Here is a 72089-nt window from a genome sequence, read left to right as displayed (position 1 = left end):
CATTTAAACTGTCATTCAGCTAAAATAAAATAACAATATAGAGCTGCACGGGACTCTGGCAAGGGTAACAGGAACAAACCTATTAACTTAGGAGAAAAAAAGCCACTTCATGCTGTAATAATAGCTTTGAATCAAGAACATTTGCTTTCCACTTCCTTTTCACTCTCCACTAAATTATGAGTGCATGCAGGAGCAAATACAAGTTTCTTATTCAAATGACATTATTCTATCTATAGCTGGATGACTGACATACTTAGATGAAATTTTCTAGTGTTCTTTTTTCAATAGACAGGTTTCCATTTAAATTCTGAGTTTAAATGTATCATTCAAATTTTGGGGAAACTACTTCAGTGCATAATAAATCCAGAAAAACCCTCAAAGTTCTTTTGTTTCTTAAAGGATGTAAGTCAGTCCTGTGTGAGGAAACAGTCCTTGTGCTATGCAAAAATACAATATGCAAATATGACAGTGCTGGTCAGTACACTATGCTGTAAAATAGGTAAGCAGAAGGAAAGAAAAGCAAAGCTGTGAAATGCTTTAATAATGGTTCTTCCTATTAAATCTGGACTACACAAAGTACAGTGTATATCTCCTGAGGTGTATATATCTGAGATTTTATTTCGTTTTTGCCTAAAGAATCATCAAATTATGTCCAATTTTTGGTCCTCAAGCAAGATACTTCTAAGAACTGGTGTATCTGATACTACCTACAGTAGTAAGATGCCAATTCCGTGTTTTATTCTGTTTGTTTGTTGACTCTAATTTGACATTTAAACATTGTTTGCTCATTTGATTTTCTGTTAGGGACAGAAATTGGACCAAACTGGGTTTGAGAAGGTCAAAAATTTTGGTTTTATAAAGTTGTGTCTGGGCGCAAGTTGCATTTGTATCTGGATTCGTTCATGCTGCCTTCAATGACTACTTCATCTCTTTCCCAGCACCCTCCAGGAGGGCTTGTTGGAAGAGAGAGCAAAATCAGAGCTTCAGATTTTTGCTTCTAATTCAACTGAAGGCAATAAACACTAATTCAATAGAGCTGTGTCTGAAACTTTCCTTCCTTCCCTTAGCAGCAGTATTGCTATGAAAGGCAGCTACAGTACACCTATTAAAGTCTCTTTTTTGTCAAAAAACAACAGAAACGGTAACGAACAAATCTCATGAGCTGCTCTTACCGGGCATATCTTTCTTGAACAATTTTTCTGGACTTTAATGCAAAGTCAAGAAAACTTCCTTCTGGCCCTTTCCATCCCCTCCCACCCCAAAGTTCCACTCCAGTTGTGAAGCTGGTCTCTTGTTCACACTGAGTAGAGATCATATAGGACAGTTCTTAATGAATAACAGCTTTTTCAGGTTTATCAGTATGAGTATGTTCATTTTAAAAAACATCTTGCAAAAAGTTTAACTCACAACACCATTGACAAGAACTTAACTCTATAGATCTTTTACTTGAATTGCTACAGAGCAAGAGAAAGGGAAATTAACTGTGATTGCAGAAGTGTCATGGGACCAATTCACATCTGACATGAATTAACTTTCACTACAAGTGTGAGAATATTTCTATGAACACTGGGTATGGTATTTCACAAGCAGCAGAAAGAGCTTTTAGAATTATTTTCTCACATGAGATAAATCATTTAAAAACTGGGAGATAGTGTAAAAAGGAGCTACATAGCTTTAGTCAGAAAAAAATGGTTTTTATTGTTATTGTTAAAGAAACTACAGATCAAAAAGGTGAGGGACAAGCAAAAATTTTTATTTACCCATATTAACAAAAGAATGCATTTAAAATTAGTTTTCTAATTATGTGGGGAAATAATACACTGATGTAGTGGTTGCTAAATCTCAGAAATTAAAAGGCAAGCCTGAACTGCAACCTAGGGTTTTTAGAGCAGTCTCAGAGCTTGGAGAATTCATAAACCAAGTAAACCTTCTGACATAACTATAAAATGTGGTATAAACCCTAGGAAAAAATAGCCATCTTGAAAGGGTAACAGCACTTTTACGAGAATTTCAACTGCACCATGGCAACATCAACCCGTCAAAGCAAATGAAGGGCAGTAAAAGTAAAATTAAAAATGATGAAGGGGACACCAGCTTGCTAACAGCTTTCCAAGCTGTAAAGCTTTCAAATATTATCTCTTCATTGGTTTGTTCAATCACACATGCCGGTTACCAAGCTTTTTCATATTATGCATCTTTTCCATCACTGCAGACTGGCAGGGTTTGATGGACCTATGCGTGAAAAGATAAACTCTTTTCCCTCTTGGTGCACACCCCTCCTTCTTTCCCCTTATTGGTTCTTCTCTACTGGTTTATACTGTCTATATGGTAACACCTCCTCATATTAACTAAAGATACAGAAATTATGAGAGAGTTCAAAGGACTCCTGGCTACTTCAACTTCCCATTCCTGTCTCCTTCATGCTTCACCCACACACCCCAGAGCCTGTCCCCATGGATTTCAAACCCCAGACTAGGTGTGGCTGCCCTCTCACGTGGTCATGTATCACAGTATCTACTGCTTGGGCAGCCTCTCTTCAAAGGTTCTATCACCTGTACCTGCAAATGGCAATTTCCTAGTTTGCAACTCATTCATGTGTTGTAGTCAACTTGTTTCATTCAGTTCCTCAAAGTATTCTGAGATACAGTTTTGATGCAAGACTCAAATGCAAATGCAGAGTCACATGTATTGTGTGCACTGAGTTTGAATCTCATATCTTCTGCATAGGCCTTGGTAAAGAACTAAAAGCTTAGTCTCTCTGATCCATTTAGTAGCATCTCACAGTAAATACTTCTACATTAAAGAGCCACAGCTTTCTGACTGGGCCTTTGCTCCTGTGATTCCTCTCATTTTTTATTAGCTGCAACATGATTCATGTTTTAATAACTTTCTCATTTAAAAATGGCATTAAATCAGATCATAAACATTGCATATATGTTTCATTGTCATTAAAAAGACTTTATACTGCAAAAAAAGGTGTGTTAAAAAAGAACATTAATAAAATTTTAAGTAGAAGGGGCTTTTTAAATTAAAATCAGTCATTAAAGGACCTCTATCTTTCAAGGCAGAGAATTATCAGAATGTAGAGTTCTGAAACTGTAACATGTCACAGTTTTTTGGGTGCAGAAAGTGCTTGGACTCTTTCATATTTAAGCTGTCACTAATGGAAAGGACAATGGACCAAAGATCTCTGAAAATGTCATTGCTAAATATGAAAAATACTGAATATCTTTTTTTTTTATTATTTTGGTTTTTTGTTTGTTTCTGGAGAGAAAATTTTTGATGTTTTCTCCAACCAGTCAGATCAGTAGTATGACCTCCATGGCAGGGTATGAAAGGACTTCAAAAAGAAACACTGCAAGTTGTTACAACTTCATCAAACCCAATGGGGCATAAATAGTCTTTTTTTTTTTTTTTTTTTAATGCTCCTACAAGGTAGTAGCTCCATAACCTGGGAACCACAAGGTATAGTAATTGTAGACATATAAGAATATAATGTAAAGTAGGACAGAAAGTTTAGAATAGGGTTTCTATCCCACACTGAATCTTGCCAAACTGAAATTTATTATGTATTATTTTCCTCAGGGTAAACAATTGCTTTTTTTCTGGTGCAAATTAGAAAAATAAAGCAAGTTATCATCTCTACAATACTTAAGACTGTATGCCTATGAAAGCTGGCTGTTGCTTACCAGTACTCTGGATCTGGCATTGCTGAGATAAAGGAGACATCCAGATGGACCAGGATCTGCTCCTTCAGGATCATTCTGCCCCAGCAAAACCTGAGAGAACCCCATCTCATTACACTTACTGCACTAGTGTCCTGTTTACTCCCTATCAGTTAGTTTAAACAAACCTCTACAGAACTTTTGCAATGAAGCAAAACTACAGAATGGTCCCAGAGATCTGAAATGCAATTTCCCTTAGCAGGTTACTGAAGTTAATATAAGTTTGTTCTTATTATCGTATTTGGATCAGAAAAGTAATGAAAAACTATTGTATTATCTATAATCTATCTAGAGATAAAATTGCAGTCACATAGTCAGCATAGTACCTCTTGATGGTGACTAATATTCCAGCAAGAGTATTTTATGAATGCTAATGAATGTTTAATGAATTCAGTGAATGTTTGCAACTCCTGCAAAATACATTCAGGGATGTGTTTCTTTCTGGTTTTCCATTGATGCCAAATTCGATAAAATTCAACTACTTTTTTTACATAAGGTTATTACAAACTGGTCCAAAGCCACAAGCATTAGTATTTTACAACATTTCAAGAAAAAAAAATTAAATTAATAGCGTTGAGATTAAATTGTCTGAATGAGGAAAAGAAAGCATGTTTATTTATTACCTTTAGTAATAGAGATTTGCTCTTTTGCAAGTACCTTTAATATATACAGAAGTGAAATTTATTTTCAAGTTTGGAGGAAATCAAACCCATTTTTAGGCTTTTTGATATGCATGTTTGCTTTATCTTCACAAAAGAATGCAGTCCTTGTGCAGACCAGCAGCTTCTTTTTCTGGACTGTCAGCTGGCATAAGCACCGTTTGCCTGGATAGTTCTCTGCTTTCTGTACCTACTGAACAGTTTCTACCATTGAACTGTGCTGCTCAGACAGAATTCACACAATACAGGTAATGCAGTTTGGACTGATCCCTTTGATGAAGCTCCTCAGTGGTGAAGACTTTAAAGACATCTGGCAAATTGTCTATGCAGTGTCTGGGTTCATGCAACTAAAGATGACTGGAGATAACAGATTGTTCAAGCAAACATGGGAGAAATATCAATGAGTGGTGAACGTCAGGAAAAGTATATTGACAAAAAGCTGTATTGAGCTTATTATTATTCATTGGACCTGATAATTGACAGAGACATATCACTGAGCATGGAAATGAAGGTGGGCAGTGGAATGAGTCATTAGAGATGACATTTTCTGTATTTAAGCATCTTCACCTCAACTATCTGCCAAGAGGAGTGCCTACTCTTGCACTTCGAGAAGGGAGAAAAAAGGGTTTACAGACATAATTGCATCATGCAGCTGGATGCAGGATGGGAATCCCAGTATCATCAGAAAGGAACTGGAGACAGGGAAAGCAGAAAAAAGACCAGAACTGGTCTGTGACTTGGTACAATCACATAGTAGAGCCACCTGCATGAATGTGAAACAAAGACCGATGTTATACATCAAAAAAAAGAGAGATAATAACTGAAGGATCAGAGATTATATCAGATAATCTCTTGTACTTTTCCTCAAATTTAAGTAATTTTTCTATAATCCTTGAATAATCTTTTGTACTAGAAGGTAGTAAGTACACTCTAAATCAGTTGCAATCTACTGTTTCAGGCATCCTATTCTGTGCCCTGCCAGAACAAATCTGGAATCAGCAAGAAAAGAAATCATCTTCAGGATGCTAGTACTACACATCTGAAACAGGTTTTGAACTTTTATGTTAGACCTCAAGAGATTAAGGTTTTGGGTTTTTTGATTATGCTTTTAGGAAAAAGGATCAATGATTTCCCTTCAATCAAGCCCACAGCTCTGTTTGATTTAATTTTCTTATGTTTTTATTGTGTGGTGCCCTGAGATGTTTGTTTGATAAAGTGCCCCATAAATGGGGATTTTTACTGTTATTGTCATTGCACTTCTTAGGTCCCAAACTATACATTGTTGTCATACTGACGTTTTAGACTGTCTGATTTTTCATTGCTGAGGAGGATTGATCAGCCTTGTTACTCTTGCTAGTGAGACCAATATATTTTGTAATTAATAGAGTAGCCTTTTGCAGAGTTCTGTGTTGGACTGGATGCCTAAGCAGAGCATTTTTCCTCTTTACACACACCTCTTCATTTAGCCAACAATAGTATAATATCAGTAAGCAACAGAAATACAAAGCTTCTCATGATAGCTCTGTTTCTTTGCTATTATTCAGGGAGCAGTCCATCTCATCCAAAAAACTACTGGCTGAGATCTGAGAAAAAAACAAACTGTTTTCAAGTAAGCTAATCAATGAGAGTCATCATCTTAAATAAAAACTATGTTCTGCTTTCTAGTATAAGCAAAGGATTTGACAGAAGCGCTTCTAAGGACATCATTTGGTGCCTTTTTAAAATGAAACAGATTTGAAAGTCTTTTTACCTTATTACCTAGACTATCTTTATTCTATCTTCTTTAGTTTTTGCTGCCCTTTAAATTTTGTCTAAATTCTGTTAAATCACACAAAACTGCTAGAGTACAGAGCCAAAAGGAGGTTGAAGGGGCCTACTTGAGTCAAATTTGAAATACAGTCTGGAATAAAAGGCTAAATATGCTAAACAGTGGTCTGGGTCAAAACGTGTCAGCAAGCAAATAGTATTGACAAGAAGTTTATCAAGTTTTGGTTGATAAAAAAAGATTATAGATGATCAAGTAGGGTAATTTAGATCATCATTCACATCAAGCTGAGTTTTACTTCACTGTACTTTACTGAATGTGATTTCAGTTACACTGGCTAAGTCCACAGAGCTTCAGTTCAAATCAGTGGAGTAATAAAAGACTTAAGCTAAAGTAACAGATCAGAATTTGCTCATCTCTTCTTACACAGGTATCCAAACTTTGTTCAGCTCACTTGACTGATATAAATACATTTTAACACTTTTTATTATTGTAGCTCAACTGGGTTTGAATTACCACAGTGACTGAAGCCCAAGACTTTTTAGTCTACTCACAATCCTTGCTATTTTGAAATATGTTCTCTTTTAGATTTTGGACTAAAGAATTGCTTCAACATAGCTATGGAAATTCCTGTCAATTCTCAACTTTTACTTCCAGGGTCAAAATACAGTTTCAAAAAGAAACTGTTATTCCCAGTTCCCAAGTCAAGATTGCAGAATTGGCATTTAAAATAAATATAGTTTATTTTGCTTGCAACTGAGCACAATTGATACTACAAACTAATAAATATGAAGCCCCAAATGGCATATAATGGAGACACTTTCAATGCTATGCTACACATGTAGGAAAGGTACAATAGAAAGAGTTTTTACTGCTGATGGACTAGGAAAAAATAATCCATGTTTAAGCATGGATTAAAATTATCACAGTTTTACACTGTTTTACTGAAGTGTCTTTTTAAGATAGGAACTCTAAGCAAGCCAACCAAGGGAACATATCCCAGTGTACTAAATACAGTAAGAAATCTGTGATTTTCTACTCTGGCTCCTTTTGGCAAGAACAGATGGAGCTGTTTCCATTTTTCATGCCCTTTGATCCCTTGTGCAAAAGCTGTCATCATGCTAATAATTTTGCTGTAGCTGCAATTCAACTCCTAGCAGTTCTGAGGTTTTCTTATCCTGGTTAATTTACCTCTTCTACAATCTGGAAGCTGGTTAAGTGGTGGATGTGCCCAGAGCTTTCTTTTATATTAGGGAAGTCAACTTCTCATGCCAGTGAACTCTAACATCTCAGGAGAGAACTGCAGAGTCTTGCAGAATGCCAGCATGGACAGCCCACAGTGGGATACCAGCGTTCCAGCAAAAATACAACTTGTTATGCTCAATAAAACCATACTGCCCCATCACACATGTTATTCTGTCTTTGCTAGTCACCTCCTTACAGGTTTCCTGATCAAAAGTATGAAAAAAGTCCATAATACATCAACAGTTTGACGGGGCAGGGAAGATAGATAGCTCTGCATATTACTCTGTGTTGAGTTGTCCCATTTCATCCTGAAAGGCACTGGAACACAGCCAGTAAGACAGGCAGGAGGGTCAGATATAGCCTCTAGAGACATCTTGCAATTCAGATTTTCAGAAGCATTGACTATGAACCAGGTGCTTGCAGATAACAACAATCTCTCTCAATAACGATCTCTCTGTCTACTAATACATTTTTCTACCACATGGAATTGCAATTTTCATTACATTTTCAACTTCAGCATTTACTATTTGTTATCAGTTTAATGTGGGCATGTCGTGGTTTGACACTGGCCAAACACCAGGCATCCATGCAAGTCGCTCACTCACCCTCTCCTGCTACAGCTGGGCAGAGGAGAGAAATATTAAAGGGTTCATGAGTTGAGATAAGGACCAGGAGAAAACACCCCAAAGGCAAAACAGGCTCAAGTTAGAATTCACCCATGCAAAGTGAGTTTATTACTGACAAAGTCAGAGAAGGATAATGAGAAGTAAAATAATCCCTTAAAAACAGTTTTTTCCCCCAACCCCTCCCTCCTTCCCACCAAAAGCACAGGGAGACAGGGCATGGGGGTTTTGGTCAGTTTGTCACCCAACTTCTTCTTCCACTGCTCAGAGAGAGAATCTGGAAGTAACCGTGTTTGCACTTCTCATCTTCATCTTTCAGTTTAAACATTCTAGAAAGAGTGGTTGTCAACTAAATAATTATATTTATATCCTCTTGTTGTACAGCATTCAGTCCAGTAATATTAATGCAGAACGTTCTTGCTAACTAACAACAATGTAAAATCACCAAGACTGTCCTATTAAAATAGCAATTAAAATTACCCAAATTTGTAAATAAGGCCATATCTTCCTGCACAGACAGGTCACAGAACTTTGAGCCAGATAGCAGGCAACTGTATCAGAGAGAACACACAGAATCTGGCAAGATTATTTGCATTATTATTTTGTAAGCTGAAAAAAATAATCATAGGTACTAACATGCCGTTATTTCCATTGTTGTAGATCCCGGGGATCCTAGCCACTAACCAAGTGTCTATAGCACAATATCTTCTCAGGAGCCAAAAGAGCAGTTAAGTCACAATTTTTAGTATAAACTAGAGCTACTTATTTAAATTCTTGGACTTTTCATCTGAAGACATTTTCAGAAATAATCAGGGTAGCATAATTAGGTATTTAAAGAAATATCATCCTTCTAGTAACTAGAATTTTCTCTTATTTGTAAGGATATAATTTTTTTTTCATTTTAAGTCATGATTGTGCATGTATGATTTAACTTACATTTTCTGTAACTATGCTTGCTTTACTGGATAATACAGACTTTTCTGAGTAATGTGATGTAACATCTATATTTTCCTGATTCCTATGTGGTAAAATTTGCTGCTGTGGTCATGGAGACAGACAGTGAATGCATTTATAGTTTGCTAGCTCATGAGGAATTTTCAGCAGTCACAGGAGGACAAGGTAGAAGCAAAGATCCACACTCTAATAGTGGTCCATGGAACAGGGTAAAGATATACTGGACAGCAAATACATGCTGATTAAATAAATTATTCTCCTAAATAAGTGTAAGATAATTATTTTCCTATTTTTTTCTTCCCCAGATTGAAATAATTCCCCTTACAGGAAACCATTGCCATTCTTGCAGAGTTTCTATCTGGTACTCATGCTCAGCTCAAAGCCTGTCATTCAGAATATCATGAAGGCAAATAAGCTCAGGGATTTTGTCGATGATCAGAGATGATACAAAACAAATTAAGTAGAAGTCATGGTCAACCCTGACAAAACTATTACTTGTGTGAAAAATGTGAGTTGACCAAACAGTGGTCATCTTGGTTACATAGCACAAGCCTGTTATAATAGAGGAAGTAATTTAAGCACCTTTAGAGACTCAGCAAACAGCTGGACCAGTTCTACATGAAAATGGCATCCAGATAAGGAGCAGGAGACTTGTTTAAAAGAGGTGGGTATGTGTTTACAACTGAGCCAGCTGTGTAAGGGAGGACACTGGTGTGATAAAAACTCCTGTCCTGCCTTTAAGGATCTGCTTCTCAACATCCTCTTCCATTATCTATCTCAAAACTCGACTTGTTGCTAAAAAAAGGCTGGTTTGTGGTGGTCATCCTCTGGTGTTCACCCCTCTGCACCTGGGCTGTTACCATGCATGTCAGAAAAGCACCCACTGCTTTGCAAATGGCTGATTGTTTGAGGCATTAACCATTAACATTTTAGTCTCTCACATTTCCCCCTGCAAGAGGAGGGAAGCTGAAGTTCTGAACTTGCTGTGAATACTCTACAATATTTGATAAGACACATCTCACCAGAGTATCCTACTACAAATAGAATGATAGATGAGAGGATTTCAGCTGGGATTAAGCAGAGATAGATCAGGCACAGTGTAACCCAAGTGAAAAATTAGTTTCTGTACAATCACGAGGCCTCACTGAACTTCTATTTTGACTGCATTTCCAAGAGTGGGACACTTGTTTAATACACAAGTCTCTGAAAGACTTTGCATCCAAGCTAGTAACTAAGCAATTACCTTGTAATCAGAGACAGTGTTGACAATGCAATCAGGTGGCAGCGTGTAATTACACAGCACAACATCACCACAGTATTTTGCTCTACACCTTGCAGACTAAGTGCTGCCATATTTTTTTCTCAAGCTGAATAATACTCTGGAGATTCTAAACAACTGGAAAACATGATTCTCACAGCTTTTTTGTTGACATAAGTGAAATGCCTAGACAGGGCAATATAAAAAAAAAAAAAAAAAGAAGGTAGAATATACCTTCTCCACTCTCTTTTATTTAGGGTAGTATGAAGTGTCTTAAAGGAAGGGTTTGGAGACCAAGCCATATATCTGTATCTTTCCCCTGGGGCAGATTCTCCAACCACTGCCAGCTGGAAGACCCACTCTCTGCACAGGCAAAATTTAGCAATTCATCATGTCAAAGAATAAGGAGAACTTCTCTGACTCTGGGGATCGATCTTAACACCCAAGGGGCAGAAGGGCAGGATATAAAGTCTCTGAGTTACTGTTAATGTTGCCTTCTAGTAATAAAGGCCATCCATTCTATCCATTGTTGTTAAAATTCCAAACCTATTGTTTTTTCCGATGAGAAAGTACCTGCACTTTTGGGATGTCTGAAAAGTGACCCAATGCATGGGAGTAAAATAAAGGTAAAAAAGGTAAGAAAATCACCACTAGCACCAAAAATCACAGGCTATCATTTAAAAGGAAAAAAAAAAACCAACAAAAAACCAACATAAAACCCAAACAACTTCTCCATAATTTTAGAATAAATGTTTGTTGCACTTCTAATTTCTAGAGTTCTCCAGACAGACAGTTTAAATTGATGGCTTGTTAGTGAGGACTGGCCCCTTTGTGAGATGTTTTCAGAATGATTGATTTACAATAAAGTGGCTCCTGGTGGGTGCACGCAGGTGGAACTGATTCAGATCGATTCCACAGAAGCTGACTAATCAGCTGTTTAAACTGGCAGAGTGCTCAATGACAGAAACAGTGCAGCTATCATTTTCTATCTAAGATTACAAATTAACTTGTTCTGTTTATCTTGTATGCCATCAATATGGAGAAAAGCAGCTGAGAGGGAAGAGGGATTCCAGATTGATGGTATAAAGCCTTCCCTGCAGATATGCTCTCGAACATTGACACTAAAGGCACAAAGGGAAATTTCATTACATATTAATGAAACCAGTGGAGAGCAACACCAAAAGAGAAGGACTTCTTCAGTTAATTAACTAGAATGGGAAGTCAACAATATTTTTAAAATGTGACCACAAAAGGATAAATCAATGCCAAAATGGCCAAGAGTAAGTATGTACTGTCCCACGCACTCCCACACATGCTATCAGTCTGTTCCTCTCCATGCATATTATATGCACCCCAGAGGACTAGCATCTTTAGAGACTGGTATTTCCAGAAATGATTAATGCTAGGTAATCAACATTTCAGTCTCTACAGTCATATCCCTGAAAGTGTCATTTTTACAAGATGAAAAACTCCATGGGGAACACAATGTTACCCACGTAAGTGAAAGGTGTCAAAGAGAATGTGGGTAAGTGAAAGGAGAATAGATATTCCCTGCCTCCAAGCTGATAGCAAGAGCAGGGGTGAAATGGGACAGGGGGGCTTCACAAAATAATTTTAACCATCTCTCATTCCTAATGCTTCCTTCATGTAACATTTCTGGCATTTGGAAAATTTGTGACTTCTTTTTTTATCCTTCTTCCCCATTCCACATAGACATACTCCATGTGTTAATTCAATTTAAAGCTGCAGAAAAAAGAGCAGGTATACCCCAGTTCAAGGGGCAGTTATTGTCTTTTTCCCAGCAGGAGATAATGGTCCTAAAAAATGAGGTTTACTTAACCTACCAAAAAAACTCCCCTTCACCAGCCTGTTAAGGCTTAGATGAAAAAAGAAGGGAGACAGAAAAAAAGTAAAGCTCTCTGAAATTGTCCAGTCCTCAGTCTCTCTGCTGCACTTGACTAATTCAGGGATAATTGCTTACAATTTTGAGGGCCCTTTTATGTGCCTATTTATGGTCTGAGAGCAACTCATGACAACTGGGGATAAACGCCAAACAAACCCAATCCACCTGATGGTCATCAATGCCTTATAAGCTGATCCAAACTAAAAGGAGTGATTGAAAAGTGCTGCACTAAAACCAGTGCTTATCTTACAGAAACTTAGATTTAGTTACATCAGTAACTTAGATACATCAGTCCTTTAGGCATTAAGATGACTGTCAATCTGATTTAGTACTTGCACACATTTAAGGACCCCAAATCAAAGCTATTATTTTATTGTAACTTTTGAGCTACATATATGGTCTTACTATCATCTGCTTTCATCTAGCTTTGATAACAGAAATTAAAATACTAAGCAGATACTGACATTAAATTTGGTGGCTTAGGAGGTAAATATTTTGACAGATGTACTGCTAAAGCTACTTTTTATTGTTACAGAAAGGAAAGTAAAACTTGATTGTCAGTAATAAAGGAAAACAATAGATTACTTGTATTGCTACCTGCATGCTAAATGTCAAAAATAGTCAAGCATGTTTTTAACATGAAATAAGTCTGTGAAGGGCAATATATTTGTGTTTAAAAAGGAAAAGCAACACGAAACTCTTGAGCTCTTCAACCACATCTCAGGTTAATCCGAGAATATATGCTACTGTTTTCCAAGAAAGGAAAGGATTCTAATTTAGGAGAAAACACTTACTAGGTAGGATAATTAGGAAGGCACATGCAACATTTGGATGTGTCACATTAATTTCTGTGATCATCTGATTTTGAGAAGATTAGCCTCTTGACCTTTACTGTCTTAGCCTTGAAAAGTGTTGAATGCCCAGCATACCGAAGTAAAATTTAGCTGCCTCATTGCTGGCTTCCTCCTGAGTCCTCAACCCTGACCTGAAGGGATCTTTTCTGACTCTCCATCTCCAGAGAGAAGAAATAATTCAGTGCTCCTGCACATGTAGGCCCAGCTCTCTCCTGAGCAAGCTGCCAAAGCCAGCTGAGTTATGTGTGCTCGTATTGTGATGTGGGCTTCTCACAGCAAATTGATCTGATCGTGCTGAAGTCATTTCATTTCAGACCTTCAGGTTGATATGCAGTCTCAGAGGTGAGATAAGCTACTTGGCTCTGAACTGAACAAGACATGTTTCTTCATGATAAGATTGCCAATTCAAAACTAGACACTGCTTGGACAACCAAGCACAGGCATTGAGCATGATCCATCACACAGAGTTTTGTTCACACGTATGTAGTACGGAAACAAGAGACACACTCAAACTTTTGATGCCTGAGACAATAAATATAACAATGTATTGTAAATAAAATCTAGTGGAAAACTTAAGGAAACAACTTATCAACTGTCCAAATAATGTGGGATGATGAGATTATGAGAAAGGAAGAAGAATCCCAAAGGACAACCAGCTCATTCTGGGTTTAGAAAGCAATAGTAGTTTCAGGCTGAGCCAGTGCATATTGCTGGTTTCTGTTTTCTTTCACCTTTACATCTTCTGAACACTGGTAATGTCACCCAATTCCCACACTGACTACAGACCATTCTCTGAGACTTCTCTAAACTAATTTTTAATTTATCTAGAACATTTAAAAGATTTAAATTTTTCACTGTGAAAAATCAATTGCATTCTGAGTAAATGTTATTAAATTTAAAGAAAAATATTAAATAATGTGCATTTTTTGGCTGTCAGTTCAGAAGAAACAGCATTTGAGAAGATGCCAGCATTAATAACTCTTTTCTATTGGTGGTGATAACCTTATAATCAAGTAAATAAACTGTTAAAAATGGGCAGAGTCAGACACATAACCAACCTAAACCTTTAGGCTCAAGCCTTGCTCATTACAGGGCATTCAAAATAATTCTGAATTGTTATTTTCAGTGGATCACTTTTCTTTGGTACATATACCTCTTTAAAGGTCCTGGACTGACCAGAGTTCATGATCGTGCTGTGCTCCCTGAGATTCATGTGTGCAAGAAAAACTGGAGGAGTAAAAGAAATTAAAAAACAAAGATAGTGAAGACTTGGATAAAATGGTACAAATGGTGGTAACTGATGCAAAGTGTTTAACACTTAGGGAAAGGTCTGGAAAAGCCAGAAATGATTAGTATACTGTTGATGTCAAGAAATTAAAAGAATCATTGGTATAATTAAAATAAACATTAAATTTTACAGTGGCAGGTAATTTCTTAAAAAAGAACTAATAATTTATTCAAAATAATTTCTCAATAAAGAAGGGATGAAAAGTTCTCCCAAGCCAGGAAGAGGAGGTCATTCCTGAAAGAAAACTGGGGTTCAAAGATATTTCTTTAGATGCATATGTAACTGTTGAGTAGTCAGTCATGACTGCGTTTTCAGTGCTGCTTTTAATCTTGAGATAGCATATGTACAGCTTAACTGCCTGTGGGTAAGAGCTGAGGGAGCTTGTTTTTTTTTTATTATTTTTTTTTTTTTTCATGAAAGACCAGATGTCTTCTGTATTCAAAACCTTTTGGTCAAACCAAACCTTTCACTTAATATTTCTCACTGTGTTTTGTGTACAAAAGGCAGAAGAAAAGAGACATTAAATATGGAATTTTTATAAAGGATTTACACTCTGGGGAACCAACATTAGATCTAACTCTAGTCAAGAATTCAACAGGGGTTTCTTCCCAGGTGGGGAAGACGGTAATTAACATAATGCAGGAAAAGAAATTAATTGTAATAGATTAGAATATCTTATATCAAATACAAATTTCCCATTGATTTTTGCACTTGAATTCTAACAGCTATAATATATTGAAGATCGGGAAGTATAATAATAATGATGACATTAATAGCACTCTAGTGTAAAGAATTATTAAGACTTAAATGTGATACTTTTCAATAACGGTAGATGAACTGAATTTGAGACATATTCAAGGAAAGCTTCAAGCATTGATTTAATTTAGTTTTATACTCAGTAAATTGGCCTAATGTCACGTCACTATCCTTAGGCCTGAAAAGTAAGAAAATTAAAGATTTCCCCCCCGCTTCCCCTGGTTTTTATAGTTAAAACTATTTACAGGTAGTAATATATATTTGGTGCTATGTTTAAGCAGCATCATAACAGAGCAGTTAAGATATATTGCTTTGGCAGCAGAAATGGAAATACACCTGCCTCCTCAGAACTGCCCAGGATGGATTATGAACTGGAGCTTAAAAGAGGGAGTCAGGCCATGGGCTAGCCACATCACAACCACATGTGCTAGAGCTGCAAAAAAACATTTGTCTATTTGTGTTAACAAAAGGGGCTGGCCTGATTGGGAAGGCCCTTTTGTGTTTTGTCAATGAGCATTAAAAATGTTAATCATAAGGCCAAGGTCTTAAGAGACTCTATGTATGACATGACGTTACAGTTCTTCATCAGAAGATATTTAACTTACAAAAAGATAAAAATAATAGAATCTTTTGTAATAATAATAACAACAATTTGCAGTGTTTTTAATGCCTTTCAATAATTTTTGATTTCACATTTCTGCATAATTCTTTAAAGAGGAGTCTCTTCCTGTAATGAGAAAAAACAGAAGGTCAAGTTTAGAAACATAGCCTTAATGGGCCATAAAGCCTTGAAAAAGGAAAATTAACAGGGAGGCTGCTTTGGGCAGGAAGAACAAAACACCATCTCAGGTCACTATTTTTATAGAATTTGAGTTACACCATGAGCTTCATGAAAAACAAGTAAACACAAATATTTCTTAAGACTGGTGCTAAAGCCCGTCTTTTCTGACATGGGCCACCAAGAGAAGTGTGTTGCTCCAGTTGGTACAAAGCAATTAAAATAAACTGCCCAGATTTGCTGCCTTTTTTATCTCAGAGAATGTATTTAGTTTATTTTGGTGTGGAAGCAAAGTTATGCTAGTCTTGAGTTTTCAGACCCAACATCAGCAGTGGAAGGATGGGAAAAAGTTTGCCTCTCTGCAGGTATTATCCCAATACTAGATTCCAGTGTAAAGAGACAGCATAAAACCCTGAGATCTACAGCAAAACACACAGGTGGAAATTGCATGACTGTATTATTATTTCACATTTAGCTAAGATCCACACAACTCCCTTATATCAACTTCAAGCAATTTATTATCACAACCTGTGAACATTATTTCCCTCGTAAAATATGAAGAATTATTTTTTTAAGTGCTTCCTGAGAAACTACTTTTTGTGAAGTTTCAACTGTGGATAAACTTGTTTTGCACAAAATAATAGGTTTGGGGGTTCCATTAAGCTCCTTACAGAGGAAATGAGACCTCTGTAGTTTTTTTTATCACTGACTGGCCACAACAGCCAAGGACCCCAAAAGGGGAGCTTAATTGTGCTGGTGGAAGAACTAATGAGATAAACGGAACAAGTACCTGTGCTCAGTGGTTAAGTGCTAACCTGTGGTTGCCAAAATGGTCTAAGGAGGTATCTTGTGTCTGTCTATCACATTCGTGCTTCTGAAAGGAACTGCCCAATTCTCCCCAAATGTGTTAGTCTTCCCGGAGCAATGAAGTCACACGTATACATCATTTTCCCTGTGCTAAACGTGATTTTGAGAAGGTGACAGGCACATTAAGTATTCAGCTCAGGCAGAATACTGAAATTACTATTAGATGAATTTCAGGTGACGTCTGAGTTCCCTCTCTCACTGAGGGCCATTAGAGCCATGAGTGCTCAAAGATTGCTGTCTCTGCAGTGATAGCAAGAAATTTTTTTTGAACCAAGGAAGTATGTGCACCATTTTGAGACACCTTGTTGGGGAAAACACTCCATATTTGAGGTGAAAAATTAACTGTATGTAAAAAGAGTTGCAATTACTACTGAATGCAAGCTGGAGTTTAACAGAGCTGAGCAAGAGACAAACATTCTTAAAATACAGCAAGTATTTGGTATTGAGGACAATGCTGGATCTAGGCCATGGGGACTCAAACTTAGGAGAGCAGTTACCTGGGAAGATTTCACCACCAGCCCAGGCAGGAGCTTACAGAAGCCCTGCATTTGCCTGGAGAGGGCTGTGTCTGGGGACTTGGTTGTTCAGCAGACCTGACAGCAGGACAAAGCTTTCCATTTTGGATGTGGTCTTCATGGACCCATGCTGTGAGATCACACCTGAGTTTCACAGGCACTGACATGAGCTCCAACAGAGGTCAGAAAACAGCTCTCCCTGTTGGTTCTTCAATTTCCACTGTGAAGTTAAAATATTGTAACACAGCAATTTCCAGTGTTACTTCCTGCTTTGAATAACAGGCTCAGCTGTTGAGGGAGTAACTTAGAAACTGAATAACAATCTGAGGTTCCGAAAAATATACTTCAAAATCAGTCTTAACTAGTACTGTGATTAACATCTTTCTGGGAAAGTACTGACCAGGGTTTGAAACTTGTAATTTAACGAAGTGGAGAAGAGTTGGGGGAGAAATTGCTCAACTATTGTTTTAAAATCAGCTATGCAGAATAAATAATGTAAAATTAATACACACCATTTTGAAACAGAAAGATTGCAATCTTACACAGTGTAGAAAAGAATTTTTCTATACATTTTTCCACAGTATACATGTGTGGCTCTATGTAAATAGCATCCCTTGAAATATAATAACACTTATTAATGAATGCTTATATAAAATATTGCCTTATGACACCAATCCAAAAAACTGCCTGGCTAAACATGAAAAAAAATGTATCATATAATTAAATGTGTACTGATTCACAGAAATTGGCCAGAGAATTAATATGAGTAGCTTTTCAAGCTATTGTTCAAGCTATCACATCAATATTAAATAAATTTTAAAAAAAAGAAAAATTCCAGCTGTTGTTGACTTAAATTACCTCCAACCGTATACTGAACATGCAAGCAATATAGGTGAAAATTAATCTCACCAAATATAAGCCATTTAAAATTAGCCAGCTACAGTAAGCTAGTTGTCAAATCTTTCTCCAAAACTTCAGCATCAAGAATGTCTCAATCTTCCTTCTGCCATCTCTGGTTGGACTCCATTATTAAAAGCTCCACTATTCTTCATGACAATTACTTGACTTTGCAAAATTCTTCATTACCAATTGTTAATGAACAAGATTGAAGTTTTAACTTACTCAGAGTCTGAGAGTCAGATTTGTACCTCAATTTTAAAAGTCCTTAATAAAGTCAAGCTTTTGTGCTGAACATCTGGTAGATAGAAAATGATCAGGATATCCAAGAAAGAGACTGTCTTTTTAACTATAAAACTTTATGGATTTGAAATACCCTGCTTTAGTTACTTTTCAATCCAGTAATCATTAATTACAAAAACTGTAATGAATTTTGAACACAGAGGAAACAAATTATTTATTTGGAATTTAAAAGTTTAGCAAATGTATCAAATCAGCAGCACCTTTAAATAGCTTATTCATTGGTAAATTCTCATGAAAAATCATTCACAATGAGCAAATGAGATAACTTCATCAATATTAACAGAACAGAGTCCTTAATAAGTAGGGCGTCTGAACATCATGTTAGTAGAATGATCCAGCTTTAGCTGTGGAATTGCAAAAATACTTCCATTATTCATAATCTTTTCTACAGCACATTTTTTCAAGTAGAGTATGTTTTCTCACATGTAACTTCATCTCATAGGGTTTTTTACACATCTATCAAAGGTTAAAACAAATCTCCCTCAGATTTTTACCGCCAATATGACACACTCTCATTCTTAGTGGGGCTTCAATTGCCTAAATTTGCTACATGACTAGCAAAATCAGTAAGAACTGAATTTAATGGGTATTTCAGGATCTCTCTGGCAAACGCTTTTAATTTTATATGTCATGTAAATCCATAACATAGCATGATCTAAAACTCCTAACAAACTTATTAATGAATACTTAAATATGCATGTGTTATGTGGTTTTCAGTTAATTATATAGCAATATTGTCTCATATACACCTTAATTAAATTAATTATTGATTAGTGCACTTTCCACTGATATTCCATTAACACACAATAACTGTCTCTTTCTATCTGGATGAAGTTTTAATTAATTAAAATGTGGCTGGAAGTGCAAAGTTAAGGAAACAAATTCAACAGCAGAATCATTTAAATTCAAGTAAGTGAGTAAGAGTAAAAATGTTAATTACATTAAAAAAGAAGAATTAGCCATGAAACCACTTTGGCAGCTTAAAGTAATTGATTTAATAAAGGATTTCTAAAGGATTGCAGTTTCAACAGCAGTAAGAATGAATTTGTGCATGTGGCAATATAGGAGAATTCTTGAAGTACTATCGTTCTGTTTGTAAGATTATATCCTTGCTTTATTTCAGACAGACTCTTTCATATTTTAAGCAGCATCATAGATTTCTAAGATTTCTAAATATGTCATTATGACTGTTTATTTTCAAACTGATCTGCTACAAGCTATTTCAATAGGTTGATGCTGTAATTCTCATATGATCTGGCAAATAATTCACAGTACTTTTATGTTGTCATTAACTGTCACATTTCTTGAGATAAATATGAGTCCTGTCAATTGAAAGTCAAGAAGCTGCTTCTAAATTTCCCAATTTCATTAGCAATTTATTCAAATCACTTCCATAAAAGAGTCTGGATTGACATATGAATTGCAGCGGTCCCACAGTTTAGTGATTAATTAAGCAGGCTATAAGACTCAAATTCAGCTATTTATTAATCTTAAAATTCTTGCTCCATTATACAAGGCTTTCTAATTATTACATGTAAATACTGTATTTATCTTTTCTGAGCTTTGAAAGAAGTTAATTGGTGGGAAAAAAACTCCAACTCTTTCTGATTGGTAAAGCTGTTACATCAATAACAATAATCTATAGGCAGACCGGAAGCAGTGTTAGAACTCTTTGACAAAGCAGACTGTAAAAGGAAGTCAACATAAAAATACACATTTTAAAAATGGAAAGTAATATCAGTGTGTGATGCTTAAGCAATATACAGTGCAACAGTACAGTTTATACACTGAAACATGTGCTTGGTGCTTGTCTGTATATCCTTTATGTGATATGATATGTAATTTGAATGTAAGAAAACCAAACTTAAATCCCCTTCTGTTGACCTCATCAGTAAAGAAAATTGGATGGAAAATTGACTTATGTCTAACCAGACAAAAGCCATAAATATAATATACAAGAGAGTAGCTTGATGATTTGATAGTGACTCACTGACTTGAATAAAGTTAAGTTTGAATAACAGAGTATTTTTTGGTTTTTGAAGAAGGAATCAATAAATGTAGTTCTTCACTTGAATTATTCCAACTTCCCTTTTCTCAAAAGTATGGCAGTTTCACAGTGACTCACCCAAAGGTTGACAAACTAGTTTGCTAAGAGTTCATTGTTTTAAAAAATATCTACAAAAAGAGAGATTCCAGAATTCCCCTTTGCTAATGTTCAGTTCCAGCAAGCTTCTCCAAATAATGCTGAAAGGCAACATTTTTGTTGGAATTGTAGTTTTATTCAGATGCCTCAGCCAAAGCCCAGGTCCATGCTACATTCATCATAAACCTATTCTAAGACATAATGTTCACTTTATGAAAATGTGCTCTCTTCAAAGAAAGACTGAGGGAGATGAGGGCATTCCATCGCATGGTATAACCCCAGAGATCAGTGGAAATGCCTGCCTGGGCAGGCTAATAAAGGATGAGAGTTGCAGAAGCTCTGAAACAGCAGCTCCACAACAGCAGGCCATAGCTGTATCAGCAGAACCTAAGTCCCAGTAACAGTCCAAAGTGCTATCTGCTGAAATTAGATTTTTTTAATCAAGTGCCAGAGGCATGTAAGATTGTAAATCCTGTAGACTTTTAGTGTCAGTTATGCTGCTAAATGCCTTAAGCACCTTTGAAAATCCCACCTTGGCCTATTCTGTCCATTAGCTGCTCTAAAAAGTACCATATGTGGTTTAATAACTATAAGCAAGCTGAATTTCAGCTTTTCATCTCAAGATGTCTTCTTGAGAGAACAAATTGATTTTGTGGATTATCAGTTTTAAGCCCATGAAGGGCATAGTTAGAGGATCCTAGCAGTTTGGGGATCTGCACAGTTAAGTAAAGGCTATGCTGAAGAGGCTTACCTGTCCAGGACTGGGGTCGTACGGCAGCACCCATTTATTTCTGTACCATTTTTGGAGCAGGACTGGCAAGGCTACAGTGAACTGGGTGTCTCAGCATTTGAGTTCACTTTACCCTTGCAGTGGCATGGCTGACACAGCTTTACACATCTCTAGCATTTCACAGCCAGTGACAGAGTCATATTGACAGAGGAAAAGTTTTCCTCATCCCGCATGACTGCAGCAACTTCAGTAAAAACTTTAAGGGCCTATTGTTTTCAAGACATTACTTTTATTGGAATGGAGATATCAAATCAAAATGTCTTCACAGTTAGAAACTTTCAGTTGCACTCTACTTCTACCTCCTAAATGAATCCAACATTAGTCAGGCTCGCTACACTTCATTGCAATTTAGCAGTGTAATGTATTTTACAGCCTTAGGGAATGCAAAGAAATAAATTCAGGCACTCGTAATTTAGAATTACAATAATTAAGTTTGCTTGAAAACAAAAGGTATAAATTAATAGGATTCAAAACATCACAAATAGCTACATATGGTTAGCTTCAGGTGTCAAAACACAGTGCCGTTGCCCACAAGATTGTTGCTTCCAACCACTACAAGAAATATGCAGTTATCCAGTCTCTTGAGTTTTCTACAATAACGCTAAGGTATCAGGGAAAGAGACCAGTAAATATCCTGTGAGTCATAGTAACTCCACTTGATTTTGTAAACAAATCTTAGCATGGCAGACAAACAGAAATGGAAATTATAGTGGTATAAAGCCCATCTAGCCCAAAAGATACATCTGTAAATTTATTAAAAGTAAAGAAGAAACAAGATTGAGGCTAGAGACCAACTTGTTGGTCCTCATGTATAAAAAAACTTTAAGCAGTCTGTCAGTTTGAATACTGTTTAAGCAAATTATAATGGGTTTTTCACAGCTTTGAGAAATCATATTCATGAGCTGTTACTCCAACTACTTCAAAGTCAATGTTTTTTTCCTTTTGATTAAAACACAATATTGCAACGTCCTTTACGCAAACTTGCCATGAATATTTTAGTATATGATTTTACAGATATAATGGACACGTGATCTGCTGAGGAAAGTGCAAGATTAATGCACACCTGCATGCCGTATTCAGAAACATTTCAAGTGAGTCTACAACTTGCACACAGTGATCAAACACCAGCAAGAATTAGAACACATTCTGGTTGTCATAAAGTGAACTGATTGTCATCTCAATGAGAGCTGGATTTATAAGATGGCATTAATAATGAAATACTTTCTGCATTCCAATATAAACAGATATTTAGATCACAGATGGTAATCGCCTTAACTGTTACAGTCAATTGAGTGAATAATGCAATCTATAACAGGGTTCACAGAAGAAATGGAATTTGTACTTGTTAGTTTTTACTAAGAAGTCAAAGAAGACTTGCATGTTGAAAAAATATGCAATAAAAACAATGTCTCCTATTTCCTCTCTGTATTAATTCATGTTCACATAATAAAACAGAAAAATGTATTTGGTTTATATGGGGAAAGGAGACACAGAGAAGTGATTTGAAGTCAGATTGTCCATTAAGAGCTATAAGATACACATTCTCATCTGCAACGTAAAACAGACTTAGCTCTATTTACTCTCACTGCCAGCACAATCAATAAATAACATTTTCCATGACACAATGCGGAGATCTGCAAGACAGTATCGGCAAAGGCTCCTTTCCTTTCCTTGCCAACAGGCGGATCTACTCTTTGCTCTGTGGTAGAATACACAGAAAAATTTTGCAGACTGCTACATCCCAACAGAAAATGCAACAAGCCCCTAATAAAATTCTAAGGAAATGATTGTTCTCTAAATTGTGCGTGCGTAGACATAGCCAAAAAGATCACCAAACATACTCTCTCACCACAAAAAAGAATCAAAGTGCTAACCGAAATTTGCTAGCAAGACTACAAGTAGTTAATCTGAGCAGCTCTTCTCTTTATAAGTTTAGACTATGGAAAGGTATTGAAAATATTCTCAAAAAGAGAGTTTAAAAGAGAGCAGAAAAAAACCCCTAGACAACTCAATAGAAAACACAGAAACAGGGTGGAGAAGTTGCAAAAGAAACTGATCAATGTAGCAACAAGACATTTAAATTAATAAATCAAACCCCAGACTTGATCTTGAGTTTGGTGTGCCTGTCAGTTGTTCACATTGACCCAAGAGAGGAAAGTCAAGTCAGGAATGCTGCCACAAGAATTATACTTGTTCTTGGTTTAAAAAGTAGTTACAGCATACCCTTGAAAACCTGGAAGATTGTTCTGTCAGGAATATCTTGAGGATTCCTGCTTGAAGAAGCAAAGGTAGAATCTATCTATCTATCTATGAAGAAGGACATGTGATTCCATACTCGGTAGCCACAGCCATAGCTGTGGACATTCTGCTAAACTTTAAAAACACTGTCACCTGCTCCCATCACCCAGGGTTCCGAGCTGTGTCATACCCACCATGTGTGCTGGAAACTCCCAGAACACAACTGCTGTTTCCTGAGTGCACTCCTTTCCAGTTGTAGCGGGTTGAGTTCGAAACTGGGCAGAAACACCAATTAAATGTAGTGGTTTTGGTTCAAAATATTCATTACTTACTTATTTTCCTTCTGTGAGATAAGAATTAGGAGAAAAGCAAAGCAGGCACAAACCTTAAACAGTTGCAGTACAATGAAAGAGTTTTATTACTAATAGAATTAAAAGTAAAGAGAAAATAACAAAACAAAATTAAAGCAAATCCCCCCCGCCCCCCCCCTCCAGCACTTCTCTCCTTTTACCCAGCTCACACAAGGGATAACAGAACATGGGATGTTAGTCAGTGTTCCAGTTCTTGAAAAGTCTCTCTCTTATGCTTAAGGAAAAAAGGGTTTTCCTTCAGTTGCACGTGGTTCCCAAACTGCTACTAACAGCAGACCCGCCCGGAAACAGTCAGTCTGCTGTGTGTAGAACATCTCTTCCATGAAAAATCTCACAGTTCCTTCACACTGCAAAACATGGGCCATCACATGGAGTTATTCATCTTTTTAAGGATAAGTTATTTTGGCCTGCACACAAAGGCTTTTCTTCGCCACAAGTCTCTAACAGCCTCTTACTACTTCTATATAGCCAGGCATAGGCATTCTTCACAATCTTCACAGGCCACACGACGATTCTCCATCCCCCCATGTTCTTCAAATGGATTAAAGAGACAAACAGTTTGTGGTATTACAGTTTCTTACCACGGCATGCAAGAAGGGTTTTTTAAGCTGCGCGCCAGAATCGCGGCACCGCCCTCTTTTCTCCCATCGTCATGCTCAGCTCCGTCTCACGGGACTCACTTCTCTTTCTCCCTGACCCTGGAGCCGCCATGTTGAAGGGTGTTCTTGTTCAGGCTTTACGGTGGGGAAAGCCTCGCTCCCTTTGTGCTGCTGGCTGCACGGTGTCCTCTTCAGTTCAGCACGAAGTGTGCTGGCTGCAGACAGGAGGCTCTGCCGGCTCCCATTGACTCCGCCGGCTCCGCATGGAGAGGAGAAGGACCCACCTGTCCCCAGAAGCCGCGCTGGATGGGTTTAGCTGTGAGCAGTCCATGGCTGGTTTTAGCTGCCTGCGGCTCTGGGACAGTTCCCCCCAGCGACCCAGGGTCCGTGCCGTGGTGCTGAGAAAGGGGGAAAGGGGCAGTGGCCCCGGCCCGGCCCGGCGGGGCCGGGAGGCTCAGAGCCCCCCCCCACCTTCCAGCAGGCGACCTCCGACAAAAAGGGGAAGTCCCGCCTTTCTGTGCGGTTTAAATATGTAAATTGTGAGAAGCGTAATTGGTCTTAAAGACTGTCCATCAACTCAGGGTCAACCCAATACACCAGTTTGGGGACAGCTGTTGGTATGGTCATTAACTTAGGTTTAAGCACTCAAATGCGGGAAAAGACTAAAGAGTTCATACGGTGTCCTGCTGAATAAAAAAACAACAATGGGCTCTCCCAATAACAAATGAAAAGTAACTTGAGGGGCAGTGCCATATAAGTATGAGCTGAACTTCAGCCCACATGCTGGACGCTAAGTCCTACATAAGTTTTTATGAGTAAAGAACAGCTTGTGCTGTCCCTCTGCATAAGGCGAAAATGTAACTAAATGAAATATAAAGTATACTGTAAGAATCGAAAAACTTGGAGAACAAAAAAGAGTAAAGAGGCAAAAATAAAGTTTTAGATAGTAACGATTCTTTTATTGCTGTGAATAATTATGCAATGATAATGTATGATTCCAAATGGCACAGGGAGAACTAGATCCATTCCCTATGGTTGCCTAAAATGATTTTCCACTGCAATGTTAATTATGGCAGATCAGGTTGACCCACAAACAGTAAATTAGGTTTATATCCTTTCCTTAAAAAGCCAACCAACCAAAAAACCCAACTCACTGTCCAACTATACTTAGTTATGCTAGAAAAGTTACATTTTCAATGAAAAATTCAGAGGAATAATTGCTCATATTCTTACTCTCCAGGATCTTCACCTAACTGCTAACAGATTTATACTTTCCCAATTGACTTCAACCAAAATTTCTTTGAGAAAGTCTTATTTTCTGTGACTACTAAATGAAGCACAATTAATACAAAATAACAACAGCCTATAAAAATATTTGGAAGAGCTGAGGCTTCTTTGTGCTGCACAATAGGATGCCCTCATATGAAGTATTCCTATGTTTTTCCCTCATCAGAAGTACAATAGAACAGAATTGAAGAGATCCACAAAATGGAAATAGAGAGAAGCATGATGGAACATACATCTATTGAAAACTGGGAAAATGTCATAGTTATTCAGTTTGGAAAAGTTGGATAGCTACAGGATACTTGAAAACCAACAAAACTGCAAACAGCAAAATGAAAAATGATCAGATTTCAATTTGAGAATATTTAGTGCCCTGCTAAGAGAAACAAAAGGAAACATCATAAAAGAAAATTCAAAACCAATTAAATAAGATACTTTATGCACGAGACAGAGATGCCATATCTTTCTATCTCATATATGGTGAAATACTACTAAAATTTTTAATCTTGGTTTAAAGAAACTTTTAATGCTATCATGGAGGGGTTTCCAGCCACTGGGAGCTGGCAGAAGGGGGTTTACCCCTTGCGTGCCGACACAAAGAAGCCCGGAGGTCAACACTGAAACCCGTCTGGAAGGCGGCACTCAGTGCCCAACACACAATGAAAATGGGGCAGAGCTCCTCATCCAAAAGGGGCTGGATCTTCCTGTCACTGTTAAGCAGGCACGCAGGCGAAGGCAAAGAAGTAAAGAGAGGGGAATCTCCACATGTGTTCCACGCAGGTTTATTCTAGTGAAAAGACAGGGACAAAGAGGCCAATTGGTGGGAGGGTCCAGGGAGCTTATACTGGGTACAGAATAGGTGGGGAAAGGGATCTCAGCCAATGGGATAGAGACAAGCAGGTGGGATTGACAGGAAGGGAACCAATGGGAACAACACATAGGAGGGACTCAGGGAAGGATCCAATGGGGGCATCGAGGAGCAAAGAACTTTCTAGAACTAATACATATTAAAGAAGGAAAATGAATATACATAGCTTCATACATAAAACAAGAAGACAAAATATTAACTAATCAGGGGAAAACATGCAAAAGGCAAAAAAAGGGAATCATGGGTTCTCGCCATGACTGAAAGTTACATGCTAAACTTGAGTTGCTGACCACCAGAGTTAGTTGTCTGAGTTGTCCTCAGGACAAAGAGTAGCTGCAGCAAGCTGCACCACCACACTACCAGACCAGCAGTTGGAAATTCTGATTGAAAATGTGTTTGTACTGGTTTCAGCAAGCAAGTATATTCCTGCCAGGAAAGACAGCAAATACTGTGACTGTTGAAGTCTCACCTGAAAAAAAAATGTTACAGCAGCATCGAGCAGTTGGCCAGCATCAAGCAGTTGTTCAAATTGGAACTACTCATTCCAGTTAATGCAAGTCTGGGCATACCACAAGAGGGATTTATTTTGCGAAACCTCTTTGTCTTTCCTGTGTTGAATATTCTGGCCCTGTGAAACCACATATTGCAAAAAAAATTATTATCTCGAATAACCTCTGAAATTACAATAAGTTGCCCATAACTTATTCATTATTTTACAGATTCTTTGTCCAAGCTGGTTTTAATTGCATAAACCCAACCTCCAACAGTCTGACTGCAGATATGGTCTAATATGTCTCATATTAGGATCTAGTGGCCATTTTTCATTCTCACCATTTTTATAATGGCACAAAACCTGGCACATTTATGCCTGATCATGCTTTAAAATGATCCCTGCAGAGATGGAACAGCCCCATGAATACATGGCATAACAAGAGTTGCCTAAGACTGTTCTAAGGTAGAGCTGAGATATGGCAAGCTGAGCTGTGGAAAGCAAAATACATAATCAATACAAGAGCTGACTCATGTCAAAAAAAAAATTGACTTTTTTAACACACTTTTTGAACTTGTGTGTATGTGTGTGTGTGTGTGTGTGTAAGACTTTCAATTCATGTCCAGTGAAGAGAAGTTTCCAGCTTGATTGTAGGAAAAATAATCTCATCTTCTTCCAGACTCATTCAGATTCAAGGCAGCAGCTGGTCTACTTGCAGTTAGTCTTACTTTGCGTGTAGTGTCACGTTATCTTTTTGTTGGCCTAACCTTAAAATTCACACTTTGTACCTAATAATATCAATGCTTCAACAGGTTTTTTTTTTTTTTTTCTGTCATTTTAAACTGTAGTAACAGCAAGATTGTGTGAAGGACAGAAATATCACAATTGAATAAGGAAGCTTAATGGACACTTTGTCTTGCTGTTTTACCAGAGCTTGCCTCTTTTCAGCAGGTTCTTCACAAAGTTTCAGTTGGTAGCTTTAGTAAATAATTTGTGAAGTATGGAGTTCTAAAAAGTTAGTCCTTAGTTGCCAGACATAATCTTTCCACCAGTCATGCAACTACTGGCTTTAAAATTGCAGCAGATGGGTTCATATCCTCATATTCTATTCAACCAAATCACAGAATCTCACACTATGCTGAGTTGGAAGGGACCCATAAGGATCACTGAGTCCAGCTCCTGGCCCTGCACAGCACCATCCCCAAGAGTCACACCATATGCCCCAGAGTGTTGTCCAAATGCGTCTTGAGCTCTGTCAGGTTTGGTGCTGTGACCACTTCCCAGGGGAGCCTGTTCCAGTGCCCAGCCATCCTCTGGGTGAAGAACCATATCCAACCTAAACCTCCCCTGACTCAGCTTCAGGATGTTTTCTCAAGTCCTGTCACTGGTCACCAGAGAGGAGAGATCAGTGCCTGCCCAGCAGCTTTCCCTTGTGAGGATGTTGAAGACCACAGTGAGGTCTCCCCTCAGTCTCCTCTTCTCCAGGCTGAACAGACCAAGCGACCTGAGCCACTCCTTGTATGGCTTCACCTCAAGGACCTTCAGCATCTTCATTACTCTCTTTCGAACTCTAATAGCTTAGTATCTTTCTTATATTGTGGTGACCAAAACTGCACACAATATTCAAAGTATGAGTATTAACTAGCTGTCCAAGAAGAGGCTTAATGAGTAAAGCAAGATACTTAGTGATTAGTTTGTTAAACTGGGTTTAGATCATAATGAAGTCCTTTAATATACTAGAGCAGAACCATGCCAACTAGTCCTAGGGCCAGCCTGTTACATAGCTCTACTGGCTGGTTTATATGGGAAAGATGTCCCTTTTTCTCACTCTTCTGAATGTCAAGCTCTTATGAGGATTACCGTGTAAGCTAACCAGGAAAATGTTGAGGCAGGCTTTAAGAATAGAGGATGTAGTTTCATTTATTTTCAGATCTGGAATTTAAAATTTGTTTCTAAGTAAAACTATTTTGCATAAGTCACCAAGAGCTCTGTGTATTATTCATAGAAGAACAAAAAACCAAGCAGAATAAAGAGGAATCTTTGAAAAGGATAAAGATTTTCTCAAAAGGACAAATACCAACATTCTGGGGAAAAAATGTCCCAGAAAGGTTTTCCCTTTTGGCTTGTAAAACCTAAGGACTTGATTTGATTAGGAAGGAGTCTTCTAGGATGATACGGAATGCTTAGCACTGGAACAGAAATTGTGAAAATACTTCATCAAAAAGATTAATAAGCATCCATTAGCTCTTGCATCTTTGTTAAAGTGAAGAACAAACACAGTGAGTAGTTAAATAGAGAAGGACTCAAAAATTACTTTACTTTTGAGGTCCCACAAAATTAGCATTCAGGAAAACATCTTCCATATGTAAAAACCTCCACTTCAATTCTTGAACAAGAGAAAGGCAACTTTTAGTAGATCAACAATAAAAAAAAATAAAATTAGGCCTAAATATTCTATTTTATCCTAAAGGGTCTCATTCAAAGCTAGGTATTGAAAAAAAAAGCTGATTACATCTTAAAAATTTCAGTGCCATTAAGGGCCACTTTGGCTGCAAGCTGTATCCCTCTTGGCTAAATCAACATTCTGATGCCATATAGGTATTTTTGCAATATGCTGAGCTTTCACTTTGAAATACATTTCAATTCAAACAAATACAATAATCCCACCTTCACTCAGTCTTCAATTTGAATTGCAGGTAATGTAATACGGATATAGCAGAAAACATACTGTCTACTAGCAGTTTTACAGTGAATGTTTTCTGGATTCTGGAATTTTAATATTTATTTAACTGAGTGCCACATATTACTCCAACTTCAAATACTTCTACTTACACATAGCACATATTCTAATCTTTTCCTGTCTTATTTCTTTGTATAGAAACACATTTTATTTAATACATGAAATATGTATGTAGCTCACACATTAATACATTTCTAAATGCATAAGATTAACACCTAAAAAGATTAACACCTAAAAATTTTTAAAATTAGGAATACTACTAGTTATATTTATTTATGCCTGGTTATTTAATGATGGCAACCTAAGGGTTTTTTTACTAAGCAAGAAAGCATCTACAGCATAAGAGAATGGCAGGTTTGTTTGGATCAGGAAAGGAGAATTCCTGGCTCTATTTTTTCTTCTATGTAACATGCCTGTGTATTGGGCTGAATGCAGAAGATGAAGGAACCATTTTTTTTTTTAATCTCAATCAGATGGTTTCTTCTATGTAATAGAACCAAGTATAGCTCTGCACCTTTGAAAGTCAAAAAGTGAAGGCATTTCTTCCTTACCATGTCAGATCCTGACTAATTCCAGAACTTACTTGCTGCCTTTGCTCAGTAACGTTAAACTACCGCTATCCAGAATTTTCATTGTCACAACAGAGGACTAGGAAGTTCCAAGCAAATTTCAAAAAAGAAAAGCCCAGAAGGTGTACATGACAAATATTTTCTAAGCCAGAATTCTTTATATAAACAGTCTGAATCAAGCAAAGAGCATATTCTAAACCAAAAAATTTTCTTAACATGAAATGAACATTTCTCCTGTTAGGAATCATCCCAGGAGCCAACAGGAAATGACTATACATGCAAATACAGAAGCACGTATTCTGCCTCTCAATAATACCTCTTCTCAAAAGAGTTTGGGACATTCTGTATTTGTGAAGTGTTTATTCCTCTCCATTGAAAGGGAAAGGTAATCATAACCATAATCATCTTTCACCATAGTACAGCATGTGAAATAGTTAATCAGTGGGAAAAACCTTGGATGGCTGCATTTTTTGTTCTAGATGATGTAACTGGAAAACTTTCCTAGTTTGTGTTCTGAGATATAAACCTTTCAAAGTCTGTGATTTTTGCACATCTTCTCAAAGACAAATGCCACAAAGAGCATTCAGTAGCCTGTACTGTGAATGAAGTGCTAAGATACTCTGACAATACCTCAGATAACTTAGAATCAAAGCAGAAATATTAATGACTCTGTGACCAGATAAAAACTGACTGCAACGTGCAGGAAATATTACTCAGTACTTCCTCAAATACTGTGAAAGGCATTTCATTATTTATTAGGTTAAACAAGGAAGTCAATAAGACATTTCTGTCAATAACCTAAACTATTAGCTGATGATTGGATGATTGTGTATTGGATGGAATGGAGAGAAATGGTAGGTTACTGCAGCTAAGCACCGATTTCAACATCTCCTTCAGTCAGATTTCTTATGACACAGTACATCCTAGGCCTGGGTAGCCTTGCAACACTTAAGATGAGGAGTGAAGAGTAGAACTGAAATAATTCTTAATTTTCAAATAAAACCCCCTTTTTAGAAGTGCTACTTCTATAGCACCATTCTTTAATTTGCTGCCCATGGCCCCTAGATAAGTGCTCAGCTTGTATTGACATGTTTTCAAACAATATTTCCCAATTACTAAGCTGTGTACGAAAGATGATTCTTCATGTAAAAAAACTTTGAAGATTTTCCTTTCTTCTCATCAAAAATCAATGTACAGGAAATTGCTCAAATTTGTCAGAATAACCACTTCTGTTGCAGCTTAATCATTAGACCTATCCTGCAAGAGAGCCTGCTCTACTACCTTTTCCAAGGAAACAGCTATCATGTCTTCTAACCTGTTAGAATTATTTCCTTCATATCAGTGGCTCTTTTTCACTCTTTTTTGCCTAAATCACTGCTGGAACCATGCTTGTTTAAACCAAATGTGGTGTACTAAGAAACTAATTTCTACAGACAGTAAAGATCACACACTCAATATACCAAACACAAGAAGGAAATGGCTGAGAAAAATATGCTTGTACTGAACAAGTGAGAATTTAGGATCGTGAGCTGTGAGATATGTCTTCCACTTGCCATTACCCTAAAGCTACAAGGAAAGAGGGAAAAAATATTAGTTACAGGCTGCTACACTTTCAACATGATGAAGAAAATGTTCCATATATCACCTAATCCTCTTCTCTCCAAAATACTGTTTTTCCTTATGGATATATATGTCTCAAGTATGAGGTTGTTTTTTTTTTCCTTTCTTGGTTTTCTTATTTCTTTCTTCAACCAGAATCATCCTAAATTACTGGCAAGCTACCTAAGTCAAAGAGCAAAAATTAGAAAAGAAAACAAACAAAATAAACAATGGCACTTTCTTCCTTCAAAGTAAAGAAGCTACCTGGGCCATAAAATATCAAATCAAGGCAGGAAAGTGTCCTAAGCAGCCACAGCCCTTCTGTTGCTGCTGGCCAAGCTACACAGATCTACCTGTAAATTTTGTAAGTCTAATGAATCACCAGTGATTAATATTATTGAGGTGGAATGTACTTCATTGAAATATTCAGTGTCTCATATCAGTGTCACACACCAGAGCATTAATGGGATCAAGATGCAACAATAATAGTTTCCATGACAATTTAGCACATGCGTTCAGCAGCACCTCCCTGGGTAAACAGTAATCCTTCAGAAAAACAAGAAGGTCATTACAGCAACTTGTCAAATCAATGCAGAGAGTGTCTGAGCCGATTAAGGCATCTTCTCTCAGCTCTGACACGGTGTCAATAGTACTGGGCCACTAGTGCTCAGTCAGATGACTGAAGTGAAATGCCCATCAGTCAGGGAGCTGAGGTCGACTAATGATTCCCTGTGCTGCCTATTAGAACTACATGACAACTCAATCCTGTTTGCTTTAAAAAAAAAAGAAAAAAAAAAAGAAAAAAAAAGAAGTGACCTTGTTGCTTTGTTTGAAGCTGAATTAAATTGACAACAGCAGCTAATCTTTACCTAGGGCGATTAACAGAATTAAAGTACAACAACAAAGGCACACAAGGTTTTATGTTTTATATTCTTAGCTTGATAAAGCTTGCAGTCTACTAGGGTCTTTACAATCAAGTACATTGTAAATATGTATTCCAAGCCAAGCTATATTTGAATGGATTTGAATTAATCTATTTGTAAGAGGACACTATCCTGAGTAAGTGTGCAGAGACAAGGCATGGTCTAAATACATTAATAATCAGCCAATGGTTTCAAAAAAAAATAAAAGAAAAACACAACTGAAAGAAATTTTTGAAGGAAATGTTTAAGGGAAAAAAACCTACACATGTGGGTGCTATTCCAGGTAAGGAAAGGATAATAAGCATCCATTAGCTCTTGCATCTTTGTTAAAGTGAAGAACAAACACAGTGAGTAGTTAAATAGAGAAGGACTCAAAAATTACTTTACTTTTGAGGTCCCACAAAATTAGCATTCAGGAAAACATCTTCCAAATGTAAAAACCTCCACTTCAATTCTTGAACAAGACCAAGCCAAGAAGAACATTACTTTAAAAATGCTTTAGAGCTGTAGCTTTTAGTGTGAATTCCCTGTGTCACAGTATCTTCCCCAAAATGCAGGACTACAGTATGTACCATATTGTTTTATAGCCATCATGAAAATATTTAACAAATATTCAGTATAAAGCAAACATGTACAAGCATGTAGGTATACATGTTTTTCACCTGAGGCCGTTCTGAAATGATAAGCTTGATGAAAGTCCTCATGTCCACATCATGTTTCTGAGCAGTTTATCAGTTTACATTACTGACCTACTCAATCAAGAGGAAAACAGAAATGATGAGGAGGAAAGAAGAATCCTGGGCAGATTATTTTATCTACGGTAAAGAGAAAATCAGAGTTGTTAGTAAAATTGAGAAATTATCTTTCTTTATTTCTCTCATTCACATATTTCCTTAAAGATGTACTTTTACCCACAACATTGGCAACAAAGTTGATTTGACTTCAACCCATGAGATTCCTGAGAAATACGCACCACACCATTGAGCTTCGAATTGCACCAAGGAAAAGGACAACGAGATGTGCACCTGCCCAAATTCTTTTCACTGAGGCCCCAAAACCCAGCAGAGCCCCAGTTAATTGATGTTGCTGGACCTTGAAACAAAAAATCATTTCAAGAGCATACATCAGATGATGTGAATAGGGTTCAAATCTACAGAAAATCTATAGTAAAAAATGATACAAAGCCTGTAGAAAACCTGCTGCAGAGCAACAAGCATGATGAGGACAGAGGGGATTTATGTTTACCAAGATATAAGTCATTGGAAGGACTAAATAGCACAAGGGACTGGTACTGAGTTTGAAAGCTTTTCACCTCTTAGTATCAAACTCAAATCTAGCCCCAAGCTGTAGCTATTGAAGGTCATTATCATCCAGTGGCTGTTCAATACTGTGAAAACAGCCCAATTCTCACTGGACAGGGAGTCACATTTCAAAGACAGCAGCATTTCTGAGGTTCATTAGAACCCATAATTTTGGTTTCAGCATAAAGTACTTTATCAGCTGCTGAGCATCATGCCTTCCAGAGGTTGACAGATCAGACAGGAAAAGTTTGCCGTGCTGCCACAGTGATGGCCGTGCTGCATGCAACAGAGACTTTCATCACTATGTCTCAAATCTAGCCGGCTTTGAACTGTAACTGCACAAGTTAGAAAATATAGAATACATTTAAATATTTCAGTTCTTGATTCTGGTTTTATTCAAAAGGCAGTGACAATTTTAAAACAGTGGCTCACTCACACAATATCAAATAGCAAAAGACAAGCTTTTAAGATTGAATTCCCACCAACATTTGCAATGAAAGCAAGCCTTAGACAGGAAATACACAAGTTTAGACTTCCTCTTGAAGTTTTTGTTCTGGGCTCTAAACAATTTATTACTGTTGTATCATATGTAGTCATATGTGCAATGCTTACTTTAGTTTTTTCAATATTAGTTTTTATATTGTGTATTTCTCCACACCAGTTGACACTTGCACTCTTACCTTAGTTAGTTTATGTTGCACAAAAGATTCACATCAGAGTTCAGTTTTACATAATTGGGTAAAGCACACATATGTCAGTAAGTCTCTGCAGTTTGCTTTCAGGCAAAGTAAAAATCTGCTATTTGAGAAGAAATTTAGCTTTGTAGCATGGAATTTCCAGTGTTATAGATAACCACATATTATTATTTTGATGCTTTGTATAGAAGATTCTCCGGATAGAATCATAGGCGTTTACAATACCCTGCCCATGGTGTCCCAGCATGCTCTGGAGTTTGACAAAATACAGCTAACGCTATTCCCTTTGTCCCTTATGACAGCCTGGGTAATAGGTACTAGATCTATACAACCCAATAGCAAGAATTAAAAAGTATTAAGGTCTTCCACAGGGGAATGATTTAATTGTCGGTTGTTAATCAAGCTGACCATGTTTCACTAATCTTGAATTACTTCTAATCTGACAGTACATGCACACATGAGAAAGAACATTGGAGAAAGAAAGGATTTTATATCTTAATTCTGAAACGTGACTAAGAGCTCTCTCATTATATATGATGATTGAAACTCCATTTCAAGTTAGCCAAAAAATAATGAGGTAAAATGATCTATTTCTACATGCAAATTAAAGCTGACGTGATGGCAGACCATTCTGAAAGAGAAAATTCCAACAACTGAAAAAAGAAAGATGATTTTCTTAAAATTACGTGGTATTTTCCCATTAAGCATTAGTGCCTAGAAGAGAGAAACTTTTATTTGTGATACTATACAGATCTTGAAATACAATTAGGAAGAGGCATTTCTTTCAGGTTTCTAACAAGCATAGATAACATCAAAATTGAGTCATTTCCTGATTGTTAGGCAGGTAGTTCATAATCATCAGTGATGACAATAAATGTCTCTATCGTGAGACAATATTTAATTTTAATTTTAATTTAAATGCTGCCATCACCAACTAGAAGAATTCATGAGAAAAGATATATAGATTTTCTGACATTTGTGTATAGATAAAGGTTGCAATTATTGCTAAACTATCCCCTCATAGATCAAACAGAAAATAAAAACAAAGGAAGTTCTAAAGAAGGTGTGTTGGAGAAGAGTTTTGTGAGGAGTGTATCTTGGCATGATGTTTTACATATGCCTATTTAAAGTTCTTGCCAAAGCATTGCTGCTATTTAAAATACTTAAATTAATTTTAAAAATCTGTAGTACATAATTCCTTCAAAGACACAACTGATACTTTAAGGGTGATAGCTTATCTTGGAAAAATAAAGGTCCTGGAGACTAAAGCCTCAGGCCTTTGTTGGGTAAATCTAGAATTATTTGTTCAGTGTAAAGAATGTGTACTTTATTTTGAAGGTAGAATTTGAGGATATTTGCATATGCCTTCTTTAAAATCTTGAATTTACTTTGGAGGTTTAAATACTCTTAGCAAAAATCATAGGATCACAGAATCACAGAATGGGCTGGGTTGGAAGGGACCGCAGTGGGTGAATCTGGTCCCACCTCCCTGCTCAGGCAGGGCCATCCCAGAGCACACAGCACAGGATTGTGTCCAGACAGTTCTTGAGTATTTCCAGTGAGGGGGTCTCCACACCCTCTCTGGGAAATCTGTTCCCATGAGTGGTCACTGCACAGTAAAGAAATTCTTCCTATGCTCAGGTGGAATTTCCTGTGCATCAGTTTCTGCCCATTGCATCTTGTCCTGTTGCCCAGCACCACCAAGCAGAGGTGCTGGGTCCATTTTCTGACACCTACCTTCAGATACTTAGAGGCACTGATAAGGTCCCCTCTCAGTTGTCTCTTCTTGAGGCTGAACAGTCCCAGCTACCTCTGTCCGTCCTTGTAAGAGAGACACTTCAGTCCTAATCATCGTTGTCACCCTCTGCTGGACCTGCTTCAGGAGCTCCATGTCTCTCGTGTCCTGAGTAGTCCAGAACTGGACACAACATTCCAGATGCACCTCACTGGGGCAGAGTAGAGGGGCAGGATCAACTCACTTGACCCGTTGGCAATGTTCTTCCTCATATCCCCAGGATACTCTTGGCCCTCTTGGCCACAAGGACACACTGCTGGATCATGGACAGCTTGTTGCCCACTAGGACCCCCAGGTTCTTCTCCACAGAGCTGCTTCCCAGCACACCAGTCCCCAAGGTGTCCTGGTCCTTGGGGTTGTTCCTCCCCAGGTGCAGGATCCTGCACTCACCTTTGTTGATTTTCAAATGGTTCTTCTCCTCCCATCCCTCCAACTTGTCAAGGTCCTTCTGAGGGACTGCACAGACCTCTAGGGTGTTGACCACTCTGCCCAGCTTTTTGTTTACAGCAAACTTGCTGAGGAGGCCTCTGTCCCTTCATCTAAGTCATTGCTGAGTACATTTAACCGTACTGGACCCAGTATTGAACCTTGGGGAACACCACCAGTGACAGGCCTCCAGTTAGACCCTGTAAAACTGATTACAAGTTTCTGAGATTTGCTGTTCAGTTCTCAATCATTTTGAGTATATTATTGCTTCAGAAACCCCAACTCTAGGCTTATATTTCGAACATGTCAGTCTGTACCTTGAAGTCAAAGAACAAGGTCTCTAAACATTCATTTTCTTTTCTTCATGTATAAATGTCTATGTGTGTGTAAGCATTTAATAACCTCTTTTAGCTGGATTCTCTCTAAAAAAGCAAATAGATTTTATCAACAAGTAGCTTTTTTTATTTTCTTAAAGTAACTTACACATTTTTTTAGAATATCCTTTCAGGAAGCGTGCAAAAAAGAGCAAACTAACAAGACAAAGAAGTAGCCTAAGGCTCTCTTCAACTTGATATTTAAACTAACTGACATACTAACTACATCGTGTCTAATGAAAGGGAGTTAGATGCTACATGTAGCCACTTCCAAAAAAACCCTCAAAAATTGTTCTGTAAGAATAATAAGGATTAAACCCTTACTGCCTTTGTCCTGGCAGAGTACACCTAAAGTTCAAATGAAAAGATTTGTTTCTTCAGTAAAAGAGGGTGGGAAATCATACCTGCTCTATTGTGGTGTTTCTTACTATGACACAACTTAGCCTATCAGCATCCTGGTTTTAGACACTAATCAACGAGACAAAAAAAAAAAAAAAAACACACAAAAGTATCTTATGCTGATGAAGGTGTATCTTCATCCTTCACAGCTTCCAGCTTTGCTTAGAAGAGAGTATCAGCTGCTGAAATGGATTGGAAAACTAAGTACTATCTCATGGATTAATTTGGACTCAGTTTTCATGACCATCACTGCTGCTTACTGACATGCAATAAGAAGGACAGATCATCACAATAATTGTTATTATTAAAATGCTTTGAGCTATGTGGTCTGACACCCAAAATGGGACTCATCAGCTGTAGAACCATAATGTTGAAATTTCACACAATGCCAGATTACTTCCTAAAATTATGGTTAATGCTCCTGATGAATTTTGACACTGTCAAGCACTTGGTAGGAACAGGTGGTGGGGGGTGTACGAGAGCCATTATTTTAATAATTCTGCTTCACAGAAAAATGGTAGTTCCAATGAATTTTATAAAACCAGAAGTCCTAGAAAGGAAGAGGAAATTTACCCACAAATCTGTTTTTATGAGTTCTTCTGAGCACAAATTCAAATACAAGGTTAATGTCTTCTGTGGAAACAGAATATAAGTTACATTATATGTCAACAGTGAGTGAAAAAATTCCTGAAAGTGAAGATTAACCTATGGGTTTATGAAAAGGGATGATAAAAGGAACACTTCACACTCATAAATGGTCTTCACACTGTTACAGGCACAGAAGAATTAAGATCTTTTTTAAATAGAGACTCAAATGTCTGTAAATCTTCAAGAGTTCTGCTTGTGTTTTACAGATTTTTACAGACAGAAGTGTATTGTATTTGTTATGTGTGCATACTAGGGGCATACATCTTATGTTAAAAAAACTAAAAATTAAGCTATTAAGGTCATAAGAACTTTCTGAATATGTCAGCTTAAGATGGTGTTGTACAAATTTTACTCCCCATAATAAATCCTCCCATGCTCCCATAGGATGTGATGTAATGGACAATAGTGTTCATGCCCATGAAATCATGTAGTCCAATGGGAATCATAACAGAGAACTTGTTAAGCATCGGCAGGGTTTTGAATGACTGTAATTAAGTAACCTGCTTCTCCTCTTGTGTTCCACCGTGACAGCTGAGGTCAGCTGCAGCACTTGAGTCCCTAAACATAAATGTCAGGCCATGTTGACAGGAAATTCTTAGCAAAAGCCCTTCACCTCTGGAATTTACTTCTCTTATTATAGCTTTGACAGAGCCCAGGTCAGTTGACAATCAAGATGTAGAGCAAAACCTTTTTCATAATACTTCCCAAAAGAGACATAAAGATGCCTTTTAGTAGGCTATTGTGACTAATTAGTTACTTAATCACACTAAATTTAATAAGAAACCATATTCTGAATTCCCTAAATTTTTAGACATGACATACATGGCTAGAAACACAGCTTTTTCTTTTTTTAATCCATCAAAAATCTCTGAGAGAAGCTGTATATTAAGAAGTTGAATGGAAAGATGACTGAAAGCACAACAGACACACAATGTTTACATCTGTAATGAGAAAGGCAAAGAAAATGTACAGTAATGAGGGGTAATTTAGAGAATAATCAAAGTAATATTGTAATGACTACAACCAGCATATCATGCCTGAAGGGAAATATCCTGAAGGGATATCATGCCTAAAGGGATATGGTCTATACCACAAAAGCTTGGAGCCATTGAAACCCCTAGAGAAAGATGATAATGGCCGTACATAAAGTATAATTTATTTACTATTTGAGGAAGGCTTCCATCAAGTCCCTAATGACAGGCTCACTAGTTACATTAAAAGCTGTGCTGATTCTGATAAAGGCATGAAGTCAATAAAGTAGGCAAAAGGAATCTGCAATACAAGGAGAAAATGGATGTTGCTTACTAGGCAGGAATAGAAATAGAAACCTGGATAGCAACACAGACTTTTAAAAAAAATACGTATTAAAAGAGCTCTCAGTAAATGATCTCATGACAGCAGACAGATTGTAGTGACTAATAATAAGGAAGCATGATCTAATGTGGATCTAACAGCTCTATTATCTGGGAAATATTGAGAGACCATTACAGAAATCCATTTGTATATCTTTTTTAGTATTTCATTCTCACTCATTCTCTTGTGTTTAACTATTTGTGGGAAAGGGAAATTGAAGCTGTAGAAGTCTTCTAGCTATTTTTTGCAGTGCCTCTGGATAAATGAGACATCCGTAGATATATACATGTGTAAGGATAAAAGAAGGAGAAATTTTAAAATTACTGAAAAGGACAATATACCACAAGGAATAAATATGAATAACAGGAAAGTGAAAATTAGTGTGTGAAATTTATTTTTATAAGAAATTAGTCTTCTGACTTTCAGTAATATAAATCAGGAGATAATACTCTGGTGTAAAACTAGTGAATAAAAAGGAAATCCCCACCACCAAATTCACATCTGGAAAAGGTTGCTACAATACCAAAAGAGAAAATTTGCCACCTGCTTTATGGAAATTTGTAGAATTCATATTAATTTGTGCTTATTTCTTGTCACATTACTGCAACACTTCAGACATGAAAAATCGCACCAATGCTGTCCTGCAATCAGTTCTGCATGGTGCCCAAAATCGCTCTGAATAAGCACTGACATTTGAAACTCAAGCCCTGCTCTCTCACAGTGATCCTATGTCATTACATATCTCTGATATTTGTTTAAAAGCCTGTTTAACATCTCATGAGATGTTTACAGAGGCCATTAAAAGCAATGAAATTTTTTTTTGAATGGACGAAGCATCAAATATGTTGTAAGTATTGTTTTTTCAATATACCATGATTTTATAAATGTAACTAGTTGCAAACTACCACCATTGCAGCTACAGCCAATTCATCCGAACTTGTGGAATATTTAAGAACCATAATCTGATAGCTGGATTGCTCTGCAGATCACACCCACACAGGGGATCTACTTGAGATAAAAAATGCTTTTTTACACTCATGGGTTGTATCAAAATTTCTATGGCTTGTGGAATTGAATAGTTCAACAAATTAATTAATTAGAAGAGAACCATCAAGTTTTTTATCTATGGTTTTGTTTTAGTTTTTCATAACTCAATACTTTTCATAACAATCAGCATGGAAAACTTCTTTACCTGCCCACTCTACAGGATATTTCCTGCAGAGCTCTGAAACTGAAACCTTACACCTTCTGCCTTATGTGATCATTAAACTTCAGGGCTGAAGCATCATTTTCACTAAGTCCATGAACAGACCTCTAATTCTTTTATACAAAATGGGTGGTGCATCCTTCAGGCCAGAAATTCCTGTGCAGGACTAAGTATTAGAAGATCCTAATAGGGAACCAGTAAGCTCTGTGGAAACAGAAATAGGGGGTTTGAAGCTCTATCTTCCCATTTGGAATGCATATAATTTTAAGGGCATGTGCTTACTTTACAACCTAGAAAGGATTTAAGACTCTACATTTCTTGTAGAGATACAGGTATCTTTATGAAGATTTGCACACTCCTAATGGAGATGCATATCTCCATGTAAGTCAGGCACTCCTCTCAGAATTTCCTATACACTTCTGTTCCCACTCTGGGGTATCTGCTATAGGTGCCATAATAAAATTCTTAACAATTCTCATGCATTGAATAGAGAATTTAGTGGTCTCACTTAAGGCTCTCAGTACTGGTCTAAGAAGGAGGCATCTAAGGATTAATAAATAACTACAACACACAGCCTATACCCTTCTATGATTTTAGTCTAGTCCCTCAAAAGTATAAGCAGGACCTGAAAACCTAAGGTGTTCAAATATTGACCTTTTTTTCCTTGAGCAATCAGTAAACTTGAGGTAGAAAAATGTCAAAGGATGGGCTAAAGAGCAGAAAATTGTGTGTGTGTAGTATGAGCTGTAGCAACCAGTCTCTATGAGGAAAGTCACATTTTTCCAGTAAGTTTTTAGTCACAAAAGAAAATAGAAGCTTCAATTTAGAATTACAAGCAACTTTGAAAGGAAAACCAACAGCATGTGACATAGAAGATTTTGTTCACACTTAAATAGACAAGCTGGAAAGACCCACTCTGATTCTAAAATTCAGAAAATGGAGAGCATGAAGGAGATTGGGGTTTCAGAGGAAAGAAATGTAAATGAAATATTGACTTCTCATAGTAGTAGAAAAAGACATTACGCAGATAGTCTAGTTATCACATATCTAGGACTTCTTCACTCGTGAATGCACTCTTTGGGAGTAGTAAGACAGCAGGAAACAAGGGAGGTATTTATTTGAAGCTGTAAAAATTGGGAATAAGAAATACTGTAATCTTGAACATCCATCAGAGCATAATTGCTGTTTTCCATTTAGTGGCAAAGTATGACTTTCCAAGGACTGCTGGAAGTATCAACATTTCACAAGGACACCTCTGATGATGAGCGATGGTCCTGATGTCCTAGTAAGAAGCTTTAATATCTTTTTTTCTCGCCTTGCCTTCATCCCTTGCTATGCCATGCTGCCAGTTATAAAAGCTCAGTGCAATCCCCAGAGTTTATAGAGAAAGTGCATTAGGTGTAAGGAGGGTAAGGCAGACATTTAAGGCAGACACATGCTTTGGCAGTTTGTGTGAACTGATGAAAAGCAGCAGCTAACTCCTTTAATGGAGCAAGAGAAATGTACTCCCCTTTTGAATCACTAGCTAGACAGTACCAGAGCAAGTAATCTGAGATAGAAGTTCACAGCGTTTTTATGTAAAAGTACACATTCACAAACCTATCAGTAACATAGACTTCCACTAGAAAAAAAAAATTCTCATTTTTTTTCTGGGTTTGCATTAATTCTATACCTATCTCTACAAAGTCAATTACAGTTTAAAAACCTGTGTTAATAAAAAGAAAATTGAATCTTCTTTTTAAAGCTATATGATGAAACTGTACACAAAGTGAGAGGCAGTGAATTTAAGCATTTGGGATTCGGACTTCGACACACTTCTGGAACTGAAATCTCATCAGGAAAGGAGAACACAATTAAAACAGCTTTCTCTTGCATTGGTTCATTCACATTAGGTACGAAAAGTTGCACACAGCAGAAGAGTCTCAGCCTAGATTAGCAATATCATTTTTTCACAATGTGCAAGGAGAGTAAAGAGCAATTAAAACATGGTGTAAGCAAGCACAATCACTTAGCTCTGAAAAAAAACAAAAAAACCACCTAGTTTTAGATAGTAAAATAAAACTTCAAGTGATTAAATATTCACTTGAAATTTTTTCATTCTTCTAATAACACAGCTTCCTCTTACACCACTATTATGAGTTCCTCTTCTACTCTCTTGAACATAAGCATGCTGTATCTAAAATCTAATAAGATCTACAATGGAGTTTTTGCTAGATTCATTACAGTTTGCTGTCAAATGGTCAAATCCACATAATTATTTTCTACCAATATTTTTGTGTGCATTCCCTCTGACTGTATAAAAGAGCTAGTGAACGTATTATATATTTAAAGGTCCTCAGCAAGTCATTAAATAACTATTATAAATAAAACTCCTTTGAAGCAAAGTGAAATACAATAAAATCAAGACTTTTTAAAAAAAATCCTTCTGATTAAGAGGAGTTTGAACCAACAGAAATAAGCCCATTCTGATAATATTAATGAACTAGTACCGACAATGTTGTTGTTTAGTTGAAAAATAAGATCTTCACTGAAATATGAAAAGCCTGACAACCCATAATTTAATTTTAAAAAAAAATTATTCCTTCACCATCCCCATTTGCATCAAGCAAATTTCTTGAATGCGATCCTCAGTTGTGCCATGAAGATACGTCTCTCTCTTTTTTTTAAGCCCTTCAGAATTCTTAGTCACAATGTTTCAGAGTTTGCTTTGCAAAGATGCTGTGCATGTAAATGCAGGATTCTTTCAATTCTTTCATTTGAGAAATAACAGTGCTATGAGACATTAATTATGGACCATGGAAACAAACAGTAGTGCTTGCCCTAAAGTCCTTACCTAACTTTACAGCAAATCTCAAAAATGTGGATAGTTTCCACATGTATTTTTCTTCACCATTGGCTGCAAGTATGGAGACTCATTGGCTAAATAAATACCAAGGAAAGACAAGAATCCTTAGTGTGTAAACTGTTGTTTGTTAATGGGCTTGAATAGTTCACAAAGCCTACAGAATTGTCTGCCTCTGACCTTAAGACACTCTTAAATCAATTTAGTCTGACAATATTCGGCTCTTCCTGAGCAGTGACCCAGAGGCTGATTCTAGCTCTCTGGAGATTAGCCAGACCAGTTTGTATCCAACAGTAGCTCTAGTGCTTTTCTTCTGCTCGGAATCTCAGCAGAAAGTGTTCCAGCACATTTAACACATGCACTGTGTGTGTGCATGCACTTCCACAAGTGCACAGACACCTCTAGTGTTTTTAATGTTTTAAGGGATCAGTATTATACCAACAATATATTATCAGTTATTCATTAATAACTTTAATAGATGAGAATATCTATTTGGTATTGTACCCCAAGACAAGTGTATGCTTGAAAACAGAAAACAAGTCCCCTACCTTTTAAGGGCCCTGGTTCCTTTCCTGCATGCCTCTTTTCACATGTTGTCCTTGCACACTAATGCACTGTACCCCAGAGTTTTACTATGCAAGCACCCAGCACGGTGAGAACTCTGAAACACAGAGTAGCACTACAGTGTGAATCATTTTGTCACTCCTTATATGTTGTGACAAAGTTGTAGTTCTCTCCATCGTACAACAGACCTAAACCTCTGTGATGTTAATCTGACACAGCATTAAATTAGTAAGGGAGTACAGCAAAGAAAGATTTTAGGAATGCTTCTAATATTTTTGTGTTGATGAATGCCCCAGGTTCCATGGTAAGAACTGCCTCTGCTTCTTTGCAAAGAAGCAAAGCTGATGATTGCAAATGATCAGCTGTTGATTTGTCTAGGTAATTGCTAAATGTCTTCTAGTAAATTCTCCAAAATCTGATGTCATCTGTCTCAACACCACACTAGCTTCTTAATAAGCATGCTTTTTTAATGACAAAACAACCTCCAAAGCCACAAGACTGATTAATGAGAGGTTTTATTTACTGACCAGCTGACTGCATTCCACATTGCCATGGCTCATACTGATGAGCCAGCTAACAAGTGATTGCAATTCCTGGAACTAGAGAACAAACACAGTTTTGAGAAGTGTTGCACAGCCTCACTCCATTTAAATTAGCTAAAATAAGAATGTAAAACAAAGTGCACACACATATAGAGAGTCTAAGGACACTCTTGAGTGATGGAAGCAGTGAAGTTCGCTGTGAAGACATAGTTACCATTTGATTTATCCAAGTTATAGAGATTCGTATGCAGATGTAAAAGCTGCAGCATCTGTGAAAGCACTTCAGTGCAATACTTAAAAGCATTGTGATGTACCATGTGGTACGGAAGTAGGCAATTGGTATTTACTGCAGAGAGTGGATCAAAACCAAGAAGGCTGGAGACATAAATGAGTACTGTTTATGAGAGGTCTATGATCATATTCACCTCAGGAACCAAATGGTTGGTGTCAGCCTGCACCATTCATCTTCAGGTGGCATAATAAGTGATAATGATGAATCTAATCCACACAGCCAACAGCTTTACTAGCAAGGTAAATCATATTTACCATTATCCATTTTTGAAGTATGTGCCCTAAATATTAATTCACAACCTTCCATAGCTCTTATCTTATAGGCCAATATTTTTCATTAACTAATTTTCAGCCTTTATATTTTCATATTATTCTTCTGGATACTTTTAAACAATGTGGAGCCCACTGAAGCTTTTTAGATGTTGTCAAGCTTTTCCTGTGCAGTGAATTCATATATGCAGTTAACTAGACTTGGGCCTCAGACAACAAAATATTGCCCAAACAGCAACTTAACTATCTGAAATAAAAGATGAAGCCATGTTCTAAAAGGGGCAAACAAGACAAAACAAGAGGACTTAATTACAGATATCTTTACATCATATCTGAACCTACTTTTTTAGACGTCCACTACCAGTTCTCACAAAATACTGCACAGAACATAAACATCTTCCAATTACACTCATACAACCTCCAACAAATCCATGATCTAGAGGTGTCATCTTTAGACATAGAATTCATAGAATTTTGAGAACTTTTATTTCTTGCTATCAGGTAGTTTTTAAAAACCATATTTGCCTGTGGCAAAGAAGTTTAACAGCTTACGTTTGCTTTGTGGATAGAAACAATTTTTGTTTACCTATTACTTTCACTTGATGAAATTTTAGTTTAAGATTGGTACAGAGAGTGAATAGTTACTTATCTTTCTATGTCTGGAACAACTTGACAAGCTTTTTTTACATTCTTGTCTCTGCACATCTTTTAATTTCTCTCATTACAGATTGAAAATTCCCACTTGGTTAATTTTTAGCTCACATGGAAATGGTTCCATCCCTTACATCCTCCATGTTGACCATGTTTGGATTTTTTTCTGCAGTTTCCCTAATTTCTACTTCCTCCTTTTTTAAAATGAAAAAATTGGCACTGCACCCAGTGCTAAAAATGCAGCAGCATTGTAATTTCTCAATTTGCTTTCTAATCTTTCCCTAGTAAATCCTAATACACTATTCTTTTGCACCATTACTGATAACTGAGCTACCTCTTTCATTTAAACTACCATAAACCCAGTGTCTTCATTCGAAATATTAGGATATCTTGTAATTGATACAATTCATGTTCTTCCTTAAGAAATATTCTTAAAGAATGATTAAGGTAATATCTTCTATATAAAACAGAAAAAAACCCCATAAATCACTCCTTTCCTTGCTAAGAAATATGTTTTACCTTGATATTTAATTTGAGCAGAGTAATCACACTGGTTTATTTTTTGGGGAATTTGGCTAGATATAATTCCTAGATATAATACAGAAAACTGAATCTACTCAAGATGTCAACTACGAATTGGCAAGACTTTTTTTTTTTTTAAATAAACTTCTATATGGTTTATTCCTAAACAAAATGGTCACCTTTAAAAAAATGTGCAAGGAGAATATCTTGCCTTATTTCTCTCCTCTTGTGCACTCTTCCTGCATTCATTGCTGTTCTTGTGGATTGTAACTTCTACATCCATATTTAAATGGACACCCCTTATGAGCAGGATGTTATCTTTATTCTCTTACTTATTTTGCATAGGTTCTGGAATTTTATTCAAAATTTGATAAGACATCTTTCTTAATCCTTTTTACTTCTGCAAGACCCAGAGTTTCCGCTATCTGTTCTTACCATTTTGACAAGAATAGTATGCCTAATTTCCCTGGAAAAGCATTCCAGTAGTTCTTTTCACTGAATTCTGCCTCCTGAGATTTCACAGAATCACTGAGCATTCATTTCAGTTAGGCCACTACAGTTTTAATGAACAGCAACTCTTTTGACCACATGACATCTAGACAGCATGTGAAAGCTTAAAGTGTTTCATCACCAGGTCTTTGGACACTGGTTCACACTGAAGGCATAGGTTAAAATTGGGACCAAGCATCTCTGAGTCCATGTTGCATTTGGAGTGGTTACACAGCAGGAACTGTTAGAAAGGGAATGTTTGCAAGACTGGGCACTTACCCTGTTACTGCCAGTACACACACCATATACAGAGGAATTACAGCAGGGCATTACTGGTGATTAAATGAATTCTTAAAGCAATGACTATACATCAGTGTCATAGCAAAACCCAGTTGTATAGCTATGGAATAAGACAAAATAACACAGTTCCTTAATCTTATGTCCAATAACAGTATGATTCAGTGTAAGATAATGCATCAAATAGTGTGTCCTACTCTTTTTGGACATTAATCTTGACAGAAAAATCTTTAGCTTTGTATGGATTAGTCAATGCAAATTCATTAACTACTTGTCATGCTTCTAATACAATCTGCCCTGACCCCAAAGACTTGACAGTGTAGTGTTAATCAAACCTACAGAAGTTCTCATACACACAAAACAATCTGTTTCAGGTTAGACAGATTATTTTTCCCTAAGAAAGGGGGAAAAAAGGTTGGAATAAAGCATGTGAGAAAAATATTTCAAAACATAACTCCACTTTATATTTTTTCAAATCCTTTACTATTAATAAAATCATTCACAGTTTTCTGTATTGAAAGGGAAAATAAAATCAAGGACAGTTTTGGTTTGGTTATTTTTGAGTTGCATCTAGAAAACTGCCACTTCTTTAAGGTAGCAAATCTACCTTACAAAAATGAAATGAAAACTTGTTTTAATTTCAATGAATATGTTTTTTTACCCAAAACAATATTTCAGGGAGATTTATATAAATTCATGCTACATAGCTATTTGCTACATAATGCTTTGATCTTATTAGAAAAAATATTGGTCACTGAACCCAAAGATACATCAAGGAATGGGGAAGAAAGGGTGTGCGATATCTGTCTGCCTTGAGCTCATAAGCCCAAAAGATAAGATACCTACTTATGACTGGGTTAATGAACAGCATCTTTTAGCTCAATTTTGTCTCTCAGACTTGCAGTCCACAATACAGCATATTAGCTCTTTTACTTCTGCATCACATGCTAGCAAACTGTAGCGTTAGCAGTCATTAACAAATACAGCTTACAGCCATATTGTGGACCAATCTCTATAGTTTTGACTTGTGCCTTTTAAAAAACCTTTAAACAATCATCAAGAGAATTTGTCTCATCAGTCTCAGATACACACAAAAAGAAATGTAAATAATGACCTAATTATCAAAATAATTGCACTTCATACAAAAATAATTGTTTTCTTCATTTTGGCCTTTGCAGCAAATTTCGATCAGAATAATCACATGCAAAGGCTTTCCTTTCAGGTTTTCATGTCCAGTTGCTGGTGCCAGGCATTTGGTTTTATCTGTCTGACCATGTCTTAATATATAAAATCTTCCTAGTTTAATTGATTTAATTAAAGTTTTAATTAATTAAATATCACTCTTCCCTAAATCAAACCTTACTCTTCTCAAGTGATACGTTTTAAAACAGAACACTTTCAGACTTGCTAACAACAGTTGTATGTACTCAGCTTCATAGCAGTCCTCTGTTCCAGATGCAGCTAATCACCAAGGAAGTTAAGTCAGCAGGTGCACCACAAGTTTGGTGCTCTTTATTAAACTGTGGCTATAACTGCTTAGAAAAACCAATTATGAAAAAAAGAGTAAACTTCTGAGCATACTTCAGTGTACAGTCAACAGAAATCTCCATGTAATATGCATTAAGATACATAGTAATTTATAATATTTTATTATTCCTATAAAATTCCTTTGTAAGGAAGCAAATAATATTTTTCTTATTGTTCCTGGAAATTAAAAGAATATGAGAAGGATTTCAGTGCAGTATTTTTAAAATCTTTATAATCTCTTATTTTTAGAGGCAAATATCATCTAAGTTATACTTTTCATATGTGAAATCAAGCACTCAAAAATATGTATGTGAATCTCTTAATTGTCATGAAGAGCGTTCTGCATTCATTAATGGTATCAATAATGGAAGTTCTGTATTGCTGGTGAAACAAGGTTCAGTAGTAAACTTTCATGATATTGTAGCCCCAGAAACTATTTGATTAGGGTGATATGATATTTCTTTTACCAACTATTAAAGGAAGCAATAAATGCTGAGATAAACAAAATATTGGTTCCTAAACTAGGTATAAAGCTTTGTAGATAGGGATAAAATGAAGACCTGAATATATGACTAGATATTTTAACTGGCAATGGTTAAAATTCCATAATTAAGATTCCATAATCTAGTGCAATAGCACACCAGAGAAACCTGATAGCAAAACCAAGCATCATTTTAAAAGGTATGATCCACACAAATGCAAATAGGCCAATTTCCTCATTTTACCTATAGTCCTTTCCAGTGACAATACTGAAATGCCACTTTGTCCATCTCCTGGATCTGGGAGAGCAAGACCAACATATTAAGGCTATATTTTGCAATACATGTTGAGAAAACTGGTTTACACCTGAGATCATTTAAGTGAAAAGAATCTGTAAAGAAAGAATAAAATAGACAGTGTATGATATCAAAGTGATGAAATTTGTTTGCTTAAAAATGTCATAGTGTAGAACAAAGGATGACAGGATGGCATGGGAAGATTCATTACCGGAGGAAAGGTACTGAAATAGTGGCAGACACATTTGGGTTGTAAAGGAATAGTAGGTACAGCAAGTTGGTCATGAAATACCAGTTAAACGAAGCTAGTAAAAAGAAATAGCTTCTATTCCTCTTGAACCAAGCTTCATACAATTATCTTTCATGACATTTGCAGATCCAGTACAGTCTTGTCCAAGTTCTAAGCTTTTTTCATAGAGACACAAAACTTGACAATATTAAAAAAAATGTGTCGCAAAAATCTGAAACAAGAGTTTGTTTAAGAAATACTGGGTTCACTAGAAAATCAAAACACCATTTTAAAACAATGGCATGGTAAAAGATTGGAGGACCTGCTTGCAGATGACTTGCAAACTGCAGAATGATGACAACGAGGTATTGGCTTGCTACCTACCATACTATTTTAGTTTTAACTACCTGGTTCTAGTTTGCCCTTTAATACATTTGGCTACAATGGAATTCACCTGTCTCTTTGAATTTTCATCTGTTTATTCACTTCACTGTTTTTATTTCATTTTACAAAAATCTTTAATTACCTCTTTTTGCACATAGGGCTGTTTATGGATTTATCTTCATAACCAAAGGCTGTATTTCTTAAGTAATTTCATTAGTTTCTGACTTGTTTAGGAGGGTCCGATAGCCCTCCCCGCCACCCCCACCCCACTTTTATGCTAGCTCCTTAATACCTTTTTTTTTAATATTCTGCTAGTTATATTGGCTATCTTGAGACAGTTTTCTCTGACTGTAATTCATCCAGAGATTTGCCTTGAAGGGATTAAATGTATAAATCTCAACCTTGTTATCAGCTAATTTCATGGTTTGTTTTACCTTCAAAAAGAAATGTCTTTAAGCCCATGAAAGTAATTTCTTGCATAGTCATTAGATGTGCTCTTAATCACATGCATGGTTTTGAAGGTTCTCTACCAGATTTTCTTTACTGCTGAGAGATATCTCTGACACCGAGGTGAAGTCATAGCTAACATGTAGGCATTTGGAGATTTCTCTCCTGAACATTTCAAAGATCTATGTAACACACACCCAGATGACAGGGATGGGACTGCTGCTGGATCTTGAACCTATATACCACGCTTCACATTTAGATTAGCCAGATGTTAAGAAATGAAAGACCAGTGCCAGATAAGATTATCAAATTGCTATATATAACATTTAGCATCTTAATACACTGGAACACGATACTTTAGAAGTAATAAAAGTCACACAAGCTTTTTCAGGGCTTTTTTAGGTTATCCAGCACTACTTTGTCCTCAGTCCCTTAGGCTCTTTTGAAAAACTTTCCCAGAATAATTTAGGAAAAGGCTTTAATAACCAAAAGCAAATAAATTAATCATTAATTAATATATAATCATCTTTCTTGTTTAACTAAACTGAAGCGAGCAGACACCATTGTCCCAGATATTTAACCAAACAGCTTAATTGATTTCTGAGTTGAGAGCTGCTAACGTTTCCTGTTGTCTTTTACAAAGGCACCCACTCTGAACTCTCATACAGAAAATATAAGGGCAGGGAAATTGCTGTCTCCTGTCACCCCTTTGCTACACAAATTGCTGCCACACATTCATTCTCAATCAAAGACCAGGGATTCAGTCTTGCATATTGAGAAAAGGTTTTTGGTCTCTATACACAGAAGATCAGCAAACTGATACTAATAAAACTGCTCTCCTAAATTGGAGTGTGCTGAACTTCTAGCAAATTAAGTTTGCTTCTCTAGAAAATGATTTTATATACCTGGTGTTTCCTTTGCATTTTTGTTAACTCAGATATACTATGTCTAACACCTACCTTTTCACTTCTTTTTCCTGCTGTCATATCACTGACTGAAACAGGCTATTCCTTACTAAAGTACTATGAAAGAGGATGAAATCATCATGATGTAGATAGTAATGTAAACCAGACCCAAGGAATGAAATCACTGAAACCAATCACTGAAAGGTCTAAAAACTTATTATACTTAAATTCATTTAAAGGATGAAACTTTAAGAAGACATTCTTCTCTCAACATCCATTATGACACAAACATCATGCTCCTGCTCTATTTCCTCAAAGAAACAAAAACATTGTGGTCAAAAATAATTTTTAAAAATTTTACAATAATTGGCTTTGATATCAAAACAGGTATAAACACTATAGAGACATTTCTGGGTTTAGTTTTAGTTCTGTCTCACTCTAATGTCTATAGATGAACTTTTATTTTTATATTTTGAATATTTATTTAAATATATGTAAAAATAGATGAAATTCCTGGCAAGTAATAGGAATTCTTATATTTTCCATGAAAATTCAGTAGAGACAATATTAAAATACACAAATAAAACAAACAAATTTAAAAGAATAAATTTTCAAGCAATTAACATATAAAATGCTCCTATTTATTTTCTGCTGCATTCTGTGTTCTCATATCAGTCACCAGCTCTGAAAGCAAGTATCTTAGTCTTTTTCTTCTTAATTTACCTCACGGGAAACATATTATTTTGGTCAAAAAAGAAGAAAAAAAAAAACCCCAAATTTTAATTTCAATATAAATACCAGTGTTTTGAAACCACAATGACTCTGCAATGTCACTGTTAGGAAGTCATCCATCCCTATAGAGAAAAGACAATTTCAACATCCTTTTCTACAAGAAATTTGAAAATAATGTGGGAAAGCAGTTGTCGAGTGGAAAATTATTAAAGAAAAATAGAGCAATGTAAAAATAGCAAAGCATTTCATATTGCACCAATCAAACTGATTGCTTCAGAAGAGCAGGTGCCTCACAGGGGTCTAGCACTTACCTTCTCTCTATGGGCACGTGTACTACTTCTTTGTATGGCCTATATCTACTGCAGAGTAAAAGTTATATTTTGATAGCTACTGTTTTAAAGAAGATTATGTTGCCAGAGAAAAGTTTTAATAGAGAAACCGTATCCAATTCTAGCTATATCTGTTTATGCAAGATCCACAGTGTGCAGATGAAGAAATTGTCACCAGTATGTTGCAAAGCAGGATGGGTCTCCAGCCATGCAATCATGAAATTTGCTAAATTAGGAGAAAAAAGGATTTAATTACCGTTGAGAGTTACCCTTCTGCTATATTGAAAAAAATTCCTGATAGTTGTCCTTAAACTCTTTTGCCCTCGAGATTCCACAATGTTCCTCTTATTCATCTGTCTTGCCACATACTCTTAAGGAAGTTATCTCTGAAAAAAAAAAAATCCTCTTTTTCAACTTACTAGCCAGAGGTCTGAAGTCTCCTTTGCAACTATGACAAAGCTGGGGAAACCTTCAGTCTTGGATGTCTCAAAGAAATAAAGAGTCATAGAAATGACTATGTCCATGTTTTGATCAAAAAATGAGTATGACCCACTCATGAGTAGCACTTTCATTCTGACAGCAGGTTGGGCCTTAGTAAAAGAGACACAATTTAGTCCAGCTCAGACATTGGCCTATTAAATTTAACAAAGTTGTCAAATGCAGGGATGATTTACTGCCACATGGTGATGAAATCCATACACGGGTAAACTAAAGCTGGGAACATATATGCTAGTGATGGGGTTATTTAATGGTTAATAAGGGATGTCTAGTTAAAAATTAACAGAGAAAATAGTTTATACAATTATTAACTGAAGACTAGATAATGAATGCAAGGTAAAACATAATTAAACTAGTGAATAATTACCAAGGGAATTAACTAATAATTAACCCAGAAAAGAAATTAATTTGTGTAGGTTACCTTAAAAGTGGCTGAAGTGTAAATCTGGTTGTGGATGGTTAACATGCATTGAATTGACAAAGTGACCAATGAATCAAAAAATTAATGATTGATGGGGATATACCAATTAACCTACGTTAATTATTAAGGAGCCATTAATTAGTTAAACCTGATAGCTTGGTGAAGAACTGCAGCTTCTTAACAAGTATACATTCTTTTTAATGTTATCATAGCTTGAATGACTTGGATTGATATTAGTTCTGCCAATTTTAAGCAAACATTTTAAGTTTTGGAGTGCTGAGACACATAAAGACTTTATTTGTTTATACAGATCACAGCTCATTGTTCACTCTTGGGAATGTGTATTTGATAAACGAAAACAAAATTATTTTGAAATACATGTTGCTATTTTCCCCAGCCAAATTAGAAACATCCTGCCCTTATGTTCAACAAACACAGTGGGGTGTTCATATTTAAAGATTTCTTCTCGCATATGTGCAATTTGTCAGGTAGTTTATGAATATTTACATATTAATTGGCCTGACATCTGTCATAATTGCATATTAATTATTTTTGTTTTAATCAGATAATTGATTTATTATTCTGCTGTCTGCAATTCTAAGGGAACATCCCTGAGGGAGAATGCACGCATGCACACAGATTTGGTCTTCTGCCTACAACACTCCTCTACTGATGATCTGAAAAAGTCCTGCTGTTGTTTTTTTTTTTGTAGAAAGAGCTGCATTTTAGAGTTTGACCCAGTGCTTGTTAAGAGTTAGCTGAAAGACATCCATTGACTTCCGTGAGCTTCAGCGCAGGCCTGTAGTCAGCGTAACAAACCATTTCTGAAAAAGCAGAATGACAGAAATCAATGGGCTTTTTGATTTTGGATCAATGGAGAATTACAATTTCAGTATATAAATTATACAGCAAGAGGAGGTTAAGTTACAGATGTGGAAGAGTAGCAGACACTGCATCGGAAAGGGGCACTGGTTCTGCGTAGAGATGGTAAACCGCAAATGAACAGAAATAATGTTCAGATTCTTAATTCACTGAAAATCAACACTTCAAAGGAATTAACTAAATATATAAACTTCACTAAACAGTGTTTTCTGATGAGACAAACATGTTTTGTGAAGTGTCAAAAAAACAGGTCACTGTGTTGTAGCAGTGGGCTGTAGGAAATTTATCTAGGATAACTCTTGGACTAGGGAAGGAAATGCTAGAGCCTGCTTAATCCCAACCAGCTCAGGAAAATCTGAAAACACTGGTTCCTGTTAGAGCAGAGCTCTAACAGTGTAGATTACTATGAGAGCAGTAACCTGCTGACCACTCGACAGAAGTATAAACATTTTTAAAAAGAAGGTTTTCCCACCCAAATCTGACTGATTCTCAGACAATTAGAAAAGCCTGAAGTTTTAGCACCTTCCCACCCTGAAGAAGTGGGAAGAAATAAGTGTTTGGATTACTGGCCACAATAAAACCAGTCCATTGCTCACATAAAAGCCTGAGCATGATGTTCACGTGACATGAGTCAGCCTGGAGCACCCATTTAAGTAGTGTACCCGCTTCGTGCTAGATCGGGATGAGGAGGAGAAGAAGGAAAACAACTCCAGAGGTGATCCCAAGCCACAGCTGTAATAAGGCATGGCAGAGGAGACTGGAGATGGAAAGCAAATTGATACAAAAGGGCTATTTTCATGTTCAAAGCAATGAGTATTCAACAATTTGCCAGTTATGGCTCGTCTGATGCCAAATCTCTCCACACTTTTCCCCAAAAAGGTTCATTTTATCCAACATCACCCTTATAAATATAAAGTTAACCGAAGTTTTCAACCATTTTGAAATCCAGATGCACAAGTAACTGCTTATCTGCATCTCCACCATAATATGAAAGGCAGGAATGAGAAAAGCCTCAGCAATATTCTGTCATTACCACATGGCAATTAGAGTACTATATATATTTCACTTGACATTTCATTGATATAGCCACTTCCAGTAAGTTGTATTACATCTTTGAACTGGCCTATCCTAACGGACTCTAGCATGGATTTGGATTGGCACCAGTATCACTTCAAACGCTGCCAGGTCCCTCAGCCATTCCATTTGTAACTTTCACATCATTTCTCATTCACAGTTTAGACCTCGAGCAGAAAGGAACTGCGTGGAAGCCTGCCAAAAGAAGTGTTTATTGTTTATAAATTACCAACAACGTGTGTATTTCTGCAATTGGCAGTTTCTATCTTAACCAAAGCAAGCTTTATTTATAGAAAATTAGAACATCTTGTTTTGTCCTGTGTTATGGCAGATTGTCTTAGTTGAAACAAAACACATGTATGAGCCACATTAAAAACTACGGCTTAGTTTGTCCAGACCCAAAAGGTACATCCTAGCTCTTGCATTATTAAAAGTCATTACCACTAATTAGGATACGGAAGTAATATTTTATACATATCTAGGGGGAACCTGGTTACTTTTCATGACATCTGCAATTTTCTACATAAGCCTTAATGTTTGCAATATCATCTGACTTTAGTGCCAATCCACAAATGGAAAATGGCAAATCAGATACTAAATCTGAATGCTGAAAGTATTACTGAAAAAATAAGTTTTAGAATGTTTCTTCTGCATTTATTTGAACAGCATCACATTTATTTTTTCTAAAAGTAGTATCAGAAATGCATGCACAAAAAATAAGTTCACTAATTTCCTGATTTTCTTTTTAAAATCTTGTCTAATTTTCTGTTTCTTATAAAGAGACACTAAAGGATCACAAGAGAGAGCTGTTATGAAAATACCTGCAATAGTGATAGAAATATTGAGTAGCTCTGAAGTATTCATTTCCAAATAAAAGCTTGACAGTGCGATTTCAGTTCCGTAGAGCAGAGTCTAGCAATATTTGAAAATAATGAGAAACAATTACTTGCGGCATTGATAAATATCTTGGGAATATTGCCACAAAGCATTGTGATTTTTTAAGAACAGGTACAATATGTTTTATTTTCAAAGCTAATTTATATCTAAAGTGTATCTTGACCACATAATTCAAGTTTAAAGCAATCACCTCTACAAAGGAAGAGCTGGAATGGAAGGGGGAAATAAATGGAATAGAAGAAAAGGAAAGGGGGAATAAAAGGAAAAGACACAGAGAGAGAACAAAAGCGTATCTTAAACCACTCTCACTCTGTCTTTCTGCAAGTTGTACAAGATGGATGATCAGGAGAGCAATGGAAGAGGGACTGGTTTGGAAGCTTATATAAGAGAGCATGAAACAGCCAAGAGTAGGAATCCTCCCAGAGTTTTGTAAGGAGGCTGCTGAGACAGCCAAGAGTGTGCCCTTCCTGCTGCCAGAAGGCACAGCCTGACACTGCTGCACCTCAGTGGCACTACCCTCATCTCATCACTGCTCTTCAAACTGACTGGGTGCACAAAACAGTGTTAGCTGCTTTTTGGGTTTTTTTTTTTTTTTTTGGTCTGGCATCAAGGAGACTATGATGGCAATGCTGAGTGTGGGAATCACCTGTGTGATGGTAGAGGGGAATCTATGATTACAAAGGAATTTCTCCCCCCGTTTCAGAGATGAAAGTTACCCAGACTGGGAGTTGCCAGTCCAGCCAAAGTACAGTTCTGGGACAAGGAGAACAGCAGCAAGCTGTGCACAGACCCTCCTGCAAAGGGTGCCCGGAGCCATAGCCTCGCATGCTCCCTCACATCCCAGAGAAAAGCCCACCCAGGCTGTGCAGGTGCAGGGCAGGAATGCAGGGGCACGTACAATGGTGGAGCATGAAGTGCACCTTGCACTAGCTGTGAAACAGCTGAAAAAAATGAAGGGAATTAGGAGTTAACAGAATGAGAGAGAAGGTGGGAAAGCAAGGTCTGTGGGGACATGAACACCATGCCACAACCCTTTTATTATGTTTTGTTCTTGTATAGAAACCTGTATGTCACAGCCCCTGCCTTGTATTAAATAAATAAATCTGGGAATAATACCATCTCTCTCTTCTCTACAAGCTTGACAGGTTTCATTTTAACACTATTTTCACCTCCACCTTCCTGGAAAGTGAACTCAGAAGGGAGCTGCTCTGGAACCTCCTTCCCGAGATCAATCCAAGAGAAAGATAAGTACAAGTAAAAGAAATTACGTGTGGCATATAAAATGTCACTTTTACAAATATATCAGCATAATATAAGTCTGATTTTGCAGGATTTGCAGCCATACATGGACATACACAATTTCGTCCTTCCAGTCACTGAAAAACACAATTTAAAGCAACTTGAACACTGAAAGATCTAACACTTTTTAATTTCTATGTGTATCAGCTGTGCACGCTTAGAAATTTGTCTGTTACACCTGTAGCTCATGAGAGAGCACACAGCACTGAGACCCTGGTGTTCTGCCTGTGACACAGCACAACTGAAAAAGTACATAATTTAAAGTTACAAAAAAAAAAGTACTATAGCATAGCCTTCCTACATGCCTCAGAATATTTTAATATCCCTGATGGGGGTTTCTAAGTGGCAGCTGTTTTAATTCAGACAGCATATTTATAGCCCTTATATCTCCATCTCCCTGTGTGTCACATTCTCCACCAGAGAGGCAGCTACTGAACATGCCTAGACTTTGGTCTTATTTTGGCCCTGTTTGATTCATCTGATCTCTCGGTAGCCAGTAATTATAGCTATATATATAACCTTTAGCTTTCCAGTGATATGTACGGTTACACCTCTCCTCTCATCTGTAAAATCCTTTAGCTGAGTGTTCTGAATTCATTCCTCTTTCGGGGATAATGCATGTCTCAGTGTTTCTGCAAGGGTACAGATCAGGGGCTATGGTGCTAATTTAGCATCAGCATCACTACTGGAGAAACAGTTATACTCTGTATTGACTAATTTTTCTCCTGTGACTGTATTGAACCTGCTCCTCAACCTTTTCTTCACAGAATGCCATCACCATCTAAGTAATACATCATCAGTGCAGTTCACTCTGATGATGTATTATACTAACATATCATTAGCGCAACAGCAGAGCAAGGCGCTTTGATGATGTATTAATGCAATACATCATCGGAATGAGTCACTCCGATGATGTATAACTCAAAAGATGGTACTATCCAGGGAAACATGGACATTCAATAAATCAGGAACAACATTAAAGAATAAAATCTAGGACATCTTCTAAGGAAAAACAAAGCTTCGGAAAGCTTTGAATGAATATAGCACGAGGTTTTCCTTCAACCAAAGGCAAACAAACAAAAATAGAAAGAGATAGAATACAAATTGTCATATTAATTTTATCAGGAATGTAGATTTCTGTAGAGTACAATTACCATGATATTCAAATTTGAATTCTCTTCTGCAATGACACAAGATATATGCAGGGCATTTTAAGTCAGTGAAAGATGATGTGATACAATTGGTAATATAATCACTCGAGACTTATCGTATCCTACCTGGAAGAAGAGAAAAAGCGAAGCAAATGCAAAAAATCCAAGTCTCTCCCCTGCAAAAAAAAAAAGGTTGACACTTTTTTAAACTGCTGAAAGGAGTAGTTAAAATTTAGTGTTAAGATTTACTACACACTTTACATAAATCTAACAAATCAGTCTACTGACAGTAGTGCAAGCAGAAATGGCAAACTTTAAATAAGTATAGCACTGAGGATTAAAAGGCACTTAGCCATAAATATTTATATAAATGTGCTAGTTCTGTAGATATAGTTAATAGAAAAAAAAGCACACATCCATGGATTTACACAACTGGTTTCAACCTACCAAATGTCAAATCCTAAATACAGCAACTACTCATAAGAAAGCTACTAAATGCAATTCTGGGATACTTGCAAAATTTATAAGAAAGTTTAATTAGCAAATTTGAAAAAAAAAAATCTGAATTTCAACATTCTGAACAAACCTAATATGAAACAGCAACGCTTTACTGGTCAGAGAAAATACGTATTTTGGGGGGGAAAAAAAGACAGAGGTTCTTTTCTCACTCGTCCTTCAGGTTTAATGGCAGGGACAGAAAATAACCACTGTATGAAATATCAGATGGCACTCTGCTTAAACAGTGAAAGACTTCTCTACTGTTACATGTTTATTTTTGGGTTTCTTATTCAAGCAAACACCCGGCTTTTGCTCACACATGCAGACACCCTACCCACCACATACCTTAACGTGCTTAAAAGGGGGTAACTTCCGAGCAAGTCTTTTATACCCTGAGACCTATTGTTCAGCAACAGCTCTGCAAATCCCCCTGCCAGGAGAACAGATAGATTTTTGTTGATGTTGTTTTGTTTTGTTTTAAATTGGCCTCAGCTGCATTTGATTGCTCCAAGCTTGTGGAGATTTTCCAGCTGAGGCCCTGCAATCCCCATTAGGATTTAACTCCTCAGTTTCACTTTCCTCAGCTCCCCAAATCCCAGTTCTGGTGATACAAATAATGAATGTGCTCATATGCATGTGTAGGCACGACAGAGAGAAAGCCTCAGTGTTTAAGTGGTAACCCTGAGCCTTTGTGTTCAGAATGAAGCCTGGTGCTCCCTGCAAGCAGTGATTGCAGAGCTTGCTGAGCCCTCTCCGTGGCCCAAGCACAGTCCCAGCCGAGCTTGCTGGCTGTCATCACTCTGAGCAAAACTCTGGCATTTCAAGTCATCCCAGTCACTTTATGAAAGAAATCATTTTTCTTGAAGCATTTCAAATAATTGCAGTCTGTAGAAGGAAAATATATTTAAAACATATTGGAAACACCCCTGAAGATGGAACGGAACTGGTAAATATTGATGAGAGAAAGGAAGTGGGGCTGCTCTGCAGAGGTTTGTCTCCAAATATCAGCTTACTTCAGCCTGAAACCTATGCTTGGGGATCGCTGGCCCCTCATTCCAGCCCTACACACAGAACCAAAGCTGGAGGTGCTCTGGCACTGGAGAACTTCCCCACGCAGCCCTGGCCAGCTGGCATCCATTACAGAGGCAGTGGCTGCCTCTGGGGCACAGTGCACAGAGCCACAGAAAGAGCAGATCCTCCCTCCCGTACCCCTCTCTGGCTGGTGATAATAATGTGAGTAAATGTCACAGTCTGCAGCAAGTTGCAGCACTGCTGTTTGGGTTTAAAGCCAGGCATGCTGATGCAGAGCTACAGGCCAGGCTGATGTTAGCCACAGCACAGAGTCCATTCTATCAATAAAACACAGTTGCCCTGAGGGGCATAAAAAGTATATGGGGTTCTTAACTGCCTCACTAGTAGCAAAGAAAGAAAGAAGCTTTCTTTGCTCTTAAGAAAAAGTCCTTTCTATACTCTTTTAGACTGAACCAATCCTGTCCATATTCCTAGGGTGTTGCAGTTCCTTGTATGCACTTAAAAGCCACCCTAAAACTCATGAGTTTTCTAAGTGCTTTTGCTGGCTAACAGCTATAGTTTTCCCCTTCCTTTTGTGTCGTTATTTGTTTATGACACCGTATGAAGTAAAAATACACATTTTTGTGCAGAAATTCAAACAAACCCTGCTACTGTCTCTGTGTTTTAACTAGTGGGGCCAGGCCATGGCTTACCACGTAACAAAGGGTGTTGAGGCAGTTGTGTCAAAAGAGAAAAAAGTGAGCAGAAATGCTCCCTGTCATGGTATACCTTACACTAATTTAATCTAGCCTCTTTTAATATGTATGAAAGTCAAACTTAGAGGAAAAAATAAAAAAAGGCTGACCTAAAAAAACAGTATCAACTATGAAGTAATACCAAGGAATAAGCCTCCTCAAGTCCCACTTCTTTTGCAGGTGTTGCTTTTTTTTTTTTTTTTTTTTAAGGACATAGTTCTGTAAAATTACAAATGGAAAAGAAGCCTTTTTCACTTGGTTTAATTCTTAATTGAAAGCATCCTACATGACAATACAGACAGTGGTCAAGAAACACAGATGGAAATCTTAATACCAAAGTCCTTGTCAAATTCAAGTGCAAATAAATTAGGAGTATTAATTACATCATGTGTGAGTCAAGACCTAGTTATTTCTGCTAAATGTAAGAGGACTCTATTAACGAGACTGTGGTTTTATATTTATACAGCAGAAACATCTCTACTCCCTCAATCTGCAGGGCAGGAGCGCTCAAAATGAACATATTTTAAGTAATTTCTCACACTTGATCCCTTAGTCCTGATTACCCAGGTCTGAAAATTGCTCAGTCCTTTCCTTCTCACTTTTAAGAAAAGGATTACTTTTTAACTTCTATCTCCCACTTTGTATGTAATCAGTGCTCCTGAAATCATGTTAAAGGACAGCCTCAAATGTAGAGTGAGAAAAATAATCCATAAGCTCAATTATAATGATTTGACTTCTACACCACACTAAAAACTTTCTTAAACACTATGCTCTTGGGTTTGCTGTTTTCTGAGAGGTCTTTTTACATTTTATTAATTTTTTCTTCCAATTAAAACTATTGTAATTTAATGCTAAGAGGTTGCCATTTTATTGAGACTTTTTTCTTACTACTCTACTGAAATCTGGAAAAGAACATTTACAGAGTAAAATGTAACACTCCCTCTTACTCAGCAGTGTTGCACTTCTGACTGAGCACAGTATATAGCTCTAGATTCTATAGGTAGAACAAATTACTTGGCTTTAATGATGAGAATCCTGACTATATATTTAATTTCAAACCATTCTGCAGATAGAATCCCTCTGAGAAAATTTTATTTGGGCATCCGAGCTGGGATGTTAAAGACTGAGTCCTTCAAGGAATTTAGTTCAGAATCATCTTTGTCAGTATGATAGTGTCTTTATGTCAATCAGAAATAGTCTCAAAACAAATTCTTTCTCTGGGCACTTGTATCTTAAAGTTCAAATTAAGTTATTTATTTGTTGATTTCATCTGAACAGAAAATACTAGGGACTCTACCCAAAGATGGCTTTAATCCCCAGGGAGTTAGAGCTGCTATGGGAAGTGTTTACACTTCTCATGCTATTTGTCACACGGTATCTTATTAATGTTTTTCACGCGTCATGGCATCCCGTGGGATGACTGACTACCTACATTGAACCATAAAATGGCTCTGCTGCTGAAAGCTGTGCTTTGAAAAACTGGGTCCAACAAAAAAGTGTAAACTTAAAGGTAAGAAGAATAAAATGGATCTCCTAATTCCACTTACCATGAATTTCATTACAAGGGAACTCTCTTTGGTGAGTTAACATAACAAATTGTTAAGTTAACATAACAAATTCCCCAAACGGACAAGCATATACTTGGTTCAGTTCTGATTATGCCAACCATTAAACACATTGAAGTGGTTCTGTGGGAACATCAACAAACATCAACATGTTCATAAACTTGCCCACTTTCATAGCAAGAGGTAGACAGCAAGTTTCTGAGACTGCATATTTGTGAGTAAGCTACAGGCAACAGCAATACACACATCTAACCCTGCTAAACTTCTGTAATGCCATCTTAAACTCAGCTGTAATAAATAAAAACCTCTCTCTATTTTTTTTCCCAGCAGTTTTACAAGATGGAAGTGCAAGTACTAATAAAATATATGGTTTAATTAACTAAACTTATGCTGCAGTGTACATTAGAAGTGGATGATTTACAGAGTGTTATCCTCTTCAGGACAGAATAATGCAAACAGCATAATTAAAAGTTGATGAGAAGTGTATTTATTGAGTACACAGGAAGAATAGACACTCAGATTTATGATACACAAAGTGTACCTTTCATTTGCAATATTAACATTTTAAAGTCCAAAGCATCAGCATAATGCATCCAAAGTGTTCTATGCAGCATCCATATAATTCAACCCTGTTAAACCTCACACTGCTGATGGTAAATTATGTGACCCGAACATATACAAGTGTAACATGATATATTGTGATATCATGATTATGTTCATTGAGATGTCTGTGGATGCAATATATCACATTTGCCTGTCTGTAAGTACATGTGAAATAGTTGAAGGGCCATTCATTTATTTGTGACATGAGTTTCAGAGCCATTAGTCATAGACCCATCAGTGTAAAAGAAGAAGTCACCATTTAATTTTAATGAAAGTAGTTTTAGAAAATTCTAGCTAGTATTCATGTAGACCAGGGCCTGTTGAGCCTTGGGCATTTGATATATTATTTTGAGAGTTCAGAGAGTGCATAAACATTCTAGAAGATAAAATGTATATTAATACCCTGGGAATTTTCAAACCTGTAAGTTAGGTAGACACAACCTCACAAGACACTTTTCTGTCCTTACATCCTCCAACATTGTCCTATTTGGAAAAATCCATTTTCTGAGGTGCAGAGGCAGATATTATGAACAATACTTGTTACCCAAACCTCAACACAACTGAGTTTTTTAGAAGACACACACATATCATGTACCATAGTAAGGCTTTTTGTCAATATCTAAATGATCAGGTAAATATGCTCCCAACCAGTTGTAACATCTCAGTTATGAAATGAATTTTTGATTTTTGTAAGTATATTGTATTTTGAACAGTTTGATGCACAAAGAAACTTATAATGGGGGTTTGAAGATCCATGTTAAAAAAATAATTGTGGCTACAGTTATAAAACCAAATTTGGAGGGAGGGAGCAATTTGTAGGAAAAGAAAAATAAGCTTCTTCATATAGCACCATCTTAATATATACATTCTCTTCAGAAAATAACCTTTGGAAAGGTGAAACTAGATGAAAAACATCTGCCAGTCCCTTATAATTAGGAGTTTAATTCTTTCTGAAAACTTTCTTTAACTCCTCTCCCAATTTAAAATGTATTTACAGAAAAATGTTTGGGGTCATTCTATGAACTCAGCAGAAGTGGCACACAGGTCTGCTAGCAGAGATAAAAATAGTTATTTTGCAGTTTTTCCATACATAACATGATTTTTATGAAAAGACAAAAGGTGCCGTGCCCTCTAATTAGAACTTTCTTATTATCCACATGTAAACACATGGGAGCGAATTTACTAGAAAAATGGATGGCCAGATTAAAAGCACCAGTATTTGTTTCTCCCCTTACCAATGCTCAGCTGTGAACTTAGATTTCGCAATTATGTGAAGAGGAGCATGTAAGTTTGGATAGGTCCACTACCACTACCAAGTACTTCTGTGGTCTCATATTTGTGTACACAATCGTCCCCACATGTACTCTGGCCTCTGACCCCAGCCCTGCTTTGTGTATGCTTGCAGTTAAATAGCATTTTAAAGCTTTCTATAAAGGTGGCTAAGTAATCACCATGCCCCAAACTCTACTGTCCTTCCTTTCAACAGAAATATGAATGGCTAAAAATATACACCAGATTTTAACTAAAGACAATCCCTTTTAAATTGATAGAGCCTCATTATAAAGTAGTTACTAAATACTAATTACTAAGAATTTTTATTTCTGTCTCTGCCGATAGCTTGTCAGGGGCAATTCCCTCGGAAGTTTAAAAAGAAGGTCATTTATGAATGATTATTTCAACTTGGATGTATGTGGAGGTTTATTTTCATTGAGGGGTGTATGTGTAATTGCATAAGACTAACAACTGGGTCAGGAAGAAAAATGTACCACAGATATCAGGCTATGTACTTCCCAGATAAGAAAACTGGGATTACCCCTTTACTATATCTTCATATTTTTCATTGTAGTTTGCAGGTAATATAAAGAATAATTTGTGGTTCTGGTATGGATTTGCTGTGAAACCTTGGGAAGAACACTTGAACTCTTTGTATTTTAGTTTCTTAAGTCGTAAAAACCAGATGACTTGCATTAATTTATTTTCATCACTTCAAATTAACCAACAGGCAAAAAATCTCTGCACCTTTTAAATATTAGTATTACAAAAAATATCAATCTTATTGCAATGATAATTAACTTACTATTTTCAGCCACGGTTCCTATTCGGCACAAAATAAAATAAATTAAAAAGTCACTAAACTAGTGAACAGCCTCAGCTAAATTTTGTAGAATGAAAGTACTATACATTTTTTTTCACAACCTGCTTTCTTACCCTTTTTTAGCACTTACTCAGTTTTGGTTAAATTATTTTTATACTCTTCAGAGATATAAGGATAAAGATGTCCAAGTTCAGATTACCAATCAATATTGAGACTTTAAAATTAATTTGTTGACTTTTACTGGGAACAGTCAACACCAGATACCTAACCTATATGAGCTAAGCTCACTTTTGCTTAACGGGAAATGTCTTCTCAAGGGCAAGTCCGGATATAGCAAAGGACAGAATAAATTATGTTTAGTGATGGTCCCTTTGGGATAAGGCTAATTTTTCCTAAAGTTAACTGTGAAATGCATGTATATTAATGCAGCAGCTACCTCTATATAATTTCTCAGGATAATACATTTTCTCTTGGAAGTAGTGTCCACACAGCCATTTTAGTGGAATAATATGATCATGTCTTTTTCTGAGGTTCTGACATTTCTCACAGAACAGACCCTTAATTAAACAGAGATGCCAAAGTTTTGAAATTTACTATTACTCATTCTACTTGCATGAAGTTTGGCATGAGGAGGCAGGTTTATAGAAATCTTTTTCACTTAATTTTCTTATGTTAAGGGCCCTTTCCAAATTAGCTTTAAATAAATTGTACTTTGGCTATGACAGAAACACTCGGATTTCCATACTTTCCCTTCTATTCCATGGGATATCAGTCCTGAGGCTCAAGTAAGGGTTAAGGTATCCTGATTGAGATTTTCTTTTATGATGTCAGATGGTTACTGCATTGTAAATTATGTTATCACATTAGTGTAATTCAGGTGGGAATATAATTTAAACACAATCATTAGAAGTAACATGAGTTCAGATGGTGAGCAATACTTTTACTTTTATTTTGGTCAAAAGAGAGAAATGGTCCAAAAGAACACAAAAAGATTCAGGCACCTAGTATTTTTCTGACAAAGGTCTGTCGCAAATGTGAACTTGGATATGAATCTTAACATTATGACTGGCCCTTGCCTGCTTTTCAGACTGCAAAAAAATTGCTTTTACTCTTTGAAAAGTTCAAACTCAGCTTCACACCCATTTCTGACAAAAAATGAATTACAGATATGAACTCAAGCCCCAAACTCTCTTTATCCTCTCACTTCATCCTTCCTCACATATCTGGGTTAGATTTGTTTGGCTCATTTTTTTGTGATTGCACAACAAACCCAGCCACGACTGTGTTATATTCTTCCTATCACTCTGTAACAGGTGCTGAGCACACCTCCTGCTGTGATCCCACAGAAAGCAAACATCAGGCTGTGCTTCTACTCCCCATATTTCTTCCTATTCCAGTATCACAGAACACCCTTTTGTGAAAGGACAAGGCTTCTCAACCAGAGTCCACTGTGATTTTTGGAAGCAGCAACCTTATGTGATGCATGCTGCCTTCCCTTCTTGTAGCATGGTCACAAATGTGTCCAGGGTCCCCAACCTGACAACCCATTATAAATGCATTCCCAGCTAGAGAGGTGAGCTAAACACGACATGTACTTCAATCCACTGATTCATTGGCATTTACTCTTTTATCAAAAAGATTTCAGAAGGGGAAAAGGAATAGATTATGAGCAAGCTTGTGAAATGAAAATATTTTAAACAACATGGCTAGGAAAAACCTCCCTTGCAACAAACTCAGTAACGAAATAATGCTAATTGTCTAAAATTAGACCTTCCAAAAATCTAAAGGATATGAGCATCAGAGCACTTCTGAATGAAGCTGAAACAGGTGAAAGTATCACAAGGTGGGAGATAGAGCTAAATGCGTCTTTTCTTCCTAATTTATGAGCTTAATTTCCTTAAGGCCACTGTGTGGCTATGGCGACCCTAACCAGTAGCAAAACTGAAAGGAAAACAGAAGAAAATGAAGTGAAAGAGTACTGGGGAAATAAAACAAGCAGGTCCTCTGCTTTGGTGAGTTGCTGGAAGTCTGTTATCTTCCGCCTACCACTGGAGAGCTGCCGACGGTCGGTCAGTGGGAGACGAGCACCAGAAAAGAGTTCATCCACTTCAAAGCTTGCCAAACAACCCTACCACCTTGAGTAACCGACCTCCTCTTACTCAGGCTCCCTGCAGCTTGTGTACATTCAGCTTTTCACTTTCAAGTGTATCCTTCACCAGTCGCTGCAAAGTCCATTCCATCCCACGCCAAAATTTTAAACCCAGGGAACTGCTGTGGAAGGGAGAAAGCACATTTCCCTTTGTTTTGGGTTTCTCCCTATAGGCTCAGCCAGCCTAGCAGATGGTAGTACATCAGACCTTTTATTTTTTTTTTCCTTCTGATGCTAAGCATGATTTACAGGCTTGAGTTATTATTTATCATTATTCATTTTCTGTCACCAGTGCATTGAAGGTTAATAGAAATGCCAGCATGCTCACTGATTTACTTAGTAAAATATTTGTTCCAAGGTTTAGGTCAGATGATTGGTGTCTGAGTGAGCTTGAGGTTTATGCATTATGAAAAGCAAGCTGACTTGACCTTGAGCCACTAGCACCAGCACTATATATTACTTTAGTGGAGTGACCTTCAGAGCCCCAAGACACACTAGATGTATTCAACACATGTTTTCTTCTCCCATACTACTGACATTGTATACATTCCAGGTGAACTTATGTAATGTAAGATGATACTCACTTTTCATCTAATGAATTTAAGTAGAATGACACATTCAACTAAAACCCCCTACCTCGGAGGTAACCAACTACCTTTGAATCCCAGATGGACTGAGGCTCAACAAGTACTTCTAGCTAATTGACACACTTTGTCACACAGAGCATCTGGTTCACAAACCCACACAGGATGCAGAGGGCCTGATTCTGAGACTAATCACCCTGGTATTAGTAAGGAGTAACTCCAGTGTCCACGGGATTAAGTGAGAAAAATATAAAGCCCATGGGTGAAAATTCACAAATTGGCAGGATTTATGCCTGTATTATACTACTTAATACTTGAGTTAATAATCCAGCCCTGCATTCCACCTCTTTCCTGTGTAAATGGACCCCTAAGTGTGGTGTGGTGTTGTCAGACAAGAATAAACATATGCAAACAATGGTTAAGGAAACTATTTTCTTACCCTTTATTTTCACATTGGCCCAGTCTTCTTTCTATTCTCACTTGTGCAGCAGTATATAAGTATCTTCAGATGATTTCTTTTTATTCTATTTGTTCAAACAAACAATGGCCACTATAGCCAAAATGAAAAATCCTAACAACGCTGAGATTTAATATTATTAATTTGAAAGGCTCTCAGTTTGCTGTCAGCTACACTGGGACAAAGCCAGACTAATTCCAGACTCTTTAGTGGATCTACTCCAGATTTACATCAGCAAAAATAAGAGCAGTTATTTGGCACAATATATGTACATTTTTTTTTCCAGCTTCTCTTTAATTCTTCCCAGGTATCAACCAGAGAAACATCATCCCTAAGAAGAATTAAAAGCAGAACCTTTTGCCTCCATACCCTATTAAGACAGAAACACCTTCTTAATTTTTCACTTCCCCCATACATGACATTTGGAGATAGCTGAGATTTATACAGGCAGATTTGGCAGCTTTTTCATATTTACTTACACTCAGAGATAAATCAAACCCAGGGCACTCTCTCCAAGAACAAGTTATTTGTTATCTGACTAAGTAAGTGTTAGTGGATCAGACATAGGAAAGGTATTTCTATTATAACTGTGTTGTTTGGCTATGATTTACTGTGGTAGATGATAATATTTTTTATTCTTGATTATACAATGTATTCTCTTATTGTCTTATGTATTTCAACATAGTTAGTCACTGGGAAGGCTAGAAGGAGAGGGAGGTGGATTGGTATTTGACACATTAATCAAAGGAAGGAAACTGAACCCCATCAGCAGAAGGAGAGAAAACTTAATCCTGCTGTTCAATCAGAAACAATTAAACTCATGTGGGGTCTGCCAAGAAAAAAAGGCACTTCTAGAGAAAATATGGGTGAAATTTAATTTTTTCACTTGATATCTGCATTAATCCTACAAAAGTCTCTGAAAGGAAAATGTTTAAATACTCCAGGTAGTAACTTAACACTCTTTTACCCTCCACTCTGAAGAAGAAAGAACTCAATGAGAAAAACACCATTATGTTCTCAGGGTGCCCCAGTTCTTTTCTTACACTTCTTTCTTACCTAGGAGTAATAGACTCCTCCTCCATAAGCAGGCTTAAAATTTCCCCAAGACCACATCTTTTTCATATTTCATCTAAGCTGATGTTGTTTCTCAAACAGAGAAATGTAGGACTGCTGATCCCAAGAATTCAAATAGTGATGAGTTACTCGTCTTTTAGAAAACAATAATAAAAATGTGTGACTTCTGTAGCAACACTAGAAGCAATCTTGTGGAGGGGCACAGGACTTGTTGAATTTTAAGCTTTACTTCAACAACAAAGAAAATCAAAGCTATTACAAACCTAATATTATGTCCAAGAGCAGAATTTTGTTGAAGTCACATAATCTCATGGTAAGACTATGTTAGATGCACATCTTTAGTCGAGAATTGTGTAAAATAAAAGGAATTCAGCATATAGTTATACAGATCCTCTAGCTCTCCATGGAGCCTACACCATCATCATCAACAGAAGAGTTACCATCACACCTCATAACTTAGCTGGTACAAAGGCTGGTGCTTTAGTAGACAATAGTCCCAATGCACTGCAGGAGACAGCACTATACTCACATGCCTCAAATTCATCTTTCTTCAGCAGGACTTATTTACCTCCTCTTTTCAGCCAAAGAAAGGTTCATTAACCTGCTTACATTATGGTACATACTAAGTCTTGCTATTATAAGTAACTACCATGCCCTCAATTCACCTTTTCTTGTGCTCTCTCTTTCCTTTGGTCAGTTTCCTGCAACTTCCAGAGCTGATCTAGAAAGACAGAGAAAAATAAATATGCACCAAGAACCAAAATATTTTTAAGCACACCTATCTACCAAAGCCATAAAGTATGATAGATGCTTTAAAACTAAATGAATGTTAGTCTGGCTGCAGCAGACACCACAGAAGACAAACCACTCCTCTCAATAACAGAAATGCTAGGGAGAAACTCATATCCTGTGCACTCATGCCGTATTATTTACTGTTTCTATTAAAGCCATTCAGAAAAATCCCTTCAGAAACAATGCTGTGTAAACTCCCATGAACAGTCACTGCCCTCAAAGCTCATGCTCCAAAGAGAATAATATTAGTTCCTCAGTTCTGAGCTAACTACCTAATGAAGGCCAGGTTTTCAAACCCTCAATGTCCATGATATGTACAGTCAAGGATCTAGATATGTTGAACTAATAAGACTTTTTTTCATCTATCCTCCCCACCAACCCTTCCCTTCCCTTCCCTCCTCTGCCCACCATCAGGCTGGCTTCTTAACTAACTCATGATAGAGAACTGAGCTTCAGAAAAAATCTGTCATTGTTTGAACATGCTGGGCCCTACTGACAAGCTAGATCTAAGAAACAGAAAGAGTGATACAGCAAAAGAGAGTGTTAGGTGAAAGGCAGAGGAAACCCAACTACAATATGAATGGCAGCTTATTAGACCTAAAGGAAAGAGGAGGAGCATCTTTAAAAATTTATGTGCTTATGTAAATCAGTCAGCCAGTAATAAAAAAAAGTAACCAAAAAACTCATCAATTACACTGATGTCTGTGAAACTCTTTCATCTACCTACTGAAGCTAAATTCTTGCCTCTTCCCCACCTTCCTGTTTCTCTGCATTGCATTACTCCACTAAGACCTCTGCTATGTTTGTAATTCAGATTTAGAACACTGTACTTTTGAATACCACATGCTTAATCTAAAAGGATGCTTACAGTCGTTCATGATGAAAACTTGTCATTACTGTATATAATCAGCCCAAATTAGCCAAGTTATAATGAGTATGTACACTTTCAATGGTCTCAGTAGTAAATAGTCATAAGAGCTTGGAATTTTAACATGCAACTTCAAGCAACAGATGAAAACACATAGTACTCTAAAACACAGAGGATAAAATTAGATAATGTCTCCCATCATGAGCTAAACCAAGGTGCTAAAGTCATTGGATTCTGCACTTCACCTCTACTGAAAGCTATTTTCAGGCATTTAGAGGATAAAGAAGCAACAAAATCTCAGTAAGTAGAGCCATTAGTTTACACTGCATTTGCCTTTCAGGATTACAAAATAGCTCATAGGATTTTCCTTTATTTCTTTAGTGATCACTAAATATACCTAATAAAACTGATTATTTA

General features: G+C 36.8%; 2 long non-coding RNA genes across 2 annotated transcripts; both read right to left on the bottom strand.

The window, feature by feature from the left end:
- Positions 1 to 25463: 25463 nt before the first annotated feature.
- Positions 25464 to 41083, bottom strand: LOC116447616. The gene is made up of 4 exons (XR_004241613.1): positions 36738 to 41083; positions 33667 to 34096; positions 27153 to 27311; positions 25464 to 26602 (listed from the first exon to the last, which is right to left on the bottom strand). It is a non-coding gene; the product is annotated as an uncharacterized LOC116447616 (long non-coding RNA).
- An 11509-nt stretch (positions 41084 to 52592) lies between these two features.
- On the bottom strand, positions 52593 to 60178 carry LOC116447450. The gene is made up of 4 exons (XR_004241574.1): positions 60065 to 60178; positions 59348 to 59397; positions 56696 to 56786; positions 52593 to 54742 (listed from the first exon to the last, which is right to left on the bottom strand). It is a non-coding gene; the product is annotated as an uncharacterized LOC116447450 (long non-coding RNA).
- Between the last annotated feature and the right edge of the window lie 11911 nt (positions 60179 to 72089).

The sequence above is a fragment of the Corvus moneduloides genome, chromosome 8 (assembly GCF_009650955.1).
Source record: "Corvus moneduloides isolate bCorMon1 chromosome 8, bCorMon1.pri, whole genome shotgun sequence".
NCBI classification, from domain to species: Eukaryota; Metazoa; Chordata; class Aves; order Passeriformes; family Corvidae; genus Corvus; species Corvus moneduloides.
The sequence above is the reverse complement of the archived record's forward strand: the minus strand, read 5'-3'. Positions and strand labels throughout refer to the sequence as shown.